At 41.1% G+C, this 51,984-nt stretch overlaps 1 protein-coding gene across 1 annotated transcript; it reads right to left on the bottom strand.

Annotated features, from left to right (window-relative positions):
- Positions 1 to 7,815: 7,815 nt before the first annotated feature.
- On the bottom strand, positions 7,816 to 39,920 carry LOC129927128 (mucin-2-like). The gene is made up of 7 exons (XM_056034352.1): positions 39,857 to 39,920; positions 25,491 to 30,290; positions 24,991 to 25,152; positions 24,561 to 24,860; positions 23,700 to 24,347; positions 11,615 to 11,705; positions 7,816 to 8,482 (listed from the first exon to the last, which is right to left on the bottom strand). The coding sequence occupies exons 1-7, from the start codon at positions 39,918 to 39,920 to the stop codon at positions 7,816 to 7,818; spliced, it is 6,732 nt and encodes a 2,243-aa protein (XP_055890327.1).
- Between the last annotated feature and the right edge of the window lie 12,064 nt (positions 39,921 to 51,984).

Raw genomic sequence — 51,984 nt, forward strand, 5'->3', positions numbered from 1 at the left:
TGTCAGCTGTCTTCGGTTTCTGCCGATGGTGATGTCACGCCGTGCTCAATCTCAATAAGCAATAAGCATTGACCAGGTTTAAATATACAAGCTATTGATATTAAGTTCGAATTGGTCAATGATAAAGTGGACTCTAGTAAATACGGGTCAGGTCAACCGGTGAAAAAGTGCAGGCTCAGGTTAGTTCAATGATGATCTACTTGAATACTTGTGACTGGTTTCGCTTGAGTGGTGTCTGAGTTGAGTCCGTGCGTGTCTAGCACACAACATACTGTCCACCAAAAATGTAAATGTACGAAAATAATGACAATGTTTTGACAATGCAACTAAATCATGAAAGTCAAGAAAATATATTCTTCAATGATGATTTATGGGGAACGTCTACCTCCGACCAACATCTGAGATGTTTACCGTACACAGCAAGAGGAATGACCTCCGACCAACATCTGAGATGTTTACAGTACAGAGCAAGAAGAATGACCTCCGACCAACATCTGAAATGTTTACCGTACACAGTAAGAAGAATGACCTCCGACCAAAATCTGAGATATTTACAGTACAGAGCAAGAAGAATGACCTCCGACCAACATCTGAGATGTTTACCGTACACAGCAAGAAGAATGACCTCCGACCAAAATCTGAGATATTTACAGTACAGAGCAAGAAGAATGACCTCCGACCAACATCTGAGATGTTTACCGTACACAGCAAGAAGAATGACCTCCGACCAACATCTGAGATGTTTACCGTACACAGCAAGAAGAATGACCTCCGACCAACATCTGAGATGTTTACCGTACACAGCAAGAAGAATGACCTCCGACCAACATCTGAGATGTTTACCGTACACAGCAAGAAGAATGACCTCCGACCAACATCTGAGATGTTTACCGTACACAGCAAGAAGAATGACCTCCGACCAACATCTGAGATGTTTACCGTACACAGCAAGAAGAATGACCTCCGACCAACATCTGAGATATTTACAGTACAGAGCAAGAAGAATGACCTCCGACCAACATCTGAGATGTTTACCGTACACAACAAGAAGAATGACCTCCGACCAACATCTGAGATTTTTACCGTACAGAGCAAGAAGAAAGGAAATGAATACTTGATGATGACTTTGTAATATTCAGGAATATTGACTCTTTCAATTTCTGCAGTTCTAAATAAACATTATTGGTCGACTATTCCAAAGTAAAGATTGGTCGTTGTGCTGGTCACATGACACCCTCGTTAACCGTGGGCCATAGAAACAGGTGACCTTAAGTTAAACGAGAATCGCTCTTCTAGGACACGCAAACACACAGCACATGTTTACATCAATTTAACAAGCAAAATAAAAAAAAAATGTTTCTTATAAAAGCTTATATGAAGTATAATTGTATCAGTTGTTTTGGATCAGTCATGTAATTAAATTTGTAGTAGACTAAAAAATTAATCTATGGGATTAGAAATATTTTTACCAATTGTATTTGTTTAGAGCTATTTAATGCGTTGTCAATACTAGATGATACTATCACATGACTGCGCCACTTGGGGAAGTGTGTGTGGGGGGAGGTGGAAGGTAGGGCGGGGGGAATCTGTGTAAAGGTTGCCGTGATCGCTTTTTAACACTCAAGCCTACTTAAGACAATACACTAACCCATGGGCGTAGCCAGGAATTTTTTTCGGGGGGGGGGGTGTCTCCCCCACCCACCGCGAAAAAAATATATTTATATGTATCTATGTGTGTGTGTGTACATAATCTTTATTACATTCTGACACATCATTCTTTCGTAAGACGTTTATTGTTCTTCCTGGAGTTAGTGAGAAAATTGTAGACTCCCTCGCCATTGCCAACAAAGGGGTCTGGGGGAGCGCTAGGAGCTCCCCCAGCGCGGGGCTCCGCCCCGCCGTCAAGCACTATTTCTGATACTGAAAGCCAACAAAATCCATATTCTGAGGTATCTACAGTGCATTTTCCTGCTATTAAAAAGTTTTATTTAAAAAATTTAATGTGCTATTCTTACTGACTTACACCCTCCCACGCCGTTCGGCGCATTTGCCGTCAAGAGTTTCCACAAAAATCTGTCACTGGTAATGTCTGAAGCCTCTTCCCACCTGCTCTGAGGACCTCCATGAATGTGTGGCGCCAAGTTGTACTAGGATGTCATCGCAACTCTTCTTATGCCTAATTCATTTTGTCGGAGAACATGTCCCGCAAACCTCATGCGACGCTCTGTCACAATCTTACTAAAGGGTCGACTCCCAGTTCGGCATAGGATTTCCTTGATTTACACCCGATCTCTATAACTGACTTCTAAAATCTGTTTTAGCCATCTTTGTTGAGCCACATTTAGTTAGTTTTTTTCAATTTCGGCAGATGACTATTCACTGTAATTTATTAATTGAGCCCCGCAACTGGTAGAAATGTGTAGCCTCTCTTGAATATGCTCTTGGAATTAAGTGACCGTAGTATGCTTTAGATTTTATATCGAAAAAAGTGAAGTTTTATCGTCAAAATCATCTGTTGGGGGTTTTAAACTAAAAAATCTCTGGAGTTATGTTTTTTTTTATAAAATTCAAAACCCCATTTAGCTACGGACATAGAATTTAGTAATTGTAGTTTGCTTTAGAATAATATTGAAGATAGAAGTTTTCCACCTAAAAACGCTCTATAGGGAGATTTTAAACTCAAAACCATCTGAAGGGGTTTTAAACTTTTAAAAAGGCCATCTGTAGGAGAGGAATTTAAACTAAAAACCCCCAATTGTCTTGGCTACGCTAAAATAATTTTAGTATGTAATTTGCTTTTTTTATATTGAAGAGGAATTTTTTAGCATCAAATCACTCTGAAGAGGGATTTAAACTCAAAACTTTTTTTGGCAACGCTCATAGCATTTTGAGTGCGTAATTTGCTTTTTTTCTTACATTGAAGATATATTTTTTAGCTTCAAACCCCGCTTGCGGAGGGTTTAAACTCAAAACCCCTTTGGCTACGCTCATAGATTTCTGAGTGTGTAATTTTCTTTTTTTTTAATATTGAAGAGGTATTTTTTAGCTTCAAACTCCACTGGAGGGGAATTTAAACTCAACAGCCCTTTGAATACACTCATAACATGTTGAGTGTATAATTTACTTTGTTTTTAATATTAAAGAGGTATTTTTTACCTTCAAACCCCACTGAGGGGGGGGGGGTGGTTTAAACTCAAAACTGAGTCTAAATCCATTTAGCTACCCTCATAACATTTTGAGTGCGTAATTTGCGTTTTTTTATACCGGGTATTGAAGACGTATTTTTTAGCTTCAAATCCTACTGAAGAGGGAGTGGGGGTTAACTCAAAACCCCTTTGGCTACGCTCATAGAGTTTGAGTATGTAATTTTCTTTTTTTAGATTGAAGAGGGGGTTTATCGTAAATTTTGGAGAGTGTTTAAAAATCAAAATCTTCATTAACTGTGCTCGTGAAATTTGGGGGTTTGTAGTTTGCATTTTTTTTATTTTGTGTTATAGAAGAGTGGAATTTAACTGTGAAAAACCCTGATAGGGGTTTTTAAACTCGAACCCCCCCTGGTAGCGGTTTTTAAACTCGAACCCCCTGGTAGGGGGTTTTAAACTCAAAACCCCCCTGGTAGGGGGTTTAAACTCAAACCCCCCCTGGTAGGGGTTTTAAACTCAACCCCCCCTGGTAGGGGTTTTAAACTCAACCCCCCCCCTGGTAGGGGTTTTAAACTCAAAACTTCCTTTGCTGTGCTAGGGCAAGTGATAGTTTAGTCTTAAAATCTCACTAAAATTGACAAAATCAAAGCAAAAAATCAGTCACTAAATTCCGATCTCTCTCCTGCGGGGGGGGGGGGGGAGATTTCATGCACTAACCACTGTGCCAGAGCAGTGATTATGAAAATAGAAGGTTTTATAGTTATTTATTTTTAGCTTCAATTATTTAAGCCAAGACCTACCTCTCTACACAAAGTATAAATAGGACTAATTCAACTTATGCCACCACATCTTTCAAGTACAATTTCTTTCCTCTGTTCGATACAAATTAAAATATTCAATTACCAATGTTAATTAATTAATTGATATTTTTTATTGACACTTGTTTTATTAAATACAAGAAATAATTTCGATAAATTTCAAGTTGATCCGAGATTGAGTCCAGGAGAAATAACGTGTACAAATTTTTTAACAGACATACATATTTGTTTACAGACAGACATACAAAGTGAGTTGATTTTGTTAGCTTTTTAAAAATACTAAATCATACGAATTTATACGAAACTATTTCGTGCGTGAGTCTCACCTATTGGAGGTTTTCAGGCTAAAGTTTTATCTGAGAAATCTGCTCATTCTTTAAGCAATAAAACAAAAAGAATGCTATATGAAGAAATGTGGTAGTAATATAATGAAACCTAAGGAAAAATGTAAGAATACAAAATGACTATTTGGAGACTATTTGAACAACAATTTTTAATGCTCTGTAGTGAATGGTAACCGTTACCGTCTGGAAAATAAAAATAAATTGTGTTATAAACATTTTAGTGCAAGACAATGCTAAAATGATTTTAAAAAACATTTGGATTAGCCTCGAAGTATTTCACTCAAATGTGTCTTACATTGTAGATAGTGTAAGACTCTAAAATATTTGATTGGTGGACACATGAGTTTACGATAAGAAGAAATAAATGTTTCAATAATTACGGATATTTATGTGTGTGTGTGTGGGGGGGGGTGTCTGATAACTTTCTTCCTTTATTGGATATTCAACATTCACGTGCATATAACCGATACCAACTCAGAAAACGAAACCATAACAAGTATGTGTGTATGTGTGGGTAGAATTGCTTTAATGTTAAGTGTGACCCATTAGTTCATAAGCTACGTGTCGGCTGCCTGGATGCTCGTTCGTCAGTAAGGAGTGTCTCTAGCTCTTTGAGCATTAGAATTTTCAGAGAGCTGTTACCACTCCTAAGTCTATGTGATTCATTGATCTGGACAGCAGATGATCCTTTAAAGCAGCGTTTCTCAAGCTGTGTGCTGCCCCTACCCCACGTACGCCTCTAACGAGAGACGACGGCAGCAATATGGGCTCAAAACTTTTTGAAGACATTTCAAACGTATTCGGTAACGTAATTCTTCTTGAGTCAGAATGGTCGAAATTCTCACGACTGTTGTGCATCGTAATTTGGACAACTTTTGTATGACGAACGAAAAAAAACAACTAGTCCGGTGAAATTGTTTACTTAACACGAAGCTGATCTTATTACGACCACGTCTATTACAAACGTATGGGCGATGTATGTACCTCGAACGTCTATTACAAACGTATGGGCGATGTATGTACCTCGAACGTCTATTACAAACGTATGGGCGATGTATGTACCTCGAATGTCGTTCGCATCTTGGCCAGAGCTGCCTCCTTTATTAATAAATTCGACCTGCGATTTTTCGATTAGGATGAATATTGTGCTCTGATTTTCTTAGAAAACACATCAATATAGGCCCGACCCACCCCCTTGTTACTTAAACCTTGTATGACATTCTGTATTCTTAATCTGAGAAAAAAATAACACCTATAGACGCCAGGAAAAAGAACTTCTAAAGACAGATGGTTGGAAAATGCTTGTCGTTTGTTTTTAAAAACAAAAAAAACTCTACATGCAAAAAGATTTAGGTCTGAAACCTCCCCGGCCCCAATGTAGGTAAAAAGCCGCCATTGTGTTTTCTAATATCTGTCTGTCCTGTCTGTCTGAGACACATCTAGATTTTAAAATGGCTAACGAAAATCCAATTTCAACATTAAAATGTTCAATAGTTATTTTGGTCTATAGAAAGCTTTCCTCCCTTTTTGTGACAAATCTATCAACTCACTCTGACGGGTCAAAGTTTAAACATGTTATTTCTCACACACCCATTCTCGGATCAAGTTGAAGCTTTGCACAATTATTTATTGTCGAAGACAATACAAAATTAATATTTTAAAAAAATAACCAATTAGTCAATTAATTACTAATAATTAATTATTTTGTTTGATGCCGACAACTGAAATTAATTCTTCATTATTTAGAGATATGGTAAAAATATTTGGGGTTTTGTCCCTTTAGATAATTGTACACGTTATTTCTCCCACAACCATTCTGGATCAAGTTGAAATTTGAAAAACAATTGTTTGTTGTACTTAACAAAACATGGAGCAATAAAAAAAAATTAGTCTATTAATCATTGGTAATTATTTGTATTGTTTGATGTCGGAAAAGGAAATAACTTCTTCATTATTGAGAGGTAAAGTTGTAAGTGTGAAGTTATTACCCTTTGATATTTTTCTTTTAGTATTTTTATATTTGGCTTATTTCAATTTAAGTATTTAAGTATTTATGATTTATATACACATCATCCGCTAGTCACCCACAAAATAAACACTCACCATCTATACAACATGCACACAAGGTTGTTTATGAGGTTTTATAAAGTCAAAAACGTGCTTAGTCAAGAAATAAAATATTCCTTTCAGACCTTGCATAATGTGTAAAGGTCTGTTTCTGTGACCCACTACGATCTACCGCCTTTATTTTTTTTTTCGCCAACTAATGACAAAGTACCCATTTAAGTTGGGTGGACTCAGGGGTGCCCTAAAAATACCGAAATTCAAAATTCCAGTCTTCTAGGATTCGAAGCCGAGACCTTTGGTTCAGCGCTCTACCACTCGGCAATCACGTGACCCTGCCCTAGAAACTTCTGACGAAATTTTTTTTGTTTTTCATTTCCGCCAAGTATTTGTAGATATGGTACCCACTCTGTATACATGTACACTGTCTAGCTATGTATGTCTGATCTATGGTACCCACTCTGTATACATGTACAATGTCTAGCTATGTATGTCTGATCTATGGTACCCACTCTGTATACATGTACACTGTCTAGCTATGTATGTCTGATCTATGGTACCCACTCTGTATACATGTACACTGTCTAGCTATGTATGTCTGATCTATGGTACCCACTCTGTATACATGTACACTGTCTAGCTATGTATGTCTGATCTATGGTACCCACTCTGTATACATGTACACTGTCTAGCTATGTATGTCTGATCTATGGTACCCACTCTGTATACATGTACACTGTCTAGCTATGTATGTCTCATCTATGGTACCCACTCTGTATACATGTACAATGTCTAGCTATGTATGTCTGATCTATGGTACACACTCTGTATACATGTATAATGTCTAGCTATGTATGTCTGATCTATGGTACACACTCTGCATACATGTACAATGTCTAGCTATGTATGTCTGATCTATAAACAGCTTTCGTTTGATGGTGTCTGTTACGAACAGAGGGAGGGGGGCGATTATGCAAGAAAATTTTAAAAATTCTATTGGTCAGTTCGTGGAAACTGTGAATGTGATTTAAGTGTGATATTTCCCAAACGTAATGTATCAGAACGACAGACGGTACAGACCCACTGGGGACGCCTACGAGTTTGTAAGCAGAACAAACTCCAACATAATTTCTGTTTTCACATTTCGGAAACAAAAATGTAAACAACAACAACAGTAGATTGTTATAAAATTGTCAAATCGAGAAAGGCAGGCACACGGGTGTGTGTTTACTGTCTGACCTTAGTGACCTGTAGGGAGCGACCATTCATGACAGACTGACTGGCTGAACTAATTAGAGTTGTTGATAGCATGATTTGGTAGAGAATTTTCTTGTTAACATTCGAATGAGTAATAAAACAGAACATGGAGGCCAAGAATATATCAACGTTTAGAGTCTATTAATAAAGTGAGTTGCTGTTAGCTGCTCACCTAGAAACAGAGTTCTTTTATTGAGTGGCAGGGTGTTGAGCTGATGTGTGGTAAGTTGATGTGTGGTGAGTTGCAGTGTGGTGAGTTGATGTGGGGTGAATTGCTGCGTAATGAGTTGCTGTGTGGTGAGCTGATGTGTGGTGAATAGTTGTGTGGTGAGTTGCTGTGTGGTGAGTTGATGTGGGGTGAATTTTTGTGTGGTGAGTTGTTATGTGGTGAGTTGATGTGGGGTGAATTGCTGTGTGGTGAGCTGATGTGTGGTGAATTGTTGTATGGTGAGCTGATGTGTGGTGAGCTGATGTGTGGTAAATTGTTGTGTGGTGAGTTGCTGTGTGGAGAGCTGCTGTGTGGTGACTTGTTGTGTGGTGAGCTGATGTGTGGTGAGCTGATGTGTGGTGAATTGTTGTGTGGTGAGTTGTTGTGTGGAGAGCTGCTGTGTGGTGAATTGTTGTGTGGTGAGCTGATGTGTGGTGAATTGTTGTGTGGTGAGTTGCAGTGTGGTGAGTTGATGTGGAGTGAATTGTTGTGTAATGAGTTGCTGTGTGGAGAGCTGCTGTGTGGTGAGTTGCTGTGTGGTGAGCTGATGTGTGGTGAATTTCTGTGTGGTGAGTTGCTGTGTGGTGAGCTGATGTGTGGTGAGTTGCTGTGTGGTGAATTGGTGTGTGGTGAGTTGCTGTGTGGTGACTGGGTGAAAGAAAGAAAACACCATGAACAGATTTACTTATATAGAAATGATTGAATTTATTTTTAAGAATGAAATAGAAGTCTAGTATCCAGCGGCTAGAACAAACATTTCTTTGTTTTTAACAACTCCGAAAGATCGCGGGCTTCCCATTGAGTATTTGTACCATTTGTTTGTGTGCACGAGAAAAAATGGAAGGTCACCTTGACACAAGACACCAGCAGATCATCCACAGCACGTGCGTTGTTAGGTCACCTTGACTTGTCTTAAAACTCCTCTCCGAGTTAAACAGCGTGACCTCCCACATCACTCCCCCCTCCCTGCCCCCCCCCCACCCCTCAAACCCCTGAAGTTAAAAGACCCAATACATGAAATCACTTTCTTTCTGAGTGAAACTCTACACATAGGCTTTGCGATTCCGGAAATCTCGAACAGGTTCCGCCGCCACGATTATTGATGAGAACCGGAACCTAATATGTAGTCCCAGTTGGAAAAGGGGGAGAGGGCGGAGTGCTTGTAATTTATTACATTAATTTTCCCAGCATTCACCTCTTGGTTTAAAAACTACACAGATTTGCTGCTGCAGAAGTGAACAACTGTCATAAAACTAAAAACTACAATAGACTTACTTTAATTACTTATAGGAAACTGCTGAACCAAAAGTAAAAAAAAACAACAACACAAAGTTTGGGTCAGGAGGCCTTCATCAGGTACAAGCCAATGAAAAAAGACAAACACTTGATACAAAGTAGGCCTTCAGTTCACATATCTGACCGATGTGCTCTTCTAACGAGTAGGAACAGAAAGGAGCATCCGCTGGAGAATAAAACCCAATAGATGTTGACTGCATTAGATCAGTTTTTCTCAAACTTCTTTATTAACGGAACACTTCGCACATTCTGAGTATTTAGCGTAACACTTGGCTTTTTTTTACAGCGATCATTTCACGTGGTAGCATACTAGATAATTATTCAGTAGTTAGAGGAACACCTATTGAGACCTCGTGGAACACTAGGAACATAACTTACATACTAATGCATTACATGATTGGCATGGTTTTCAGTATCTCTTCTTTCTCACTCATCAATCTCTTTTTTCTCACTCATCAATCTCTTTTTTCTCTCTCATCAATCTCTTTTTTCTCTCTCATCAATCTCTTTTTTCTCTCTCATCAATGTCTTCTTTCTCTCTCATCAATCTCTTTTTTTCTCTCTCATCAATTTCTTTTTTCTCACTTTTCTTTTCTTTCTGTTTCTCTTTTTCTCGTTGTCGTTCATTTTCTCATCGCTTTCAACGTCCATCTCCATCTCAAGGTCATCTTTGACTTCTGCTGTCTCTCTTTTGACTTTCTATCTGTTGTTGTCCATTCTCTATCAAAAATATCTTTTGTTCTCTCTCGCTCTTCAATCTGTCACGAACACATTCAAACACTCGTCATAGCTTCCCATGTAGACATTTCTCTGTGCTACACACACACACAGAGATGATATATACTTACACACATACACAAACACACACATTTTTGTAAAACACATATGAGTTGGGGCGGTGGAGGGTGCCCCACATCACTCCCCCCCCCACACACACTACAGTTACTGTGTGAGTACAAAAACACTCACCACCAACAGTTTCGTTACGACCTCAACTTTTCACCTCTCCTCCCCCCCCCCACTACAGTTGATTCTCATCCGACTTGATCTACTATCTCCCTCTGCTCCTAAACTAACATTTTGATTTGTGTTTATGTTGTTGGCACGTCCAGACTTTGCCCCGAACCTCGACATTATTTTCAGCGCTGAGAATGATTTGAAGCTGAAATGCCTCTTCATAGAGTAACTGCCCAACACCAGAGCCACATTTTACAAAGATTTGATTTTCTCTCAATGAATGATTCTAATAATTTGGCTTCAACTTGGACTCAAACATTGCACATGATACATGCAGTACATCTGTATATCTAATGGTGCTATGCACAAGACAAATATAGCGCATTGTCTCTAGGGCGCAGATAACATTTGAAGATAAGACAGTTCTAGCAAGATTAGTTGAATTTAGAGAGCGTGAGAATGGGAGAGAAATGATAAGAAGATAATCACTTGCCGAATAATATAATACAAGAAGAGTCGAGTCTAATGTTTGATTATAATCGAAACTGTAAAGATGTAGGCCTATATTGATTAAATCAAAAGAAACTGACAGATTCGAAGATTTACACAAATTGTTTTTTTCAATATCTTTGTATCCATGATGGATTGAAGCAGCTGTTTTCAATATCCACAGTATCCACATTTTGTTTTTGGTTTCTATTTTGTTTGTATTAATGACAGATCGCAACAGGTGCTACCAGACGAAAATAAGACGAAGCTAAGCACGTTTAGTGGGTCACTTCTGCAACCACAAGCTATAATTATCTTCCCCATGATTGTCGAATCCCGCGCTTCTTCTGAATTTCAAATATCTAGCCTGTTTTTTTTTCTTCTTACGATTGGCAGTGGAGGCGTGAAAAAAAAAACAGAGATTAACAACGCCTGTATTTTGTTGGCGCGCTTTACTTTGAATTTCTGGATTTTTTGGGGCGCCCTTGAGTCCACCCAGCTCTAATGGCTGACTTTAGTTTGGGAAGTAAAGGCGGTTGGTCGTTTTGCTGACCACATGAGACCCTGTTCGTTAACCGTTGGCTAAAGAAACAGATGACCTTAACATCATCAGCCCTATAGATCGTAGGGTCTGAAAGGAGAACGTGACTTTTTGCGTCCCCCCCCTGGCTTGATTCATTTCGGGTGTTTCTTCAGACATGAAGCTGATAACGTCCTGCAGGGATGGAAGCTGGCAGGGCTCGGGCTCGGGACCTTCATGGCGACAATCCGAAGAGCTATTACTCGCCCAGACAATGACTACCATCGCATTATTTTCTGACATACTCTAATGACGTCATTGAAAAGTGTGTTTAAATTTAAACATGGACACTTCCACAAAGAAAAGTGGAGTCATGGTGCTTCTAGTACATAACATGAGCTATTTAATCTGTACAATTTCAATATTTCTTATATATCAAACAAGACACATAATTTTGTTTTAAAAAGCGAATTTGAATTTAGGATTTTTCGTTTGGTAGCAATGACACAGTAAGTTACCTCTCTCTGGAGTCGTTGAGCACAATCTGCAACCTTTTGAACCCATTTTCAGCCCTTTGGGTATTTTGTTTGAATGCAGAAAAAGTTAGACCTAAATAAACACAAGGATTTTAAAATAGAAATAATACCCTTGAGAAAAAGATCACAGAGAAGGGCCAATGCTGTAACATGCGCTATTCTGGCTAGATGGGGGAGTGATGCTCTAGCTTTAGAGACGGAGTCATTGAAACAAATGTAAAAAACATTATTTCTGGAATCGATCTTCAGGCGCCCAGAGGAAATACATTGACAATAATTTCAGTTATTTTAAAAGTCATAGTAAATTTACGATTAAAAAAAAAAAATGTTTTTATGTTTCATTTTAGATCTTAGAAAGTAAACAAAATGTAATTTAAAATATAAAAATGTAAGCCATTAAGTGAGTTCAGATGTGCTTAAAAGAGCTTTCTTAAGACTTCTTCTATAAAGGGATTTCTTAAGACTTCTTCTGTAAAGGGATTTCTTAAGACTTCTTCTGTAAAGGGATTTCTTAAGACTTCTTCTATAAAGGGATTCTTACGACAGTCACAGCGACACAATGTGATGCAATGGAAACCAGGAAGAATGCTTGCGATTCACCGAGAAGACGTTTTGGGCAAGATACATTCAAACAAGAGAAAAAAAGCCTAAAAAAAAAAAAAAAGATTTTTTTTTCTCTACATTTTTAGATGGAAGCTAATCATAGCTTAATATCAGCCATAACCTTAACAATAACCCACCCACATTAAAAAACGGAAATAAATAATAAAACTTAGACCCATTTTTTTCAAAGCATGACGATTTCAACTAAGTTTCGCAGTTTTATATTGGCCCTATTGATCTGGCTACGGCCATGAATACCTCTCTGTAAACAACATATAAACCCTTTCTACCATCGCCCTGACACACAGAATTGACACCATCAATAAACAGTAGTGCCATGATGAATTGTCTCTAAAACTGTCAGTTCCTCGTGCCAGTGTTGTACTACTAGATCTATGGAGCATAGACCGGAATCTCCAACCGAGTCAGGGAAGTTGTGTTTTTTTTCCCTCCCCACATAATCTAGATCTAGTATGTACCTATGATAATGCCAGTCGCTATCACTTTTCAACGATACTTTTTTTTTCTTTTTTTTTTCCTCTACCTAGTACTATCAAGTAGAAGAGAGGTTCTTAAACTAATGTGATTAGAGTCTAGAAGTGAAGATGTTCTCACTCGATTGAGTGCTATTTGTTTACACTTTGTTATGATCCCGTTCTAAAAATATAACAAGAGATAAAGAAAAAAGAAAGCAATATGAGAAATGTGGTGGCTATATAATGAACATTGGGAGGATTCCTAAATAAAATACAACGTAGACTTAATATTTATTGTCAAAGACGCCATATTGCAAAATGAGTATTGCCAACTAGATAATATAACCCAATACGTACGTACACCGGAGAGACTTAGGCCTACTATTTTTTTAGATTTGTCTCCATGAAGGGAAAATCTACATTATCAATTACAGGTCAATTTAGGTATTAGATAGATAATTAGATAGATAGATAGATAGATAGATAGATAGATAGATAGATAGATAGATAGATAGATAGATAGATAGATAGATAGATAGATAGATAGATAGATAGATAGATAGATAGATAGATAGATTTAATATGTTAATGTATAGGCCATAGGACTCGTCATGAGAAGCATGAAGGCAAGGCAGATTTAACAGTCCTCAGATTGAAAATATTCTTTTAAACCAATAAGGTTCACAGAGGTTTGCTGGTATTGAGTTTTGAGAATCCTTGAGCTCCTTGTTTTCCAACTTTTCCCCACCAGAGCTTTAGTTTCTTGTTTTTTTTCCTTCCATATGGAACTCCATTTCGTTAGTCACGGCTCACTCCACGATTTAGTCGCACCATCACAAGTTGTTAAACTCTGTCTTGACCTAGATTGTACAGGTTGGCCCCAAACCTAGATTCCATTTTCGCTTTCTCTCTCTCTCTCTCTCTCGCCCTCTCTCTCTCGCCCTCTCTCTCTCTCTCTCTCTCTCTCTCTCTCTCTCGCCCTCTCTCTCTCTCCTTGCTCTTATATTTGGCTTATCTTGTTATTCCATATCATTCTCATTTTCTTCTCGCTCTCTCTCTCTCTCTCTCTATATATATATATATATTGTTACAAATGAACAGTGATAGGTAGAGGTCAACGTATGACCCCGGCGAGATGACACAGCAGCTAGTGTTCCCTGGAATCTACATGTATAAACAAAGACAGGATGTGACGTGTCCACACGTGTTGTTCCAGGGGACGAACAGATCTAAGTAGGGGGACAGTTACTAATGAACTGTGACAGATAAAGGTCACTACGTGTGACCCCGACTTGATGACACTGCAGCCGATGTTTTCTGGAATCTACGTGTATAAATAAAGACAGGATGTGACGTTTCCTGACATGTTATTCCAGAGGATACTAGGAGTGTTTGTGCATATTTTGAAGAAGCGATTAGGGACTCTATATAAGCCAGAAAGTTAATGTGAAAGTCAGTCGTATGGAGTCGTATGGAGTCGTGAGTGAGCCGTTACAGTCGATACAGACTATGTAAGACGTGTGCGGCTCTGTGGAAGAGAAATGTGTACGACTCGATGCAAGTTAACTAGGGTAGAGTTAACTGGAGTGGACTACTGTCGTTAAAGTCTATACAGCGAACTACAGTGGACTTGAGCCGTTACAGTCGATACAGTCGATGTAAGACGTGTGCGGCTCTGATTCGGTAGACTTGAGTACGACTTGGTTCAGCTTTGGGAGACCTGGAGCGACACTGGGAAGTGTGTCGTTGGTCTGTTCTGTGGAATACGGCTCGAGGAAAGTTGAGAAGAGATGAATTTCAACAAAGTATAGCTAACTGTAAACTGACAGATATTGTACAGTCTTCTACGCTACATGTTACAGTAACGAATTGTTAGAGTTAATAGTCATTAAAGTTATATGAAACTGAAAGTTTAGTCGTCAAGTTCTTTGCTGTGTTTTTATTTGTGTGCCAACTAATACATCTAGCCAGAAAATTCAGAAATACGTAACAATATATATATATATATATATATATATATATATATATATATATATATATATATATATATATATATATATATATATATATATATATATTTGCAACTAAAACTACGACCCGCGGCCTAATCCAGCCCTCGAAACTTGTTCCCCATGTAACGTAATGGACTTTGATGAATTTGTTGCGAGAATACGGCCCGTGTTTCATTTGTGTTCAATGTCGGCCTACATGGGCCTGCAGGCCGATAAAGAATGTGCATCAAGGAATGTGTTTCCTGAAACCATTTGTCATTATAACATGTCGTGATAGAAAACAACGACTAATATGATTATTGATACTTTTAGAGGCTGTCAGAACACAGAATGAAACAAGTTGTGGAAGTATTGGCCATTAAGTCATTTAGGCTAAGCTTAGAATGTAAAGCAATACCTGTGGAATACATGCCTCTCAGAAAAGTACCACAAAATAAGTTTCACAAGAGAAAAAGAGGCAAAGAGAAAAGGTAAAAGAGAGAGAGAGAGAGAGAGAGAGAAAGAGAGAGGAGAGCAAACAAGAAAAAATAGTGAGAACGAAAGAACCATCGAGAGAGAGTGTGGAAAAGAGAAAAATAAAGAAACAGAACTAAAAAAAAAACTATAGAGGAAAAAAGAGAAAAAAAGAGTGAAAAAAAGCTTCCGAAAGAAAGATATAGAATAGAGAGAGAGAGAAACAAAAATCTATCTGTATGATACAAAAAATGTAACAATTTTAAGACGTATGTGTGAGAGAGAGAGAGAGTTAGAGAGAGGAAGGGGAAGAGAGAGAGAGAGAGACAGGGAGAGAGAGAGACAGGGAGAGAGAGAGAGAGAAAGACAGGGGGAGAGAGAGAGACAGGGGGAGAGAAAGAGAGAGACAAGGGGAATAGAAATACAGAGAGAGACAGGGGGAGGGAGAGAGAGACAGGGGGAGGGAGAGAGAGACAGGGGGAGAGAGAGAGAGGGAGAGAGAGAGAGACAGGGGGAGGGGGAGAGAGAGACAGGGGGAGGGAGAGAGAGAGACAGGGGGAGAGAGAGACAGGGGAAGAGAGAGAGAGACAGGGAGAGAGAGGGAGACAGGGGGAGAGAGAGAGACAGGGGGGAGAGAAAGAGAGAGACAAGGGGAATAGAAATACAGAGAGAGAGACAGGGGGAGAGAGAGACAGGGGGAGAGAGAGACAGGGGGAATAGAAATACAGAGAGAGAGAGACAGGGGGAGAGAGAGACAGGGGGAGAGAGAGACAGGGGGAATAGAAATACAGAGAGAGAGACAGGGGGAGAGAGAGAGACAGGGGGAGGGAGAGAGAGACAGGGGGAGAGAGAGAGACATGGGGAGGGAGAGAGAGAGACAGGGGGAGAGAGAGAGAAACAGGGGGAATAGAAATACAGAGAGAGAGACAGGGGGAGAGAGAGACAGGGGGAATAGAAATACAGAGAGAGAGAGACAGGGGGAGAGAGAGAGAGACAGGGGGAGAGAGAGACAGGGGGAATAGAAATACAGAGAGAGGGAGAGAGAGAGACAGGGGAGAGAGAGAGACAGGGGGAATAGAAATACAGAGAGAGAGACAGGGGGAGAGAGAGACAGGGGGAGGGAGAGAGAGAGACAGGGGGAATAGAAATACAGAGAGAGAGAGACAGGGGGAGAGAGAGAGACAGGGGAGGGAGAGAGAGACAGGGGGAATAGAAATACAGAGAGAGAGAGAGACAGGGAGAGAGAGAGTGACAGGGGGAGAGAGAGAGACAGGGGAAGAGAGAGAGAGACAGGGAGAGAGAGGGTGACAGGGGGAGAGAGAGAGACAGGGGGGAGAGAAAGAGAGAGACAAGGGGAATAGAAATACAGAGAGAGAGACAGGGGGAGAGAGAGAGACAGGGGGAAAGAGAGAGGGGGGAATAGAAATACAGAGAGAGAGACAGGGGTAGAGAGAGACAGGGGGAGAGAGAGACAGGGGGAATAGAAATACAGAGAGAGAGAGACAGGGGGAGAGAGAGACAGGGGGAGAGAGAGACAGGGGGAATAGAAATACAGAGAGAGAGACAGGGGGAGGGAGAGAGAGACAGGGGGAGAGAGAGAGAAACAGGGGGAATAGAAATACAGAGAGAGAGAGACAGGGGGAGGGAGAGAGAGGGAGAGAGAGAGACAGGGGGAATAGAAATACAGAGAGAGAGAGACAGGGGGAGAGAGAGAGACAGGGAGAGAGAGAGACAGGGGGAGAGAGAGAGAGACAGGGGGAATAGAAATACAGAGAGAGAGAGACAGGGGGAGAGAGAGACAGGGGGAGAGAGAGACAGAGGGAATAGAAATACAGAGAGAGAGACAGGGGGAGAGAGAGAGACAGGGGGAGGGAGAGAGAGAGACAGGGGGAGAGAGAGAGACATGGGGAGGGAGAGAGAGAGACAGGGGGAGAGAGAGAGACACGGGGAATAGAAATACAGAGAGAGAGACAGGGGGAGGGAGAGAGGGGGAGAGAGAGAGACAGGGGGAATAGAAATACAGAGAGAGAGAGACAGGGGGAGAGAGAGAGAGACAGGGGGAGAGAGGGAGAGACAGGGGGAATAGAAATACAGAGAGAGGGAGAGAGAGAGACAGGGGAGAGAGAGAGACAGGGGGAGAGAGAGACAGGGGGAATAGAAATACAGAGAGAGAGAGACAGGGGAGAGAGAGAGAGACAGGGGGAATAGAAATACAGAGAGAGAGAGAGGGGAGAGAGAGACAGGGGGAGAGAGAGAGAGGGGAGAGAGAGACAGGGGGAGAGAGAGACAGGGGGAGAGAGAGAAAGAGGCAGAGAGAGAGAGAGAGAGAGAAACAGGGGGAATAGAAATACAGAGAGAGAGACGGGGGAGGGGGGAGAGAGACAGTCGTGGAAGCGTATCAGCTGGCAAATAAACATAAAGTCAGTATAAAATATCTAGTACAAGTCACGTATTTCCCAATCTCTTTCTCTCTTTCTCTCTCTCTGCCACCTTTTTTTTTTGTTCTAAACACGAACACTAATCTCTCTCTCTCTCTCTCTCTGTTATGATACTTTTACATTGTTTATGCGTTATTTCCAACAGTTAGCCTACTTTCTGAGCAGCCACCCAGAACTACTAGCAAGAAAAAAAACTTATTTAAAAACATAAAGATATCTACATCTCAATAACTGACAGGGAGAGCAACAGAAAAAAACAACTTAAATGTATTGTTGTTATTGTTTTAGGCCATGTCGAGCTGACAAGATGGGCATCAGTTACTCACAAGTCAAGTCAAACCTTTTTTTTTTATTAGACCAAAGTGTTAGGTGTTTTACATATATTATAGACGCACACACACACACACGAGTACTACAGTGCCAATGCCTAGTAGAATCACACACATCACACCGTATAGACATAACACACACACACACACTCACACAAAGTATAGACATTATACACACACACACACACACAAGTACTACAGTGTCTGTCACTGATAAGTAGAATCATACACAGTATAGACATTATACACACACACACACACACAAGTACTACAGTGTCTGTCACTGATAAGTAGAATCATACACAGTATAGACATTATACACACACACACACAAAGTATAGATATTATACATGCACACAAACATACAAGTACTACAATGTCACTGCCTAGTAGAAACACACACATTATAGACATTACGCACACACACACACACAAGTACTACAGTGTCACTGCCTAGTAGAATCACACTCAGTATATACATCATACATACACACATACAAGTACTGTAATGTCACTGCCTGGTAAAACCAGACACAGTATAGACATTATGCACACACACACACACAAGTACTACAGTGTCACTGCCTAGTAGAATCACACTCCAAATAGCCGCCATTCAGATAGTCGGTGAGTTAGCTTGGCCTTTGGACTTGTTCAGTTTTAGGAATTGACGATTTTTTGTTCACGTGACATCACTGCTACCTTTTGATGTGGGTATATAGATCTAATTTTTTTTTAGCGAGATAACGTTAATGCTAATAATAGCAATAATAATAATACTAATAATCTGTATTATCTATGAGTATTTTTCCCCACGTGTTTTCTCACTGAGACACTAGCTGGATTCAGTCGAGACCAGTCATTATAGAAGGCCTGAGTTGCAACGTCACAACCTATGTGCAGTTTAGACCAATAGCTCGTTGCCACGTCATAGATCTGTACGGCGTGGCAACGAGCTATTGGTCTCTAAACTTCCCACAGGTTATTACGTTGCAGGTCAGTGTTGAGGCCTTCTCTGTCGAATGGGGTCGATTCAGTAGAGACAATCTAGGCTTTTTTGTTTCCTTCCCACACTGACTTTTAGGAAGGGAATAATCTCCCCTTCAATGGATCTAAATTTGATGCATTAATAGCCAGGGCCGGGTGTAAGTATGTGGAGGCACATGGGCAGAAGTTTTATGGAGGCCCCTACACTTTTTCATAAGCTCGAATAAAAGATCCACTTATGAATAATAAATTAAAAGCATGCCATAATTTAGAAGAAAGAAATAGATAACTTGTACATTGAATCTTATTTTCCTTCTTAAAAATAATAAAAATTATTAAATGTGCTTTTTTTAGTAAAATAATGTATTGTGTATATTTTTAGGTTCACGTGACGACAATTAAGAGATTTCTTTATCAATTAGTGACAGGTATTTGGGGAATAGATATCAGATTCGATTAGATTAGTACTTAGGTACTTCTGAATTGGATGCTGTAAATAAAAAAATATAACAAATACAATTCTTATTAGATAAATAATAAGATCACTCTTCCAATAATAATGTGCAACATTTACTCGTGTCAAACAATGCACACTTTTTTAGGTCAGTGAGTTCATTGTAAAAACTCTATTAAGAAAATTTTTTAAAAATTAGGTTCCATTGTTTTCATCAGTAAACAATTGTGTACAACATGCAGAGAACGTTTTGTAATAAACTTCGCAACTCTAGAAAACATAGTTGTAGTTTTGTTTGCCTTTTTTTGAATGGTCTATAGATGTCGGTCAATAATTGATTGAAATCTATACATACAATTGAACTGATGAACAATCGAAAGAAGGTCAAACGTGTACTTTCGTGTTCATTTTCATTAGGCAAGTCTGGGGCCCATGTTACAACCACATCTTACAACCGCAGTTTGAGTTAAGTAACAACCCAATGCAGAGGTGTAGCTAGCCATGTGCGGGTGGTGCGGGCCTCTACAGAAGGATCCTGGGTATCATATTTAAAGATCGCATCACAAACGAAGAGATCAGAGACAGGGTGACTGCAGCCATTGGACCCCACGATCACCTGCTATACAAGGTCTTCGGGGGTTGCAAATGCTTTTCTTCAGGGAACAGTACCAGAAAAAAGACGAAGAGGGAGACAGAGAAAATGATGGGAAGACAACATCAAAGAATGGACAGGCCTGTCATTGAACGACGTTCTATCCAAGGCCAAAGACAGAGAAGAATGGAGAAAGACAAATCTTGTGTGGTGCCCCAACAGAATAAGGGATTGGTGAATAAACACTTAGAAAAATACCAATTACCTTTGTAAGCCAATCATCAACATCATCATCAAACTCCATTTGAGTGAGGGCTTGAGAGGCTCAAATCCTCTCTTGCAAAAGCCCTGGACAGAAACCCTGCTGTCTTGCGTACTGCATAAATGTCGCCATACAGGTCGAGAATTTTGGGTTTCCCAGACCTGTCGAGACGGAGATCAGCAAGTCTGGGGGAGTCAAACAGAATATGAGGCACGGTTTCCTCTTCTTCCCCGCAGCGGGGGCACCGTGAATCAAAATTTGGCCATAGCCGCGAGAAATTTGAGCCAACGGGACAGTGGCCTGTCCTGCACTGTGCTATAATAGCTTGCTCAGGCATGGACAGCCTCCACCACGGGGAAGTGCGGTCAGTGCGCCTCAGATTCCACGGGCTTTTTGGGACTTGTCCCAGCACTCAAACCACTTTTCCATTTCTCTTTTTTTGTATTATAGCCAGGGCTTGATGAAAGCTTACAGCCTGTTCAGTGGGTGGAATTAGCCCTCCCTGGTGGGCCAAAGAGTCTGCAATTGTGTCGCCAGTCACACCTATGTGACTCGGTACCTACAGGGGTGTTATAGCGTTGTTTAATGTTATGTAAAGCCATGATGACAGTGTTGATATTGGGGGGCCATGGTCCGGGGCTTTGCAAAGCCTGTAGTACAGATTTTGAGTCAGTGACCACAACAATCTGTGTTGCCCTCAAATGTCCCTCGCCGAGTTGAGAGTAAATGACTTTTAAGGCTTCACAGACTACCATGGTCTCCGCATCAAAACTGCAAACACTTACACATGGTCCAAATTTTTTGACTGTTTTTAGAGCCAAAAAAGACGATATAGGCTCCATAGTCTGCTCTTCCAGAATCTATTGATGCCGACCCATCAGTGTATGCAAAAATAGCACTGGGCTTAAAGGTATTAATGGTAAGCCAATAAATGTGTAGTTATTTCCAACTGGTGAGAAACGGAAAAGATTTAAAAATAAAATAACAACTCGACTTCCTGTCTTTTGGTTGACTCCTCGAGCTGTTCCAATATTGTTTTCCAGCCCAAAATTAAAAAAAAAAATATTTTACTTTTTTTTTCTTTAAAAAAAAAAAAAAAAAAAAAAGATGCTCATGAGATGAGGATGGTTGACTTTTTTCTAACTGTGACCCTTTTATTTTTAAATTAGTTTTTAGTCGAATAAAAAAAAATAGAAACAGATTCTTTTTTTCTTGTTTAATAATGAAATGGATTTGATTTCCATATGTCACGTTATAACTCATGTAGGCCTTATAAACGTAGTTTCGTGTAATGAGGATTCCCACTCGGTTTAAACGATTAAAAACCGTTTGCATAAGATGAAACAATGAACCAATATATAGGTTATTGGTAGGAAAATGAGGCTTTCTTTTCAATGTTTACAATCCAAATAGCACGCACTACTACATAAACTTTATATGTATAAACTTTATGTTTTTAATGAGTGCTTGTCAATTACTTTGTACTTTCAGTCAGCCCTACACTTAATTGTGTGTGGACCAACTTTTCTTTCATGCTTCATTGAGGAGACTAATTGTGAAAGGAGCATTCAGGGCTGTGGTATTGACGTGTGCACAGATGGCAGCACATGGCGATCTGATGTCACGTGACAGTTTGAGTTCAACGTCACTACGCGTTATTTTATGACTGAGAACTTTAGACAATTCGCGAATACACACTCGGCTTTGATAGATGAATGGAAGGATGGAGAGAGAGAGAGAGAAAAAAAATGTAGACTTAGGTGCTTTAATTTGTTTTCAATAACTTGATTGTTTGCTGTTAATTATTAAAACCATGAAATTCAGTATGATTAAAAAAGAATGCGCCAATATCATCACGCATTTATTCATTTCGAAAGCATTTGAATGGACTGAATTAGTGGTCATCTGAGACAGGAGTTATCCTTCTTTAACTTGGTGTCAATTTCAATTTGTCTAAGAAAGTCATTTGTTTGTTTACCCTCAAAATGGCGGCTCCTCCGCAGAAGGTGTTTTGTGTTTGAGTTGCCATTTTCACAGTGCAGCGACTTTTTCCTATTTTGGGGAGGGGGGTATGTTAAAGACAAAAGTTTTTGTTGCCAGTAAATATCAACGACATGAAAGATTGAATACAACGCAGTGGAAGAGGACACGGGAGGAACTTTCATGTCGACTTGATGTGCCGTTGGTAGTGGTTAAAGTGAGCACTTGTAAACCTTAAATAAAAACTTCTTCGCTCAGGAGTTTGGACGAGAAGAAGTAAAGGAAATATCACTCTCTTATTTCTGCAAGTCGGACGAACTAGAGTTGCGCCACGGATAATAAGTGAAATTTAAGAGTTTGTATTAAAAAATAAATTCTTTGCATTTTATTCATTCTTTACTATGTACAGAACTACTTTACGAGCCTTGCGTGTAGCGAAGTCATACTGTTTTCTAGATAGATCACGATCAATAGCAAGAATTACCAAATGTTTCAATCCATCTACGAGAATTGTTGAACCATGGTTGAACTAAAGTAATTCTTCATTAGTTTGAGGCGTGAGAAGCTTCTTTAACCAGATTCCAAAATTTCGGGATAATGCCTTTTTTTTTAATCGCGAGTAGGATTGGCCTTTTCCATATTGAATGACACCCCAAAATGACAATTTTTGTTTATATTATTCATGAGATTTGTATGAGTTTTTTAAATATTTTAATAATTTGCGGATATTTCCAGGATTTTACAATTTCAGGCGATTTCCAGGAGCTCCTGGTAAATCGACAGGAGGCCGCGTGAAGTCTGTTATAAGTTAAACAATGGTTTAATTTAATAGTTTATACACTTAGAATTAGCGCGGGTCCTATGAAAGTGCGGGTCCCACTGAGATCGCATAAATGCGAGCCCACTGCAGTCACCTAAGGCCGGCCATGCAAAATATCAGCGTATGCTACGCTGACGGTCGACTAGTTATTATCATTGAAATATGTGCGAGTATTTAGATATACGAATACGTGTTTAAAAATGTGTTAGCGTGGAGATGTGTCATTTTTGGGGTAAAAAGATGTATGATTGTTGGTATGGAGATCTATGACTTTGGATATGTAGATGTGAGTGTGGCTATGCAGATAAATGAGTGCGGGAGTGCTGTGGGGATGTTGTTTAGATGTATGTATTTGTACATGTGTGAACGACTGTTGGTTTATTGGGATGTGCCTGATTATGAATATTTATAAAATAATGATAAAAATTAAGATTTTATGAAAACATAGCTGACATTAAAAAAAAAGATAAGCTAATCTAAATAGGATTTGTATAAGTAAGTCTTAATGCTCCTTTTCAACCTAGTTAAACGTGGATTGTCTGGGTTCAAACTTCAATGTTGAGTCAGGTCCAAACATTTGCCTAGTATTCTCTAAAGGCTTGCAACCCGCGACAGAATAAGAGTTGAGGGCCGTAGAGAGCCGGGGGGACAGAAGTGATACCTTGAGCTGTAGGTGTGGCTGTGGGTTGGGCTATGTGGGGGACAGAAGTGATACCTTGAGCTGTAGGTGTGGCTGTAGGTTGGGCTATGTGGGGGACAGAAGTGATACCTTGAGCTGTAGGTGTGGCTGTGGGTTGGGCTATGTGGGGGACAGAAGTGATACCTTGAGCTGTAGGTGTGGCTTTGGGTTGGGCTATGTGGGGGACAGTAGTGATACCTTGAGCTGTAGGTGTGGCTGTGGGTTGGGCTATGTGGGGGACAGTAGTGATACCTTGAGCTGTAGGTGTGGCTGTGGGTTGGGCTATGTGGGGGACAGAAGTGATACCTTGAGCTGTAGGTGTGGCTGTGGGTTGGGCTATGTGGGGGACAGAAGTGATACCTTGAGCTGTAGGTGTGGCTGTGGGTTGGGCTATGTGGGGGACAGTAGTGATACCTTGAGCTGTAGGTGTGGCTGTGGGTTGGGCTATGTGGGGGACAGAAGTGATACCTTGAGCTGTAGGTGTGGCTGTGGGTTGGGCTATGTGGGGGACAGTAGTGATACCTTGAGCTGTAGGTGTGGCTGTGGGTTGGGCTATGTGGGGGACAGAAGTGATACCTTGAGCTGTAGGTGTGGCTGTGGGTTGGGCTATGTGGGGGACAGAAGTGATAGCTGACATTAAAAAAAAAGATAAGCTAATCTAAATAGGATTTGTATAAGTAAGTCTTAATGCTCCTTTTCAACCTAGTTAAACGTGGATTGTCTGGGTTCAAACTTCAATGTTGAGTCAGGTCCAAACATTTGCCTAGTATTCTCTAAAGGCTTGCAACCCGCGACAGAATAAGAGTTGAGGGCCGTAGAGAGCCGGGGGGACAGAAGTGATACCTTGAGCTGTAGGTGTGGCTGTGGGTTGGGCTATGTGGGGGACAGAAGTGATACCTTGAGCTGTAGGTGTGGCTGTAGGTTGGGCTATGTGGCGGACAGAAGTGATACCTTGAGCTGTAGGTGTGGCTGTGGGTTGGGCTATGTGGGGGACAGAAGTGATACCTTGAGCTGTAGGTGTGGCTGTGGGTTGGGCTATGTGGGGGACAGAAGTGATACCTTGAGCTGTAGGTGTGGCTTTGGGTTGGGCTATGTGGGGGACAGAAGTGATACCTTGAGCTGTAGGTGTGGCTGTGGGTTGGGCTATGTGGGGGACAGTAGTGATACCTTGAGCTGTAGGTGTGGCTGTGGGTTGGGCTATGTGGGGGACAGAAGTGATACCTTGCTGTAGGTGTGGCTGTGGGTTGGGCTATGTGGGGGACAGTAGTGATACCTTGAGCTGTAGGTGTGGCTGTGGGTTGGGCTATGTGGGGGACAGAAGTGATACCTTGAGCTGTAGGTGTGGCTGTGGGTTGGGCTATGTGGGGGACAGAAGTGATACCTTGAGCTGTAGGTGTGGCTGTGGGTTGGGCTATGTGGGGGACAGTAGTGATACCTGTGGGGATGTTGTTTAGATGTATGTATTTGTACATGTGTGAACGACTGTTGGTTTATTGGGATGTGCCTGATTATGAATATTTATAAAATAATGATAAAAATTAAGATTTTATGAAAACATAGCTGACATTAAAAAAAAAGATAAGCTAATCTAAATAGGATTTGTATAAGTAAGTCTTAATGCTCCTTTTCAACCTAGTTAAACGTGGATTGTCTGGGTTCAAACTTCAATGTTGAGTCAGGTCCAAACATTTGCCTAGTATTCTCTAAAGGCTTGCAACCCGCGACAGAATAAGAGTTGAGGGCCGTAGAGAGCCGGGGGGACAGAAGTGATACCTTGAGCTGTAGGTGTGGCTGTGGGTTGGGCTATGTGGGGGACAGAAGTGATACCTTGAGCTGTAGGTGTGGCTGTAGGTTGGGCTATGTGGGGGACAGAAGTGATACCTTGAGCTGTAGGTGTGGCTGTGGGTTGGGCTATGTGGGGGACAGAAGTGATACCTTGAGCTGTAGGTGTGGCTTTGGGTTGGGCTATGTGGGGGACAGTAGTGATACCTTGAGCTGTAGGTGTGGCTGTGGGTTGGGCTATGTGGGGGACAGTAGTGATACCTTGAGCTGTAGGTGTGGCTGTGGGTTGGGCTATGTGGGGGACAGAAGTGATACCTTGAGCTGTAGGTGTGGCTGTGGGTTGGGCTATGTGGGGGACAGAAGTGATACCTTGAGCTGTAGGTGTGGCTGTGGGTTGGGCTATGTGGGGGACAGTAGTGATACCTTGAGCTGTAGGTGTGGCTGTGGGTTGGGCTATGTGGGGGACAGAAGTGATACCTTGAGCTGTAGGTGTGGCTGTGGGTTGGGCTATGTGGGGGACAGAAGTGATACCTTGAGCTGTAGGTGTGGCTGTGGGTTGGGCTATGTGGGAGACAGAAGTGATACCTTGAGGTGTAGGTGTGGCTGTGGGTTGGGCTATGTGGGGGACAGAAGTGATACCTTGAGCTGTAGGTGTGGCTGTGGGTTGGGCTATGTGGGGGACAGAAGTGATACCTTGAGCTGTAGGTGTGGCTGTGGGTTGGGCTATGTGGGGGACAGAAGTGATACCTTGAGCTGTAGGTGTGGCTGTGGGTTGGGCTATGTGGGGGACAGAAGTGATACCTTGAGCTGTAGGTGTGGCTGTGGGTTGGGCTATGTGGGGGACAGAAGTGATACCTTGAGCTGTAGGTGTGGCTGTGGGTTGGGCTATGTGGGGGACAGAAGTGATACCTTGAGCTGTAGGTGTGGCTGTGGGTTGGGCTATGTGGGGGACAGAAGTGATACCTTGAGCTGTAGCTGTGGGTGTGTGTTGGGCTATGTGGGGGACAGAAGTGATACCTTGAGCTGTAGGTGTGGCTGTGGGTTGGGCTATGTGGGGGACAGAAGTGATACCTTGAGCTGTAGGTGTGGCTGTGGGTTGGGCTATGTGGGGGACAGAAGTGATACCTTGAGCTGTAGGTGTGGCTGTGGGTTGGGCTATGTGGGGGACAGAAGTGATACCTTGAGCTGTAGCTGTGGGTGTGTGTTGGGCTATGTGGGGGACAGAAGTGATACCTTGAGCTGTAGGTGTGGCTGTGGGTTGGGCTATGTGGGGGACAGAAGTGATACCTTGAGCTGTAGGTGTGGCTGTGGGTTGGGCTATGTTGGGGACAGAAGTGATACCTTGAGCTGTAGGTGTGGCTGTGGGTTGGGCTATGTGGGGGACAGTAGTGATACCTTGAGCTGTAGGTGTGGCTGTGGGTTGGGCTATGTGGGGGACAGAAGTGATACCTTGAGCTGTAGGTGTGGCTGTGGGTTGGGCTATGTGGGGGACAGAAGTGATACCTTGAGCTCTAGGTGTGGCTGTGGGTTTGGCTATGTGGGGGACAGAAGTGATACCTTGAGCTGTAGGTGTGGCTGTGGGTTGGGCTATGTGGGGGACAGAAGTGATACCTTGAGCTGTAGGTGTGGCTGTGGGTTGGGCTATGTGGGGGACAGAAGTGATACCTTGAGCTGTAGGTGTGGCTGTGGGTTGGGCTATGTGGGGGACAGAAGTGATACCTTGAGGTGTAGGTGTGGCTGTGGGTTGGGTTATGTGGGGGACAGAAGTGATACATTGAGCTGTAGGTGTGGCTGTGGGTTGGGCTATGTGGGGGACAGAAGTGATACCTTGAGCTGTAGGTGTGGCTGTGGGTTGGGCTATGTGGGGGACAGAAGTGATACCTTGAGGTGTAGGTGTGGCTGTGGGTTGGGCTATGTGGGTGGCAGAAGTGATACCTTGAGCTGTAGGTGTGGCTGTGGGTTGGGCTATGTGGGGGACAGAAGTGATACCTTGAGCTGTAGGTGTGGCTGTGGGTTGGGCTATGTGGGGGACAGAAGTGATACCTTGAGCTGTAGGTGTGGCTGTGGGTTGGACTATGTGGGGGACAGAAGTGATACCTTGAGCTGTAGGTGTGGCTGTGGGTTGGGCTATGTGGGGGACAGAAGTGATACCTTGAGCTGTAGGTGTGGCTGTGGGTTGGGCTATGTGGGGGACAGAAGTGATACCTTGAGCTGTAGGTGTGGCTGTGGGTTGGGCTATGTGGGGGACAGAAGTGATACCTTGAGCTGTAGGTGTGGCTGCGGGTTGGGCTATGTGGGGGACAGTAGTGATACCTTGAGCTGTAGGTGTGGCTGTGGGTTGGGCTATGTGGGGGACAGAAGTGATACCTTGAGCTGTAGGTGTGGATGTGGGTTGGGCTATGTGGGGGACAGAAGTGATACCTTGAGCTGTAGGTGTGGCTGTGGGTTGGGCTATGTGGGGGACAGAAGTGATACCTTGAGCTGTAGGTGTGGCTGTGGGTTGGGCTATGTGGGGGACAGAAGTGATACCTTGAGCTGTAGGTGTGGCTGTGGGTTGGGCTATGTGGGGGACAGAAGTGATACCTTGAGCTGTAGGTGTGGCTGTGGGTTGGGCTATGTGGGGGACAGAAGTGATACCTTGAGCTGTAGGTGTGGCTGTGGGTTGGGCTATGTGGGGGACAGAAGTGATACCTTGAGCTGTAGGTGTGGCTGTGGGTTGGGCTATGTGGCGGACAGAAGTGATACCTTGAGCTGTAGGTGTGGCTGTGGGTTGGGCTATGTGGGGGACAGAAGTGATACCTTGAGCTGTAGGTGTGGCTGTGGGTTGGGCTATGTGGGGGACAGAAGTGATACCTTGAGCTGTAGGTGTGGCTTTGGGTTGGGCTATGTGGGGGACAGAAGTGATACCTTGAGCTGTAGGTGTGGCTGTGGGTTGGGCTATGTGGGGGACAGTAGTGATACCTTGAGCTGTAGGTGTGGCTGTGGGTTGGGCTATGTGGGGGACAGAAGTGATACCTTGAGCTGTAGGTGTGGCTGTGGGTTGGGCTATGTGGGGGACAGAAGTGATACCTTGAGCTCTAGGTGTGGCTGTGGGTTTGGCTATGTGGGGGACAGAAGTGATACCTTGAGCTGTAGGTGTGGCTGTGGGTTGGGCTATGTGGGGGACAGAAGTGATACCTTGAGCTGTAGGTGTGGCTGTGGGTTGGGCTATGTGGGGGACAGAAGTGATACCTTGAGCTGTAGGTGTGGCTGTGGGTTGGGCTATGTGGGGGACAGAAGTGATACCTTGAGGTGTAGGTGTGGCTGTGGGTTGGGTTATGTGGGGGACAGAAGTGATACATTGAGCTGTAGGTGTGGCTGTGGGTTGGGCTATGTGGGGGACAGAAGTGATACCTTGAGCTGTAGGTGTGGCTGTGGGTTGGGCTATGTGGGGGACAGAAGTGATACCTTGAGCTGTAGGTGTGGCTGTGGGTTGGGCTATGTGGGGGACAGAAGTGATACCTTGAGCTGTAGGTGTGGCTGTGGGTTGGGCTATGTGGGGGACAGAAGTGATACCTTGAGCTGTAGGTGTGGCTGTGGGTTGGGCTATGTGGGGGACAGAAGTGATACCTTGAGGTGTAGGTGTGACTGTGGGTTGGGCTATGTGGGGGACAGAAGTGATACCTTGAGCTGTAGGTGTGGCTGTGGGTTGGGCTATGTGGGGGACAGAAGTGATACCTTGAGGTGTAGGTGTGACTGTGGGTTGGGCTATGTGGGGGACAGAAGTGATACCTTGAGGTGTAGGTGTGACTGTGGGTTGGGCTATGTGGGGGACAGAAGTGATACCTTGAGCTGTAGGTGTGGCTTTGGGTTGGGCTATGTGGGGGACAGAAGTGATACCTTGAGCTGTAGGTGTGGCTGTGGGTTGGGCTATGTGGGGGACAGAAGTGATACCTTGAGCTGTAGGTGTGGCTGTGGGTTGGGCTATGTGGGGGACAGAAGTGATACCTTGAGCTGTAGGTGTGGCTGTGGGTTGGGCTATGTGGGGGACAGAAGTGATACCTTGAGCTGTAGGTGTGGCTGTGGGTTGGGCTATGTGGGGGACAGAAGTGATACCTTGAGCTGTAGGTGTGGCTGTGGGTTGCGCTATGTGGGGGACAGAAGTGATACCTTGAGCTGTAGGTGTGGCTGTGGGTTGGGCTATGTGGGGGACAGAAGTGATACCTTGAGCTGTAGGTGTGGCTGTGGGTTGGGCTATGTGGGGGACAGAAGTGATACCTTGAGCTGTAGGTGTGGCTGTGGGTTGGGCTATGTGGGGGACAGAAGTGATACCTTGAGCTGTAGGTTTGGCTGTGGGTTGGGCTATGTGGGGGACAGAAGTGATACCTTGAGCTGTAGGTGTGGCTGTGGGTTGGGCTATGTGGGGGACAGAAGTGATACCTTGAGCTGTAGGTGTGGCTGTGGGTTGGGCTATGTGGGGGACAGAAGTGATACCTTGAGCTGTAGGTGTGGCTGTGGGTTGGGCTATGTGGGGGACAGAAGTGATACCTTGAGCTGTAGGTGTGGCTGTGGGTTGGGCTATGTGGGGGACAGAAGTGATACCTTGAGCTGTAGGTGTGGCTGTGGGTTGGGCTATGTGGGGGACAGAAGTGATACCTTGAGCTGTAGGTGTGGCTGTGGGTTGGGCTATGTGGGGGACAGAAGTGATACCTTGAGCTGTAGGTGTGGCTGTGGGTTGGGCTATGTGGAGGACAGAAGTGATACCTTGAGCTGTAGGTGTGGCTGTGGGTTGGGCTATGTGGCTGTGTGAAACTGTTCGTCAGCGACTGTTTTGGTTGAAGAGGGTAGGTGTGGGTGTGCCCTGGGTAAAGGAGAAAGGAAGAAGATTATCTGTCCAACAGCTTCTATATTGACGCTGCTTTTTTTAATTTGATACTTATCAATATCAATAAACATGAATGTTCTAACCCTTCCCAACTGTTTCATCCTTACTGCGGCCAATGTGTCAGAGCGTGGGAGAGACTGAGATACCAGGGGGGGTGAATCAATGCAACATAACAGGGGGGGGGTGAATCAATGCAACATAACAGGGGGGGAGCAACAACGTCTCGCCGCTGACCGCTTTGTTTTATTTATTGGGTCAGCGGCTCTCAGGGAATTTAGCCTTTCGCTTAATAGGAGAGTGAGAGACAGAGAGTGAGACCCGAGATAGAGAGATAATGATAGGAGAAAGTGAATGAGAAAAGAATGAGGGAAAGAGATGAAAAAAGGGAGAGAATGAAAGTGAGTGAGAAAGAGAGGAAAAGAGAGTGATGGTGTGAAAAGGAGAGGGGGAGAGAGAGAGAAAGATAGTGAGAGAGTGAGAGAAAGAGAGTTTATGATAAATAGAGCGAGTGTTAGAGACAGAGAGAGATAAAAAAGTGATAGAGATATAGAGAGAGGGATAGCGAGAAAGAGAGAGCGATAGAAAAATGTTTCACCTTCAAAAAAAAAAAGGGGAACAAGTTTTCCTATCACTGATGTTGTTTTACGGTTCTCCATTTCTCTTATCATCTAGAGAGCAGGTCAAGTTTTCCTATCACTGATGTTGTTTTACGATTCTCCATTTCTCTTATCATCTAGAGAGCAGGTCAAGTTTTCCTATCACTGATGTTGTTTTACGGTTCTCCATTTCTCTTATCATCTAGAGAGCAGGTCAAGTTTTCCTATCACTGATGTTGTTTTACGATTCTCCATTTCTCTTATCATCTAGAGAGCAGGTCAAGTTTTCCTATCACTGATGTTGTTTTACGGTTCTCCATTTCTCTTATCATCTAGAGAGCAGGTCAAGTTTTCCTATCACTGATGTTGTTTTACGGTTCTCCATTTCTCTTATCATCTAGAGAGCAGGTCAAGTTTTCCTATCACTGATGTTGTTTTACGGTTCTCCATTTCTCTTATCATCTAGAGAGCAGGTCAAGTTTTCCTATCACTGATGTTGTTTTACGATTCTTCATTTCTCTTATCATCTAGAGAGCAGGTCAAGTTTTCCTATCACTGATGTTGTTTTACGGTTCTCCATTTCTCTTATCATCTAGAGAGCAGGTCAAGTTTTCCTATTACTGATGTTGTTTTACGGTTCTCCATTTCTCTTATCATCTAGAGAGCAGGTCAAGTTTTCCTATCACTGATGTTGTTTTACGATTCTCCATTTCTCTTATCATCTAGAGAGCAGTTCAAGTTTTCCTATCACTGATGTTGTTTTACGGTTCTCCATTTCTCTTATCATCTAGAGAGCAGGTCAAGTTTTCCTATCACTGATGTTGTTTTACGGTTCTCCATTTCTCTTATCATCTAGAGAGCAGGTCAAGTTTTCCTATCACTGATGTTGTTTTACGGTTCTCCATTTCTCTTATCATCTAGAGAGCAGGTCAAGTTTTCCTATCACCGATGTTGTTTTACGATTGTCCATTTCTCTTATCATCTAGAGAGCAGGTCAAGTTTTCCTATCACTGATGTTGTTTTACGGTTCTCCATTTCTCTTATCATCTAGAGAGCAGGTCAAGTTTTCCTATCACTGATGTTGTTTTACGATTCTCCATTTCTCTTATCATCTAGAGAGCAGGTCAAGTTTTCCTATTACTGATGTTGTTTTACGGTTCTCCATTTCTCTTATCATCTAGAGAGCAGGTCAAGTTTTCCTATCACTGATGTTGTTTTACGGTTCTCCATTTCTCTTATCATCTAGAGAGCAGGTCAAGTTTTCCTATCACTGATGTTGTTTTACGGTTCTCCATTTCTCTTATCATCTAGAGAGCAGGTCAAGTTTTCCTATTACTGATGTTGTTTTACGGTTCTCCATTTCTCTTATCAACTAGAGAGCAGGTCAAGTTTTCCTATCACTGATGTTGTTTTACGGTTCTCCATTTCTCTTATCATCTAGAGAGCAGGTCAAGTTTTCCTATCACTGATGTTGTTTTACGGTTCTCCATTTCTCTTATCATCTAGAGAGCAGGTCAAGTTTTCCTATTACTGATGTTGTTTTACGGTTCTCCATTTCTCTTATCATCTAGAGAGCAGGTCAAGTTTTCCTATCACTGATGTTGTTTTACGGTTCTCCATTTCTCTTATCATCTAGAGAGCAGGTCAAGTTTTCCTATTACTGATGTTGTTTTACGATTCTCCATTTCTCTTATCATCTAGAGAGCAGGTCAAGTTTTCCTATCACTGATGTTGTTTTACGGTTCTCCATTTCTCTTATCATCTAGAGAGCAGGTCAAGTTTTCCTATCACTGATGTTGTTTTACGGTTCTCCATTTCTCTTATCATCTACAGAGCAGGTCAAGTTTTCCTATCACTGATGTTGTTTTACGGTTCTCCATTTCTCTTATCATCTAGAGAGCAGGTCAAGTTTTCCTATTGCTGATGTTGTTTTACGGTTCTCCATTTCTCTTATCATCTAGAGAGCAGGTCAAGTTTTCCTATCACTGATGTTGTTTTAAGGTTCTCCATTTCTCTTATCATCTAGAGAGCAGGTCAAGTTTTGGTATTGGTTACTTTAAAATACACGTGCAAGCTACTCACCTAGATCTAACAACCAACCCAACTCTTGGACCTCGACAGTTTCTACTGCGAGCAACTGGCGCCTTATCCAGAAAGCCTCCTTGGATGGTCTCGTAAACCTTGGCTTCTACCCACTTTGGAGAAGGAAATCCCTGATTCTTTGAGGCTAAACGCAAACATGGAATAGTTCAGGAGTGAGCCCTGAGGAGGAGCCGGTGACGTAGAATACAATTAAATTTCAATACATTGACTAGAGTGGCTGATGTCTCCTCCTCGAAACTAAATGTTCCTGTCATTATTTACTCAGTTATTGCATAATGTCGGTAAACTTTGTCTGACAGTTCCATGGTCTGACTACTCCATGTCTTTTTTATTGAATAATTCCAATGATAGGCCTTTAAATCTAGACTTAAAAGAGCGCAACATTTTCGTGAACATTCATTTATTAAACTGTTGAATCAATAATATCGTGCATTCAGACATTCCCGAAAGCAGTAGTCCTTTCAAAACCAATATTGGCTCTAGATCTAAGTCTAGTAATGAAGCCTAATTTACATTTATTAATTTTTTACTTTGAAAAATTATAACGGTCAAACTAGAGTTCTCCCCCCATGTGGCCAACGAGCTAGTAATTCTGTTCTTAGCGATTTACATCAACTGTTAAATTTCTAGGAAAATATATATATTTTGGGGTTTTATATTCCACAATGAGGCTACTATTAGGGCACTTCGCAGTGTATAGTTTAAATTATATGTGAGGAGGATAGTCTTACCATTTTTACAGTATCTACATATTTATATTTAGTTCATTCTGATACAATGGCAACGAAAAACGAATTCAATGTTTTGATATTGAATTAAGAAGCCGAAGAAAAGTCAAAGATTGTAAGATTAACTATTTGGTTGGGGGAGGGGGTGGGAGGGTAAATTGAATATTCATGCCAAAAGAGTGTGCGTGTGGTGGGGGGAGGGGCCTAATAAAACGGGCTGTTCCAAATCAAGTCAAAAGTCTATGTTGGCGAGCATTACGCGTGCGCAGGTTAAAAAAAACGTGGGGTGGGTTCCAGAAAGAGAGAGAAAGGGAGAGACAGAAGGAGAGAGAGAGACAGACAGACAGAAGGAAAGAGAGAAGAAGAGACAGACAGACAGACAGACAGAAGGAGAGAGAGAAGAAGAGAGAGAGACAGACAGAAGGAGAGAGAGAGAAGAAGAGAGAGAAAGAGAGAAAGCGCGGGCCGTTCCAATTCATCGAAACAAATACTAGAATTCATGGGCTTAAAATTTTGTTAGATGCTAGCGTTACAATGTGGGACATTTTATTGGCAGCGCAAAAAACAGAAAAAGGGATGGGAGATTCCGATCAAAATAAACAAAATCTAGCTTGGGAACAAATCAACGGGCGTAGCCGGTGTGTAATTGTAGTTAGTTTATAAAAACAGGATACACTCTGACTAGATTTGTATCCGTTAGAACAAAGAGCTTTCTACACACAACAAAACGAAGTCGCTAGTAAGATGGCTAGAGTCTAGGATCACATTGGAAAGATGCATTGAAATGTCTTTTCAAAAGAACGCTTTGAATCGATCTGGTTTCAGTGTCACTTTTCTGAAAAACTAAATGAGAGCTCTTACTTAAAAGAACCAGAAGCTTCGCTTAATTAATTTTTTTTTTACTATTGGTAATGACATTTTTACTTGACTAATATTCAAATATGTAAATACAACTTTCTTTTTCAAAAAAAAAAGGAACGCCTTTATGCCTCAAAATTTGAGAAACCATCTTCCACTTGTCCGACCACCCCTCCCACATCCAAGTTGTGGTACTGACATAATGTGGTGCAGGCAGCAAGAGTGTGGTAGGCCTACTAACAGGCTGAGTGTGGTACTGACATAATGTGGTGCAGGCAGGAAGAGTGTGGTAGGCCTATTAGCAGGCTGAGTGTGGTACTGACATAATGTGGTGCAGGCAGGAAAAGTGTGGTAGGCCTACTAGCAGGCTGAGTGTGGTACTGACATAATGTGGTGCAGGCAGGAAGAGTGTGGTAGGCCTACTAGCAGGCTGAGTGTGGTACTGACATAATGTGGTGCAGGCAGGAAGAGTGTGGTAGGCCTACTAGCAGGCTGAGTGTGGTACTGACATAATGTGGTGCAGGCAGGAAGAGTGTGGTAGGCCTACTAGCAGGCTGAGTGTGGTACTGACATAATGTGGTGCAGGCAGGAAGAGTGTGGTAGGCCTACTAGCAGGCTGAGTGTGGTACTGACATAATGTGGTGCAGGCAGGAAGAGTGTGGTAGGCCTACTAGCAGGCTGAGTGTGGTACTGACATAATGTGGTGCAGGCAGGAAGAGTGTGGTAGGCCTACTACCAGGCTGAGTGTGGTACTGACATAATGTGGTGCAGGCAGGAAAAGTGTGGTAGGCCTACTAGCAGGCTGAGTGTGGTACTGACATAATGTGGTGCAGGCAGGAAGAGTGTGGTAGGCCTACTAGCAGGCTGAGTGTGGTACTGACATAATGTGGTGCAGGCAGGAAGAGTGTGGTAGGCCTACTAGCAGGCTGAGTGTGGTACTGACATAATGTGGTGCAGGCAGGAAGAGTGTGGTAGGCCTACTAGCAGGCTGAGTGTGGTACTGACATAATGTGGTGCAGGCAGGAAGAGTGTGGTAGGCCTACTAGCAGGCTGAGTGTGGTACTGACATAATGTGGTGCAGGCAGGAAGAGTGTGGTAGGCCTACTAGCAGGCTGAGTGTGGTACTGACATAATGTGGTGCAGGCAGGAAGAGTGTGGTAGGCCTACTAGCAGGCTGAGTGTGGTACTGACATAATGTGGTGCAGGCAGGAAGAGTGTGGTAGGCCTACTAGCAGGCTGAGTGTGGTACTGACATAATGTGGTGCAGGCAGGAAGAGTGTGGTAGGCCTACTAGCAGGCTGAGTGTGGTACTGACATAATGTGGTGCAGGCAGGAAGAGTGTGGTAGGCCTACTAGCAGGCTGAGTGTGGTACTGACATAATGTGGTGCAGGCAGGAAGAGTGTGGTAGGCCTACTAGCAGGCTGAGTGTGGTACTGACATAATGTGGTGCAGGCAGGAAGAGTGTGGTAGGCCTACTAGCAGGCTGAGTGTGGTACTGACATAATGTGGTGCAGGCAGGAAGAGTGTGGTAGGCCTACTAGCAGGCTGAGTGTGGTACTGACATAATGTGGTGCAGGCAGGAAGAGTGTGGTAGGCCTACTAGCAGGCTGAGTGTGGTACTGACATAATGTGGTGCAGGCAGGAAGAGTGTGGTAGGCCTACTAGCAGGCTGAGTGTGGTACTGACATAATGTGGTGCAGGCAGGAAGAGTGTGGTAGGCCTACTAGCAGGCTGAGTGTGGTACTGACATAATGTGGTGCAGGCAGGAAGAGTGTGGTAGGCCTACTAGCAGGCTGAGTGTGGTACTGACATAATGTGGTGCAGGCAGGAAGAGTGTGGTAGGCCTACTAGCAGGCTGAGTGTGGTACTGACATAATGTGGTGCAGGCAGGAAGAGTGTGGTAGGCCTACTAGCAGGCTGAGTGTGGTACTGACATAATGTGGTGCAGGCAGGAAGAGTGTGGTAGGCCTACTAGCAGGCTGAGTGTGGTACTGACATAATGTGGTGCAGGCAGGAAGAGTGTGGTAGGCCTACTAGCAGGCTGAGTGTGGTACTGACATAATGTGGTGCAGGCAGGAAGAGTGTGGTAGGCCTACTAGCAGGCTGAGTGTGGTACTGGCAGAATCTAGGCTTTCAATTTCCTTCTTGTAATAAAGGCTGATGAGGAGCAGGCCCAATGCTTGGCTAATTTGACAACCGACGTGTAGGAATTGATCCCACAACTGTTGCCGGATCACTTGCCTAGTAACAAACAAGGGAAATCATTCAGAAGTAATAGATCTGTTATTGCTTCCCTTGTTAGCTTTTTTCCCCCCTGCCCGCAGAACAACGGCAAGGTAGAACAAAACGATTTTTTTGTGTCCTACTTCCTTTTTTTTTTCCCACCAGTAACAAAACAAAAGTTCGACCTAGTAGGGAAAAGGGGGGGGGGGGGATACAATAGTGTAGGTAAACAGTGGCGACAACTCTCCAATAGGTGTAGTCCCCACCCCCTCGGCCCTATCCTAAAATGGTTCAAATAGGAATGAGATTAATATTAACCTAAGTTTTAAAATGAATGAAAACATAAAAGATTAAAAGTTTAACTGAAATTCTTGCAATATAGTTTTTACACGCATACTTTCAGAGCTTGAACCATATCACTTTAGTATTACAGATTAGGTCTAAACTTTAAAAGGTTATTATCGCACCAGATGGTACTATCTTGTACTATTTATTCATGGATAAATAAATAAACTAGCTCAATGACCATTACAATTTCTGATGTGGGACATTAGAAGTTTCAGAGTTCATATCAAAGTCCAGATAGACATTTTCTGGTCATGTAAGTTGGAGGAGTGGGATATACTAAGGATGATCTAGAAATGACTGCATACTTTCATTAGAACTACATTGATTTTTCTCTTTTCATTTATAATTTGAACTGCATTCCAATAATTGTATGCATTTTTTCTTAATTGATTCACATTTCATTTAGTCTAGTAAAACAATTAGAGCTTTCAAAAATGTTGCTATAATAGAGCAAGTGTATTAGGACCAATGGAAGAGGAGTGAGGATCAACGAAACAATGGTAAAGTCGCAAACTAAATGAAACTATAAAAAAAATCAAACAAAGCATTAGGATTTATTCCAAGAAATGTCTAGAAATCAAATAAGAACATAAAACTAAAATGTTATTTAACCTTGGTTAGGCCAATAATAGAATATGCATCATCCGTTTGGGACCCCTCAACTCAAGAAAACATTAAGAAACTAGAAGAGAGGAGGATAGTCTTACCATTTTTACAGTATCTGAAAATTTATAGAGCAGTGAGATTCATAACAAACGAATATTCACATTTGACTAGAGTAACACCTTTAGTAGAATCACTAAAGAGCCTTCAGGACAGAAAACTCAAAAGTAAAGTAACATGGAATGGGTTGCCTGAGCTAACCAGGAAAACCAGTGACTTGGCAGAATTTAAGTCGTTGGTTAACATGCATGACTAGATGCATGACGTTTAAGAAGTAATCATCTACTTTTTTTGAAGTAACGTCTGTATTATATAAGATAAAATAAGAAAACATTTGAGCTACAAACAGAAGAGGTTTGAAACTTTGATTCTGTAGTGCTAAAACGTGCTCACTAATTATCATAGAATCAGTTTACACATGTAAGTGCATGTCTGTGCATGTCAATGCGTAGCGAGACATTTCCCCATGACGCCCTCCAAAAATAAATAATAAAATAATAATAAAACAGCGAAAAGTCATTTTTCTTAAATAATGTGTATTCATTTTTAAAGTTTTGTTAATTCACACCAAAAAAAAACAAAAAAAAACAACAAGGTTACAAAGACAGTTTGTGTGGAAACACAAACTCAAATTCGGCCCCCGAAGTGGTCCACCCAGGTAGGCTTCAATATTTTCAGAAAGAACATCCAAATGAAATTATATCAAAGACAAATGAGAGATAAGAATGGAGAAAGAAGGTTGACAGATCTTGTGTAGTGCCCCAACAGTCCAGCAGATCAAAGGATAGTTGCAAGTGAATGCAAAGTTAGATGTGAACCTGGCCTAACTAGTTCCCCTTTCAGACCTTGTGGTCTACAGGGAAGATGCTGTTAATTTAATCTGTTTTTTTTTTACCTACGGTTAACGAGGGTGTCATGTAGCCAGCACAACTACCAACCGCCTTTACTTTTCCCCATCAATGTTAGGTACCCATAAGAGCTGGGTGGACTCAGAGGCGCCCAAAGATTCCAAAGTTGAAAATCCTAGTCTTCACCAGGATTCGAACCTGGCACCCCCGGTTCGAAACCAAGCGCGTTACCGCTCAGATACCGCACCTCTCCTGGACTAAATGGTCTTAAATTTGATGTAATTGAAAAGGCTTAATCTCTATTCGAATGCTCAAAAAAAATTCTTTTATGCACTGTATATAAAATATCCACGAAAATGAAGTTTACAAGATTAGTATTCGTTTTAATTTAGCTCTAACTTATAATGCATACTAATTAGCTTTTTCTCTTTAAAAAACTGCTTGCATAACTAATTTTAAAAATTAGATTTTTTGCTTTCAGAAAAAAAAAAGTTGCCGTTGCATCAGAACTTTGAATGGTCTAAATTATTGTGATGTCGGATTTTCAATATCTTTTCTAGTTTACGAGATCTAAACGGGACGGACGGACAGACGGACAGACATTTCGAACAAAACTAATAGCGTCTTTTCCCCTTTAGGGGGCCGCTAAAAATGTACAGTAACTTAAAAAAAACTATCCATAATTTTATCGAATCCGAAATTTCCTACCAGCTTTTGTTCAATGTAAAAAATCGTCAAATTATTAAGACGTATATTTATCCTCGTTGATCGCAAGTTATTCTTGATCAACTGAATTCTCTCGCATGTGTCCACACTTACCGCAAGTATCAGAACTATGCGAATCACGAAGAAAATATTCGGGACTGAAACGTCTAGCCGAATTTTTCTTTCATAAAATTTAAGAGCTCAACAGCTCCTTCTTTGGAGCCTTCTTTCGCTCCATTTTAGTCAGTTTCGCAAGGAGAATGCCTACTATTGAGGATTCAGATGTTGAAAAGGTGAAAAAAAACATATTTTTTTCTGCCACATCATAAAGTTCCTCAAATCGAGTGTTTTTGTTTTTTTGAACTATCCAGGCCAATGAAGAATAAATTTCCTCCTGTTGCTCTTACCTTGTGTTTTAACCTTCACCTTTTTCACCTGGCATCTTTTTCTTGTGGTTTGCACTAATCTTCAGATCAGAGCACATGCTTTCAACAAAAATAATACTGGCTTCAGTGATGAATGTCTTTACTATTTTCAGGGGCTCACAACTCAAATTGGGTGAGAAAATGAAAAGTAAAAGACTTCATAGCAACTAACAATCAGATTGCTTCAGATCTAGCAGAAGAATTTATATCTATATTAGTCAATATCTCCAGAGTATTCATAATTTCTGGCGCTCCAACCAAGCGCATTAGTTTAGTTCTGGTTATTCACCCAGTCACGACCCAGTGATATGATGAAGTTTTTTTTTTCAGAAAAAAAAAGATGCCCAAGAAGTCGTGTGTACCGAAAATGTTACGGAATTGAATTCAGCTTCAGCAGCCCGAATTCCTGAGAATTCTAAGAATAGTTTGATGCAGTTCGAGCAGGCAATGAATTGTGCTTTATGATTGACTTCTCGAATGTGTTTTTGGACACCTTTGTGTTGACCTTTCATGACCGCTAAATAATCTTAGCCTTGACCTCTGCAATGCATCATGTTTGAAGCCGTCCAAACAGAGTTTCTCTAGAATCACAGCAGCGATTTCAGCGGCAGACTTGGCCTTAGTTCCCATGAAGTCCAAAAAGACTCACGAACTGGTACTTCGTCGTAACGTGCCGCTAATTTTGTTTGCTTTGAGATATCAGATGGCTTGTTGTATTTGTTGTAGGAGTTTCTTTCACATGATCACACAAAACTACAATACATTTGTTTGGTTATTGTTGGGTAATGTACATATTCGATCTGGAAGTACTGGAACTAAGATTGATTCGAAGCTATGTTTTGTCAGCATTGGATCGTACTATACTTCCAATTCTTCTTCGTCTAGTTTGCGATGCCCGGGGAGTGCCGGATTCTGCTTTGTGAGAAAACGATTGATGTCCAAGAGTCTTGACTAGAGTCTCTCCCCTTTTATTTTTACACATTTGATTAATTAAGTCTTGAGCCTTGCAGTCAATACTATTCACTTTTCGCATATAACAAGTCCCCCCCCCCCAAGCAAGGGGGGCTGAGTGACTGAGTGTAATATGGTTTTCAATGTTCGTCGATTACTTCCACCACTCATTGAATCAATCGTTGACTTTAAATGTAGATGTAGTGCTTGATCGTTTTTGAGAAAAATAAGCAAGGGAAGTAAGCAGGGGAAGCAAAATAAGGATTTTTTTTTTGACGAGCAATACATCCACTTTCTCGTCATTGGATATTGGCCGGAAGTACCAAGCCTTTCAAAGGTCCCTGGCCTTTTCTTTAATCTATTCTACAGTTGACATTTAATTTAAGAAAGAATAGAGGCGATTGGGAAAGCAGCCAAAGAAATCGAGTGTTAGATTACATTTCCAGTACAAACGTGTTCGTACATATATGATCGAAGTGTTTGTACTGAAGAGCCTAGGGGAACAGGAACTTAATACAAACTAGGGGACAAAATTTGATGCCCCTCACTACTTGATGCCTTGCACATTGCTATCTTCTTGAATATAACTTTTACGAAGCATAGCTTATTAACGTATCCTTTATTCTGTACACTGGACAAAATTAAGTAGTAATACTAAATAAAACTATATTTGTTCTCCTAATGTGTATTATTTAGTCATAAATTAATAAATTTGTATTTTCTCTAATGCACACTCCAAGGGAGACTGGATTATTGTTTGCTTGCGGTTGCCAACGTTTGACCAACACATGTTTAACCACTAGCAAAACAAACGATTATTTTGAAGTCTGAATGCAATTGATCTAAAGATGTAGCTATTTTCAATGTTTTAAAAGCATTTCTTTTTTGCTATAGTCAAACTTAAAACTTCACATAAACAAAGATAATAAATATATGAATATAAGATGGCATCGATTTCTTTTTAGCAGGTCATTATCATCCTCGACATTGTGTTCATATGGTGAAACGTTGGTGACACCAAGACCTATTGTGAAGTGTTGGTAAATTTGTTCGATTGGACACTTATAAGAAACCAGTTTTGAGAGTCACTGTGCGTCAAAGATTTCAGCATTGTGTGTGTGTGTGTTTCCCCAACCTCCGCAGATTGTCCTAATGTAAGGATTATAACGATCACGTAATAAGTGTCTGTGTAGAGGGAGATAATGTTCCCTCAGACACAGTGAATGTTCCTTGAACTATTGTGTATGATCTCCCGGTGTCTAGATCGACTTAAGTAATGGGTGGCTTTTGACTTCAGCTTCCAGCACAATTATTTCAAGTAGGAACCTCTTACCCCAATGCAAATATACAAATTTAAAATAAACATAACAACCCTTACAAATGTCTGGTACAAAAACGATTTCTTGAAATCAAGAATGTATACATTCATGATGGGGTTTGTGGCGTAGTTGCATGGGGCGTTGCTTCAAGGTAGAAGTTTTAGGTTAAAATCTCAGCGGAGGCTAGAAATAAAAATGTAAATAGCTCAGGCTAAAAGGTCAACTCTAACATATATACAACAGCTTCTATCATGAGACAGGACCAAAAAAGTCCTAATGTACCAGAGTGATATGAAAAGGCTCCAAACAAGGAATGCCAACTTGGATCCAGCTGAGCGCCTTATTGGTCTCATCTGCTGACTTGAGTGAGTTCTAAGCTATGAAGGGCAGGAACTGAAATGAACTAGTCTATAAAACATTTCATGTTCGCGAACCGATTGATAAATGGCATATAACTTACACTTATACTTGTTCGTTGTTGGCTCTAAACATCTGATAGAACTGATCGCAGAACACTTCCTAGCAATAAGTTAGAGATTGAGCCCCATTGCACGCAGTAGTTTTACAGACCACGAAAATGGAGTAGAAAACTTAGACTTTGAAATGCTACTGAAGCTAAACAATAGTGGCGTTCTGCGCAAACTTTCGGCGACGCCACTGCTGCTAGTCCATATTTTCTTAAGCTGATAGCCCTTCAGTATTTTTTCCAATTTCAATAAACTCCTTTGAATCAGATTAAATATTATACAATTCTCTATGCATGATGCACATTTGAATTAGCCATTTGAGATTTAGATAGCCTCCCTAAACAATAACTACTTCAAAATACTGAGGCGATTGTTATTGGTGTACATGAGCCCACAGTGGATTTTTAAAAATACAGCTATTTTTTTTTTAAATGTAAGAAAATAGTTCAAATCCCTGCAACAGCACTAGTCTATTATTTTCATGCCCTAAAACCCAATCATTCGCGCTTTATTCTAATCTAATAGCTGAAATTTTGGCCTACACTTAGACTTCACTAGCCAGGTAGGCTTGTCTCCATTGATCTGCATTTTCTTTAAACAGATCTGTCTACTAGACTCCATATTTTAATTTCCATTGTGGTCTCGAAAGTCTCTTTTCATTTGAACGTGAAATTAGAACTGATGAGAACTCTTTAAAGATTTCATGTAAAAATCTAGACGCATTTTCATTTTTCTGTTCCAAGCGGTCTTTTATTCATTGTGGCGCCTTTCGTTGTCAGAAACAAAGAATTAACCCTTGAGTAGCTGAAGATAATTCTAACAGTGTTAACCTTTTTTTTTTGTTTTGTTTTAGCCGAAAAAAAAATGTTATGACAGGAAGTGGCTAGGTTAAACTGACATTCAAATTTTTGAAAAAAAAGAAAGAGAAACTTTCTTTAAAGAGTTTTAAACGGCAGTACAACTGTGGGAAATTGAGGTAGTTCACATAGCCTATACATATGCAAAGATTTTGTATGTGTGTCATCTAATCTTGAAAATACTTTTTTTTTTTACTTTTTTTGAGGAGGTAGAACTATCTCTACCGAATTGGTGAATAAGGTAACTTTTGGATAGCAGTCGGCTCTAAATAGTTTTGCTCACTTGCAGTAGATGCATGTATTTCGTTTTGTGGTAATACTAGTATCTACAATGAATCTTAATCGACCACCGGCGGAAAATGGTTATTTTTGCCCTTTATGTGGCAAAATATGTAGGTCACAGCTGGCGCTGCGTAGCCACAGGAAATACTGCATTCCTCATTAATCTTCGGACTCGAAGACAATCCTTATTATTATTTACAACGAATGGAAAAACCTTATTTCAAATAACAAGATAATTAACTTTAGAATAATGTGTTAACAACAAGGCCGTATAGTGAAAAGGAAGGGGTGGGCTTTATAAGTTTAGACACGATGAGAATATGTATTTTTATCTTATCTTATCTTATATAATACAAACTTACTTCAAAAAAAGAATATGATTAGCTCCTACGCGTCATGCATTTAATCATGCATGTTAACCAATGACTTAAATTCTGCCAAGTCACTGGTTTTCCTGGCTAGCTCAGGCAACCCATTCCATGCTCTAATAGCGCTAGGGAAGAAGGAGCATTTGTACAAATTTGTCCTAGCATATGGAACGAGGAATGTGCCTGAGTATTCTAGAAGAAAAGTCATTACTATTTATTTTCCACTCAAGTCTCTTACAGAATCGATACTATGACAACTACAAATATCTCGAAATTTCATTCACGCTCCTCCCGGAAAGATACCTGATCTACCTTAAGGAAAAAAAGTTTTTTCCAAGTTTTTCCCATTCAGGCATATTTTTAAAAAATGAGTATATATCTCTATCTATCTATCTATCTATCTATCTATCTATCTATCTATCTATCTATCTATCTATCTATCTGTCTGTCTGTCTGTCTGTCTGTCTGTCTGTCTGTCTGCCTAATATCTAAATTGGCTATATGATATATATATATATATATATATATATATATATATATATATATATATATATATATATATATATATATATATATATATATATATCTAGAGAGAGAGAGAGAGAGAAAGATAGATAGATAGATAGATAGATAGATAGATAGATAGATAGATAGATAGATAGATAGATAGATAGATAGATAGATAGATAGATAGATAGATAGATAGATAGATAGACAGACAGACAGACAGACAGACAGACAGATAGATAGATAGATAGATAGATAGATAGATAGATAGATAGATAGATAGATAGATAGATAGATAGATAGATAGATAGATAGATAGATAGATAGATAGAAAGATAGAAAGATAGATAGATAGATAAATAGATAGATAGATAGATAGAACAACCATCAACACAGTCTCGAGCGAGCAGCTACAATTGACCACACAGTCTATTATCCTCTGATGTATGCAGCTTATGTGGCTGAGTGACCCCTTGTCTGAGTGGACAGGAGTACGTCTTGGATTTTACAATATGACGAGCTGAGTTTTGTTTGCCTAGCGACTAAATGCAGCATTGAAACCTTCTCCCCCACAGATTGATGACAAATTGCAAGAAGATCATGGGAAAGTGCTACACAACAAACAAAACAATATATAATGTCAATTGACTAAGCCTTCAGTATACCATATGCGTTTGAGGTAACCTGGGAGCATCGACTTTAAAGTAGACACGTGTGTAGTAGAATGCTGGTTGGTTGGGGATATGGATCGAACACATCGCTTTCTCGGGCGGGGGAATAATTGTGGGTGAAAAGCATTAGAGGGGGTCGGGGAGAAAAGTATGAGATCGAATATCGATGTTTGGTTCTCTACACATCCGGTGTCCTACACAACCACCCACGCTTTCCTACATGCTTACAGGTTCTCAGAATTCTTTCAAGGAATCAACAATCCAAGGTGATCATCCGTCCTTGTTTTATAGGGACGCACCATGGAGGTAATAACTGCTGTTCTTTTCTCTATTACCCCTCCCCATGAACCCAATCATTCTGTTCATCTCAATACATACGAATATCTTTCTTTTTTTTTTTTTTTACAATTTCTCTTATTAGCTTGAAAATTCATCGGTGGAACCTGGAAACTGGTACCTGGACATGGATTTCGAAAACGGTTCTAACTTTTCCTAGAGATTTGACTGTTTATGTATAAGCCTATCTTTTGGGAAGAAATACTTGCTATTCGGTAACAAGGTGAATACTCTGGTTTGACCGTTATGATATTTCAAAATATAATCATCTTAAAATTAAATTTGGTCGATTTTGAACACACGTCATTGGGAATTCCCGCATGTAATCAGTAAAGAGTTTAAAAGAGGTAAATAAATAAATGGACGTTTATGGACATTTTGCGCACGTGTTATGTAGAACTACTCTGCTATCATCAATTTGTGATAATACACAAATGTATATAATACTTATATAATTTATCAATACACAATAGCAATACTATATCTCTAATTAGATCCATCAAAATTATATCTCTAATTAGTCCCATCATTACTATATCTCTAACTAGATTCAGTCTGTCCAAAGGCTGTGTGAAGCTTCTAGTGTGGTAGCTTAACTTGCTGCCACCGCTGGCTAGCGTCTGTGAAAGGGGAGCAATTTTGTCTCTCTTGCCAGTACATAGCCTCTCCACAGCAAGTCCTATGCAGTACCTCCTCGTGGTGGCAGATGGAAACTGAGGCTGTGAAGCCTCAGGCCAAACTGCAAGGGTCTCGGAGGAGGTTTGGCCCCAAGATGTGAGGCGGGCATGGCCTGTCGGCGTGGGGACACGCCCTGCTGCCCACAAACCAAACCCCTAGCTATAGGTCAATAGCCGCACTGCCTTGTGTGTGTGTCCCTGTAAGGTCTAAGGCTAAGGGAGTAAACCCTAACAGAAAATCCGGTCCTGGAGCCCCGTAGGCGGGGGGACAGTAGTAAGACTACTGCTCTCTGGCAAACTCCTGCAGCCACCTGTCGCCAAATTGAGATGGCTTGCCATCCCTTTGGACCCGGTCATTATGGAAGAGAGGCGAGTGTTGACGTGTGAGCAGCCCAGCAAATTTACCGCCCAGGCTTTCCCCCAGCAATGGAGAAGTTGCAAAGGAAAAAGATCGTCTCTCGAGACGTAAAATCCTAATCCAGATTACAGTCTTTTAATGTTTTGAAGTCTGGATCTACATCAGCAAACTAAAATATTCTTTCCTCTGAGTAGATTTATACATGTGTGAAATCAGAATCTTTTTTTTTGGGGGGGGGGGGGGGGGGAGAGATTTGGGCGTGGTAGGCCTACACTTTTTTTTTTCAATTAATTGTACTTAAGTTATTGTGAGCGCAAAGTAATCGCTCTTACAAAAGGTTATCATCTTCATGAAGGAAAACTTTTTAAAAAATGTCTTTTCGTGTTAAGTGTTAAATGCATGGCTTTGTTGAGATATGAAATATTCCTGTGTCTAACAATGACTTAATATTTTCACGACTGAGAGCACTTTGCTCACTAGAGGCAATATAAAAGCCTTTGCTGAAATGATGATGAAATGGTCAAATTCAACTATACGCAAGTGTTGATCTGTACCTTAAGTCATAATTTTGAGATTCTATGCTCGGAGACTGTTTACATACTTATAGTAATAATTTTTGAGAATCGTTGCTAGGAGCATGTTTACATATAGTAATAATTTTTGAGAAACTTTGCTAGGAGCCTGTTTACATACTTATAGTAATAATTTTGAGAATCATTGCTAGGAGCCTGTTTACATACTTATAGTAATAATTTTTGAGAAACTTTGCTAGGAGCCTGTTTACATACTTATAGTAATAATTTTGAGCATCATTGCTAGGAGACTGTTTACATACTTATAGTAATAATTTTGAGAATCGTTGCTAGGAAACTGTTTACATATTTATTGTAATAATTTTGAGAATCGTTGCAAGGAGACTGTTTACATACTTATAGTAACTTACTACCAATCCATATCAATTTCTGGGTCACGTTTTAATTAGTAGTTGCTCCTCTCCTGTTACTTCGGACCAAAGTGTTTTATTTATCTGGTCAAGTGGACAACACGATTTTCAAAGGAGAGACAAAACACTTTTTAAACAAGGTGTGCCCCAAAAAAGAGCATGAGTATATTGGGCACACATGTAGAGGGCTTTCGTGTTGCTTTAGTACACATTTTCCTCATAGGCTACATGTTGCGATGTCGCCCTACTGCGAAATTTCGTACTGTTCGCTTTAGTCACAAGTTTAAAAACGTTTTATTCTGGTTAACCATAGAGCAGTCGAACTTCTTCAGAAATCTAAATATATTATACTAAAATAATGTGTTACTAAAAATATGGTCATATAGTATTAGTAGGCCTACTAGAAATGTAGACATGCGCGTACACACTGTAGTAGGCTTTGATAATACAAAATGTGGAACTAGAATGTGATCAAACACAATGTGGAACTAGAATGTGATCATACACAATGTGGTACTAAAATACTTGTAATCAAACACGATGTGTTAGTTCTACTAGAATTGCGATCATACACGACCTGGTTTAAAATATAACACACACAAGACTTCGAACTTTAACAATGTGATATTAAAGGAATTTTGTTAACAATTATAAAGAAGGGTGGCTCACCCATTATGCCGTTATAGAAAGCATAGGCAATAGTTTAGAAAATTCCTTTCCCACCCCACCCCCTCAAAAAAAAAAAAGACAATAGCTCAGCATCAAAAATTGGTTTACATGAAGAAGATGTGTCAAGGGTTCTCCAGCCAAAGGTAGACGTGGTGGTGAAAATAAGATCCACTTTCAAATATTCAACTCAAATGGGAAACAACGATGTTTCTGTTTTGTAGGACTGATGCAATCCATCAGATAGTTCAAGGAACTCTTGCTACTGCTTACTGGACGAAGGCTTAGATTTGTGAAATAAATGTCTCCTTTGAAACCTTCCGTTTTCAGGGTTACAACAACATCGAATTGGATTTAAGGATTTATAATGGTATTCTGTATAAAATATAAAGATATAAGTATTATAATTATAGCTCTATATTGTAGCAGGACTAATTTCGAAGTACTTAATTTTAAAAGTCTTTTTAAAGTTTCAAGATTGGTTCCTAGTGTTTTGTTTATGTTTCGATGTTGTCGTGCAAGACGTTACATATAGCTCACAACCTAAGAACCATTTGTAATCGAAACTTTCTTGTTAACCTATGTAGAGATCCACCCCCTCCATCTAATCGACCCAGTGGTCGCATCAAGAAGTAACACGCATCAATAATTGCTTTGGCGTACCTGCGTGTAGCAGTGGATGTAGTCTACGGAAAGCTGAGACAATAGATTTTCTACTTTCCATGCCTCCTCCAATACAATGCCATCTCTGAAGCCAAGACGTTCTTATGGTAAACTCCAACAAATAAACTCAAAAGCTCTATTGTTCCCATGGCAATTGAATCACAGACTAAAATCCAACTAACTAATGTAAATTTCACACGTAGCCTAACGTTGGAGTGAAACTGTGGTATGATCTATGTTTCTTTGTGATTTCAAAACAGTTCTTGATTTTTGACATGACATTAAAAATGCCTTATTATGTATAAAATAATCTGGTACGGTAAAAAAAAGGGAAGAATAATTTAAGTTGAGCATACATTGGGTTTACGTGATACAAAGCACACTAACAATGTATGTATTTTATAACATATTTAGATCTATTCTGTTCCTAAAGAATTAGGAGATCCAGAGTTAGGTCTACTATTTAAGTCCCTGCTGTAACCAACACCGACGACTATCGTATTCTTTGGTAGGAAGTAAAAAAGGGAAAATCATCAAACTAGAAGGAAATGAGAAGGCTGACAAACTCGCCAAGAGTGGGAGAACTAACTCACAAATAAACTCTATCCAGAAGAAATGAAGAAATTAATTGTAGATAAAATAAATGAGAAATGGACGAGCTCCCATCCAAATCACAAGAAAGATGACGCTTACTATAAGCTATCCCGACAAGACCAACGTCTAATCTTTCGACTCAGGACCGGACACAACAGAATGCGACAACACATTACCGGAAGCTTAAAATTGAAACTAGTGAAATCTGCCCATGTGGAGTATCACCAGAAAATGCCGACCACGTCCTCCAAAACTGCTCTCTTTACCAAGAGGCCCGTATAAGACATTGGCCCCAAATCACCCCAATAGAAAGAAAACTATATGGAGAGCTCCCAGCTCCCAAATATTTGGAAACCACTGCGCAGTTCATCTCATGTAGGCCTATTGGTCTAGTCATATGAACACTCCAACATAACAATGAGAACGATGAAGAAGAAGAAGATCAAAATAATTCTGCTAAAAGTATCACACTGTCAGCCTCGCCACCCGCAGCAAAGTCCTATTAAAAATTATACTACACAGCAGGGGCGGACTGGGTATCAAAATCGGCCCGGGCTTACCATATAAACCGGCCCACAAATGTCATATATTTTCGGTGGGTGTGTGTGTGGGGGGGATTTTAAACCTCTCCGCAATTTATATATATATATATATATATATATATATATATATATATATATATATATATATATATATATATATATTAGTGTGTGTCTATATGTAATTAATCTTCATTACATTCTTATCTTTCATTCTTTGAAACGTTTTTTCTACCCTAGAATACTCTCTTCCTATAATTAGTGAAGGGCAGTATACACCGCCAAGGGACTGCTAGGGAGTCTGGGGGAGCGCTGTAAGCTCCCTCAGTGGGGTCCGGGTCGAAGCCCCGGATCCAAGCATTATTTTCATTATTTTAAGCTTTAAAAAATGCATATTTTGAGGTATCTACAGTGCAATTAGCCTGCTATTCTTCCGCTAAAAAATCAAAAACTAAATCTTCTATTCAGTGGAGTGCAGCGACTGGTAGAAAAAGGTAAAATGCTTTAGTTTTTGTATTGGAGGTGGGGGGGGGACCAAAAACCCCTTTTGGCTACGCTCATGAAATTTGGTGACTGTAGTTTGCTTAAGTTGGCTGCACGGGGGCAGTAAGTAAAGTTTCCCTTTCAGACAATGAGATCTGAGGCCGGTGATGGTTTGAACTCCTCCCCTCTCGGCTATCATAGGTGTAAGCCTAATTCTATTCAAAATATATAAGGTTTGATAACGCATCGAAAACTGGATGTATGCTTTCGTAGGCTTACATAATGTATTCTATTTATACATGTATGTAGTCTGAAAACTATAAACACTACAATAGCAGCCTAATGAGTTTGAAGCTTTTTTGGTATTACTTATAGTTTACAGACGTTTCTTCAAAAAAAAAATAATAATAATTAGGTCCTACGCATTTCACGTGTCAATATAGTCATGCATGTTGTTCTGTGACTTAAAATATGCTTAGTCATTGGTTTTACTGGCTGACTCAGGCAACCCATTCCTTTAAAGTGGTATCACCACAAATACAAAACTAGGGGTTTATCTAGCCGTCGTCCTCCCTATATTGCTCTATGACTCAGAAACATGGATAGTGTACAGTTAACATGCAAAGAAACTGAATATCTACCACGACATGTCTGTGAAAAATACTGAATGTCAAATGGCAAGACAAAATACCAGATACTGAAGTCCTTCAAAGAGCGGGTCTGCAAAGCATCCACACAATACTGATGCAGTCCCAACTGCGATGGGCAGGACACGTATGCAGAATGGAAGACCACCGCTTAGTATGGCCAACTAAGCGAAGGAAAGCGCTCACAAGGTGGTCAAAGAAAGCGCTTCAGGGACACCCTCAAAGCTTCTCTGAAGGCGTTCAGCATAGACCCAGGCACCTGGGAGACAGAGACACATGACAGAGCATCATGGCGTCGCGCTGTGAAAACTGGCGCACAGGTTGCTGAATAAAAAAGAACAATGCTGGCAGAAGAAAAACGCCAGAAAAGAAAAGCAAGACAAACGACACTAGCTCCAGCTGGAATAACCTGCCCAGTGTGCGGCCGAACATTCCGGGCTCACATAGGTCTCACCAACCACATGAGGAGGCATAAAACCCCAGTGCAAAGCCCTCAGCCCCCTGGATGACAAAGTGGTCATCATCGAACCACGATGGACGAACTATAAATATATATATATATATAAGAACGGTTAGAGAGGTACTTCTAAATGTGAAAAGCTCTTGCTTCGTCCTAGTACATTCTTAAAAACGCGATTTGTATATGAATATATTATTTAAAATATAAATGATTCTAAATCTCCTTTAATTAAATATCGGATGTGACAGCGCTATATAAATTATTGTAATTATTGTAACAATTTTCATTAATGACTTCATACTAAGCATAAGTTTTCCATTAATCATAACGGTACA

The sequence above is a fragment of the Biomphalaria glabrata genome, chromosome 7 (assembly GCF_947242115.1).
Source record: "Biomphalaria glabrata chromosome 7, xgBioGlab47.1, whole genome shotgun sequence".
Lineage (NCBI taxonomy): Eukaryota > Metazoa > Mollusca > Gastropoda > Planorbidae > Biomphalaria > Biomphalaria glabrata.

What these genes read in the sequence shown, in the direction of transcription:
- LOC129927128 (XM_056034352.1), bottom strand. Translation starts at nt 39,920, where the DNA reads ATGTGCTCTGATCTGAAGATTAGTGCAAACCACAAGAAAAAGATGCCA. An exon ending in GCCAGGTGAAAAAGGTGAAG is followed by an intron (nt 30,291 to 39,856) that starts GTTAAAACACAA and finishes GCTGACGAACAG; the next exon opens with TTTCACACAGCCACATAGCC. An exon ending in AGCCACACCTACAGCTCAAG is followed by an intron (nt 24,348 to 24,560) that starts GTATCACTTCTG and finishes TTTTAATGTCAG; the next exon opens with CTATCACTTCTGTCCCCCAC.